At 44.0% G+C, this 63,755-nt stretch overlaps 4 protein-coding genes across 19 annotated transcripts in view; 3 read left to right on the top strand and 1 right to left on the bottom strand.

The window, feature by feature from the left end:
* The window catches only part of LOC118937728 (uncharacterized), a 29,142-nt gene extending 28,363 nt beyond the window's left edge, over nucleotides 1–779 (top strand). For both annotated transcript variants that reach the window (XM_090188973.1, XM_036938316.2), the window contains exon 3: nucleotides 1–779. This exon is cut by the window's left edge and continues 357 nt beyond it. In XM_090188973.1, the coding sequence (XP_090045099.1) occupies nucleotides 1–237 (237 nt within the window). In that variant the 3' untranslated portion in view covers nucleotides 238–779.
* A 3,746-nt stretch (nucleotides 780–4,525) lies between these two features.
* LOC110507534 (T-cell activation inhibitor, mitochondrial) lies at nucleotides 4,526–10,494 on the top strand. 7 transcript variants are annotated; one of them, XR_016484121.1, is made up of 11 exons: nucleotides 4,526–4,674; nucleotides 5,150–5,254; nucleotides 5,620–5,752; nucleotides 6,142–6,292; nucleotides 6,531–6,795; nucleotides 7,082–7,204; nucleotides 7,596–7,693; nucleotides 7,859–7,950; nucleotides 8,051–8,283; nucleotides 9,491–9,738; nucleotides 9,875–10,494. XR_016484121.1 is itself a non-coding variant. In XM_036938293.2 (11 exons), the coding sequence occupies exons 2-11, from the start codon at nucleotides 5,220–5,222 to the stop codon at nucleotides 10,098–10,100; spliced, it is 1,488 nt and encodes a 495-aa protein (XP_036794188.2). In that variant the 5' UTR covers nucleotides 4,526–4,674; nucleotides 5,150–5,219; the 3' UTR covers nucleotides 10,101–10,494. The 7 variants fall into 7 exon arrangements, 4 of the variants coding, with proteins under 4 accessions (XP_036794188.2, XP_090045088.1, XP_036794191.2 ...); XR_016484128.1 differs by having other exon boundaries at nucleotides 9,491–9,790; XM_036938293.2 differs by having other exon boundaries at nucleotides 9,607–9,738.
* Nucleotides 10,495–13,941: 3,447 nt separating this feature from the next.
* Nucleotides 13,942–32,413, top strand: LOC118944829 (E3 ubiquitin-protein ligase TRIM71). 2 transcript variants are annotated; one of them, XM_036966268.2, is made up of 4 exons: nucleotides 13,942–16,354; nucleotides 25,682–25,849; nucleotides 29,076–29,210; nucleotides 29,362–32,413. In XM_036966268.2, the coding sequence occupies exons 1-4, from the start codon at nucleotides 15,626–15,628 to the stop codon at nucleotides 30,811–30,813; spliced, it is 2,484 nt and encodes an 827-aa protein (XP_036822163.2). In that variant the 5' UTR covers nucleotides 13,942–15,625; the 3' UTR covers nucleotides 30,814–32,413. The 2 variants fall into 2 exon arrangements, with proteins under 2 accessions (XP_036822163.2, XP_090045028.1); XM_090188902.1 differs by having other exon boundaries at nucleotides 14,647–14,949.
* A 4,430-nt stretch (nucleotides 32,414–36,843) lies between these two features.
* On the bottom strand, nucleotides 36,844–50,713 carry LOC110507515 (CCR4-NOT transcription complex subunit 10). Of its 8 annotated transcripts, none has more exons than XM_090188907.1 (20): nucleotides 50,414–50,713; nucleotides 49,677–49,720; nucleotides 49,271–49,432; nucleotides 48,934–49,084; nucleotides 48,592–48,731; nucleotides 48,235–48,336; nucleotides 47,800–47,886; nucleotides 47,610–47,693; nucleotides 47,177–47,294; nucleotides 43,954–44,112; nucleotides 43,531–43,733; nucleotides 43,301–43,422; nucleotides 42,934–43,113; nucleotides 42,659–42,739; nucleotides 41,517–41,630; nucleotides 38,714–38,844; nucleotides 38,505–38,555; nucleotides 38,252–38,379; nucleotides 38,039–38,114; nucleotides 36,844–37,640 (listed from the first exon to the last, which is right to left on the bottom strand). In XM_090188907.1, exons 1-20 carry the CDS (start codon nucleotides 50,430–50,432, stop codon nucleotides 37,474–37,476), a joined length of 2,319 nt encoding a protein of 772 aa, XP_090045033.1. In that variant the 5' UTR covers nucleotides 50,433–50,713; the 3' UTR covers nucleotides 36,844–37,473. The 8 variants fall into 8 exon arrangements, with proteins under 8 accessions (XP_090045033.1, XP_090045037.1, XP_090045039.1 ...); XM_090188911.1 differs by having other exon boundaries at nucleotides 48,592–48,728; XM_090188913.1 differs by having other exon boundaries at nucleotides 38,505–38,540; nucleotides 50,414–50,704.
* Between the last annotated feature and the right edge of the window lie 13,042 nt (nucleotides 50,714–63,755).

Below are 63,755 nucleotides of genomic sequence, written 5' to 3'. Positions count from 1 at the left end.
CAGCAAGGCACAGCAACAGCACTGTCCGCAGCACCGAAGCCCCGGAGCCCAGCCCTCTCCCTCACCGGCAGCAAGGCACAGCAACAGCACTGTCCGCAGCACCGAAGCCCCGGAGCCCAGCCCTCTCCCTCACAGGCAGCAAGGCACAGCAGCAGATCACAGCAGGACAGATCAAAATGCATGCCGAGACTAGTGGAGGATGTGTCTTTCAAAAACAGACTAGTCGAAGTTCATTAAAATGGGGCATAAGAGGAGCATTTGAGCATGGGCCCAAAGCACAACCACCATTGTTTAATTCTCAATTGTGATTAAAGTAGAGTTGTATTGTATTGACTTGCCCTATGACAGCTTCTGTGTGTCTGCACACTAGGACTAGGATTGAACATCAGTGAACTATCAGAGCGTAGTACAACTAGAGAGAGGACAGTGCTGATGGGAATAGCATGAAATGAATAACCAATCAAAATGAAATGTGTTCCGGTTCATGTAAAAGCATGACAAATGAAAGGCTGGGTGTATTCCTTTGTCTGGGATTAAATACAACATGGATTTTGATGTTAGTCTCAGTCTTAGTATCAGTACGCTTTGTTGGCATCCCTCGGTGCTGCTTTTATTTCACTTTATATTATATACTTTTATTAAACTCATCAAAGGACTCTTTATTTGTTATTCGTTACTTAACGAATTGTATGTTTTCATTGTGTGGTGGTAGTTTGTGAGTGAAAGTGTTTTTGCATCATTATTCCAATAATAAAGTAGGATACATGTGAACAACTACAGTTATGTATCTTGTCATTTATATGATTATCTTTGCAAATGATTTGAGTATTTTATTGTGTCAAATTATTTGCATTCAGACTGTACGGTACATTGGAAATTAATCGTATAATTCATACACCAATTTCATCATGAAATAAATCTAGAGTTGAAGTTCCCGTGCAGTAGAATTTCCAAATTCCTCCCCCAAAGATCTGCAAGCATGTCCACTACCGGTCAAAAGTTTTAGAACACCTACTCATTCCAGGGTTTTTCTTAATTTTACTATTTTCTACATTATAGAATAATAGTGAAGACATCAAAACTATGAAATAACACAAATGGTATCATGTAGTAACCAAAGAAGTGTTAAACAAATCAAAATATATTTTATATTTGAGATTCTTCAAATTGCCACTCTTTGCGTTGATGATGGCTTTGCACACTCTTGGCATTCTCTCAACCAGCAACACCTGGAATGCTTTTCCAACAGTCTTGAAGGAGTTCCCACATATGCTGAGCACTTGGCTGCTTTTCCTTCCTTCTGCGGACCGACTCATCCCAAACCATCTCAATTTGGTTGAGGTTGAGGGATTGTGGAAGTCAGGTCAGCCCTTACACAGCCTGTAGGTGTGTTGGGTCATTGTCCTGTTGCAAAACACATTATAATCCCACTAAACCCAAACCAGATGAGATGGCGTATCGCTGCAGAATGCTTTGGTAGCCATGCTGGCTAAGTGTGCCTTGAATTCTAAATAAATCACAGACAGTATCACCAGCAAAGTACCCCCACACCATAACACCTCCTCCTCCATGCTTTACGGTGGGAAATACACATCCGTTCACACACACCGCATCTCACAAAGACACGGTGGTTGGAACCAAAAATCTCAAATTTGGACTCCAGACCAAAGGACAAATTTCCTCCGGTCTAATGTCCATTGCTTGTGTTTCTTGGCCCAAGCAAGTCTCTTCTTGCTATTGGTGTCCATTAGCAGTGGTTTCTTTGCAGCAATTCGACCATGAAGGCCTGATTCGGCAGGGTAGCCTAGTGGTTAGAGAGTTGGACTAGGAACCGGAAGGTTGCAAGTTCAAACCCCCGAGCTGACAAGGGGCTGTCGTTCTGCCCCTGAACAGGCACCCACTGTTCCTAGGCCGTTATTGAAAATAAGAATTTGTTCTTAACTGACTTGCCTGGTTAAATAAAGGTAAAATTAAAAATGAAAAATTTGCACAGTCTCCTCTGAACAGTTGATGTTGAGACGTGTCTGTTACTTTAACTCTGTGAAGCATTTATTTGGGCTGCAATTTCTGAGGCTAGTAACTCTAATAAACTTATCTTCTGCAGCAGAGGTAACTCTGGGTCTTCCTTTCCTGTGGCGGTCCTCATGAGAGACAGTTTCATCATAGCTCTTGATGGTTTTTGCGACTGCACTTGAAGAAACTTTTAAAGTTCTTGAAATGTTCCATATTGACTGGCCTTCATGATTTAAAGTAACGATGGACTGTTGTTTCTCTTTGCTTATTTGAGCTGTTCTTGCCATAATATGGACTTGGTATTTTACCAAATAGAACTATCTTCTGTATACCCCCCCACTACCTTGTCACAACACAACTGATTGGCTTAAACGAATTAGGAAGGAAAGAAATTCCACAAATTATATTTTAAAAAGGCACACCTGCATTCCAGGTGACGACCTCATGAATCTGGTTGAGAAAATGCCAAGCGTGTGGGAGCTGTCAGCAAGGCAAAGGGTGTCTATTAGAAGAATCTCAAATCTCAAATATTTTTTGATATGTTTAACACTTTTTTGTTTACTATGATTCCATATGTGTTATTTCATAGTGTTGATGTCTTCACAATTATTCTACATTGTAGAAAATAGCAAAGATTAAGAAAACCCTTGAATGAGTAGGTGTTCTAGAACTTTTGATCGGTAGTGTATGTGTTTGGTACATGTGGAAACACCCTGTACATAGTGTGTTGTGGTGAATTACACATTACTAATGTAGGAGGTATGCATCCTATGGCCTGATTTGAGAAATGTATCTCTATGAAGGATACACTGTATTGTCAAATGTGTAATGAGGTAGAAAACACGCTACTCTTAGAATATATTTTATGCAATTTAATACTGTATAAAAATGTATGTTGAAATGTAAAATAGATTCTATTTTGAACATTACATTTTATATTGTTGCATTTGGGTATATCAAAATATATTTTTGCTAATGTCTTAATACACTATAATACTTAGCAAACCAAATAGATTTATTTTACAAGCACTTGACCACAAATGTAATCCATTGATATTCACAGCACAGGAGGTTGGTGGCACCTTAATTGGGGAGAAAGGGCTTGTGGTAAGGACCAGTGGTGTAAAGTACTTAAGTAAAAATACTTTAAAGTACTACTTAAGTAGTTTTTTGGGGGTATCTGTACTTTACTTTACTATTTGTATATTTGACAACTTTTACCTTTACTTCACTACATTCCTAAAGAAAATAAGGTACTTTTTACTCCATAATTTTTCTTAGCACCCAAAAGTACTCATTACATTTTGACAGGAAAATGGTCCTATTCACACACTTATCAAGTGAACATCCCTGGTCATCCCTACTGCCTCTGATCTGGCAGGCTCACTAAACACAAATGCTTCATTTGTAAATGATGTCTGAGTGTTGGAGTGTGCCCCTGGCTATCTGTCAATAGAAAATAAAAATAAACATCTGGTTTGCTTAATATAATTAAGTTGGAATGAGTTATACTTTTACTTTTGATACTTAAGTACATTTTAGCAATTCCATTTACTTAAGTATATTTAAAACCAAATATTTTTAGTCTTTTCTCAAGTAGTATTTTACTGGGTGAATTTTACTTGAGTCATTTTCTATTTTCTATTAAGGTATGTTTACGTTTGCTTAAGTATGACAATTGAGTACTTTTTCTACCATTGGTAAGGACTGGAGTGGAATCACTGGAATGGTATCAAACTCATGGTTTCCAGGTGTTTGATGCCATTCCATTTGCTTCGTTCTGGCCATTATTATGAGCTGTCCTCCCCCCAGCAGCCTCCTGTAAATCCCAGGTATGATGAAGCACTAAAAGGGTTTGCTGCAGATGGACAACCTGGACTGGAGGGAAAATGTGACGTTTGAGAAACAAGCCAAAGAAAGGCAGTAAGGAAGATGTCTTAAAATCATTTTGTGGGTGAAGAAAATGAACATCTATGATCCATCAGAATCTGACGTTGGTTAAAGATCCAATACAGCCGTTTTTATATCATTATCAAATAATGTCTGGGTATTAACCTTGATGTAATAGATTTCCATTAAAATGGTCAAAAAGAAACCAATGTTTCTCAAGCAATATTTTGCTAGGACTTAGTGGTCTGAGTGGGAAGGGGAAAACCCGAAAACTAGCTGTTATTGGCAGAGGTTTGGAACTGTCTTTGTTATTGGTCTATTAACTAATTTACCACCTGTAGATGTCACCATGGAAAGCTAAAACTTCACCCATGCAAAACCTGCTGATTAAAAGGTCTGGTGGAGATTGTATTTTCAACCAGCAACAATCAGGAAATAACACTGATCACATTTTATCACTCTTTTACGGTGTTAGTTTCATCTGCTGTTGTTGTACAATATCATACAAAATACAGAAAAAACTGAATTTGGACTGCGTTTTGGAAGAGGTGCAATGATCCGCGAGATAATAATTGTAGCTTTCTAACCTGCAGAAGTCACCAGCAGAGGTCATTAAACGTCCATATCAGAGCTATCGATGCTTTAGTATAGTAGTGCGATTGCTTTTGTCTGTCTGATTGCTGTGCATGGACCACTGGCTGACGTTGGACTCAAAATCTATGTAAAAAAATCCCTGCCATACTACCAATTCAGCAATGCAGTCTTTAGAAGGTAATCTGTATTCGTTAATTTTGATAAATTCTGAGCCAAACACTTATCGACATGTGGCTGGTACAGTCTGAATGTGGTTGCTTATTTTCAGCTGACAGCTAGCTTGCAAGGAAGCTAGCTAGGTGGGTAAACTAGCTGAACCTGTTTGTTGTTGTGATTATCTGTTAGTTATAACAAGTCATACAATGTATTACTCAGTTTTGTGCTGGAATAAACTGAAAGAACTTGCAAGCCAGACGATTTGATAGCGTTGTTGTTTGGAGTGTTCTCCAATGTGTCCCCTTGGCCTTGCCTTAGGCTAGTCCTGTGAATGCCAAAGATACTGTAAATAAGACCTATTTTGAGTTTGCACCCACAAACCAAGGCTTAGCTGGCTAGCTACTGCTGTAGTATAAATGCTACAACAATCTTTATTAAGATTTGTCAGTTTGGACCAGTCAGTCAGCTCATAATCTGTAACCTATTTTGTCAACAGGAGAGAATCAACACCTGTGGATGTCACAAGTCATTGATTTGATGGTGTCCAGCTAGAGCTAGCTACAGCTATGTCTGTGGCCTCGCTCCTGCGAAGTGCCATGAGGTAAATAACCCACTATAGTACTTACATTATCATACTTACATCATCACCTGCACACAGAATTGATTTTGTGAAAAGGACCACTGTTGTTAGTGATGTAATGCATAGTTTCCCAAACTTGGTCTTGGGGCACACCTGGGTGCATGTTTTTTTCCCAGGCACTAAATAGCTGATTCAAAAAACCAACTCCTCATCAAGATTTTACCATTTTAATCAGCTGTGTAGTGCTAGGGCAGAAACCAAAACGTGCACTGGGGGGGCTGAGTTTGGGAGACCCTGATGTAATGCACAGCAGGCTCCCTTTGGACTTCATAGTGATCATAGTGACAACCCTTTATCCTCCCTCTCTGGTCCATGTTGTTTTTCAGAGTGGTGAACAGACATGTCGCAGCACATTTGGTCCATCAGAGAGCTCTTTCAGGGGCAGATGCTATCAATGCACTGAGACCTTTCTACTTTGCAGTGCACCCAGACTTCTTTGGCCAGCATCCCAGGGAAAGGGTGAATGATTATGTCCTGTCGTAGTTCAAAAGAGCAATAATGTCCATGTATCATAGAATTATGTCGTAGGGAAATTCCACGGCGACTTAACAATTTCCATTCAACGTTTTCCAAAAACACATTTACCTGAAGAACGGTGTAGATGCAGCATAAACCGTCCTTCTGTTACCAAACTTTGCATCTGCACTATTATTCAAGTAAATGTGTTTTTGTCAAATGTTCAGTGGTATTTGTTCAAAGTCGTCCTTGTGCATAGAGTTGTATGGTTTGTTTAACTTTGCATTCATTGTTTTTTGTTTGACATTTTTAAAGTGAAAAATATGAGCCTCAGAATCATTCTGTTATCGTGGAATTGCCAATCATAACGGTCTTTGTGTAATTCTCTTCAGGAAGTGAATGAAAATTCCCTCAAGAGACTCAATGGTTATTTGGAAAACCTTCAGAAACCGGGGACCCGCTCAGTCCAACCAACAAAGCTCACCTTTTATGTCAGGGAAATAAAGGAGAAGGAAGACATTCAGAAGGACGTCCTTCCTCCTGGTAATGTCCTTTTATCCTGCTTAAAATGTAGACTATACAGTATTGGTGTTTCTTGATCATTTGTTTTTTTCATACCGTTTCCTCTGAGAGAGTGAGTATTATGCATGGATGCATTCCAAATGACACCCTATGCACCCTGATTAAACAGTGCACTATATAGAGAACATGCTGCCATTTGCAATATAGATGTTTTTTTGTGACTGACTATGTTTGTAATACATTTGACCACATTTCCCAGGGTTCCGTTCGGTCAGCTTCACTCTGCAGACCAAGGATGTCCTGACCACCGTAATGGATGTGTTGAAGTCCTGCAGTCTGTCCACAGAGCACATGAAGGGACTGAAGGCCAGCTCAGAGTCACCCAAGAGCCAGCAGCCAGTGGCTGGGCATGGGAACCCTTTCTACAGGCCCATCAAATGGGACAAAAGCTACTACAGCTTCACTGGCTTCAGAGATCCAGAGCAGGAGCTGAAGCAGGCCAAGAAAGTAGAGCCCACACTAAGGTACTGTATAGTGACTACCTAGCCAAAGCAAACGGTAACTTCTTATGTATGTAGAATGACATAGACATTAGCATTGCTTTAGCTTGATCACTTTTTAACTGTCAACTCAAATTCACAGATGCATTCCGAAGACGGGTTTAAATAGAAACAAATGATCTTGCTGTCTTTGTCACTGCCTGTGTACTTGCGTTCCTCTGGTTGGCTCATTCCACTCATGCCTTGAGAGAAGTGACATGCTCTACAAGCGAGCCATTGGTCTGTCTGAAGAGTTGTCTCTCTGCTGCAGCTTGTGGCTGAGAAACCACGAGAAGGAGGCTACGAAGAAGCAGAACGCCAGTGTCCCTCGACGGGAGGAGCTGAAGAGACTCAAGAAGGAATTGTGTCAGAAATTTGCCTTGGAAGATATTAGGTAATCATCAACACTCTGAACAACAGCTGTTCCATTCTAATAGAAGAAGAAACCATTGGTGAGTTTCATTAAGTGCACCAACTCCCATGCAGATAGAAAATGGTGCAGAGATGCATAGTAAAAATCAAAATGTCACATGCGCCGAATACATGACTCTGATGCACAGTGCTGGTCCTATGAAGTAAAGTGCATAGACCCTTCAGCTTCATAGGGTGCATGTTTGAGTGAGTTACTGTTTGACTGGGTTCTACTGGCCTGCGGTACAACAGAAGTAAAGTAACGTATTATCAATGTTCTGGAGACTTTGAGCCTCCTGTTGTTACATCTTGATGGGGATCTCTGCTCTCACTTGAACACCTGATCTGAGGACAATACCTCCTCCCTCCTGCAGGTGGCAGCGCAGCTGGGGAGTGACTCACAGATGCTGTCAGCTCCAGAGTCTGAGCCGTCTCTCCCAGCAGAACCCTGAGGCTGTGCTCAACCTGCGAGGTATACACACCTGGAAGAGAGTCAATAAGGGTCTTTGTCTTAAGAGTGGGCTTCAATTGTTCTATTCTGTTGACATTTTGAAAGATGTCCTGACTGACAGAGAATGATGAGTGAATTAAAATGATGTATGGTAAATTACTTTATGCATTCCTTATTTTCTTTTAGGACACACTATAATATTCACTGACCAATCAGGGATGAATGCCTCGGGTCATGTGATGCTGGGAACAATGGATGTTCATCACCAATGGACAAAAGTATGGCACATGTTACATTTCAGCTGGAAAAGTGACCAGTCTTTTTTATTCTCCTGTTGCTCATGTTCTGTGTTTGTTTGTGTGTGTACATGTGTCCTAGCTGTTTGTGAGTCTCCCAAGCTACCGTAGCCTGCTCCAGCAGACAGAGTGGCTGAAGGAGAGGATCAGCCATGTGTTGGGAGGTATTCAGGTAATTAACATAGAGAGACTGGGACCTGTACAGCCTATAGAGGAACACTGCAGCATCCTCAACACCTTCCATAAGAGACTACTGGCCCGACGCCTAGCCCTGCATCCCAGGAGCCTGCAAGGTCTGGCCATGACCCTGGAGAAGTAAGAGACTCTTCCCTATCCACCCACACCACAGACCATGTACCCGACTGTCTACCAGTGGGCCAAAATACTCTGTTTATGCAGCACATTCCTGTTCAAGGGTGTGATTTTGATGCTACTGTAATACCAGTCTGTAGAATTACACTGAACAAAAATATATAAACGCAACATGCAAACATTTCAATGGTTTTACTGAATTCATATCAGGAAATCAGTCAATTGAAATAAATGTATTAGGCCCTAATATATGGATTTCACATGACTGGGCAGGGGCACAGTCATGGGTGGGCCTGGGAGGGCATAGGCCCACTCACTAGGGAGCCAGGCCCAGCCAATCAGAATTAGTTTTTCCCCACAAAAGGGCTTTATTACAGACAAAAATACTCCACAGTTTCATCAGCTGTCCAGGTGGATGGTGCATGTGAAGATGCCGGATGTGGAGGTCCTGGGCTGGTGTGGTTACACGTGGTCTGCGGTTGTGAGGCCAGTTGGACATACTGCTAAATTCTCTAAAACGACATTAGCGGTTTATGGTAGAGAAATGAACATTAAATTATCTTGCGACACCTCTGGTGGACATTCCTGCAGTCAGCATGCCAATTGCACTCTCCCTCAACTTGAGACATCTGTGGCATTGTGTTGTGACAAAACTGCACATTTGATTGTCCCCAGCACAAGGTGCACTTGTGTAATGATCATGCTGTTTAATCAGTTTCTTGATATGCCACACCTGTCAGGTGGATGGATTGTCTTGGCAAAAGAGAAATGCTCACTAACAGGGATGTAAACAAACAAATGTGTGCCCAACATTTTAGAGAAATACGTTTTTTGTTCATGGAACATTTTCTGGAATCTTATGTCATCTCCTGAAACATGGGGCCAACACTTTGCATGTTGCGTTTACATTTTTGTTCAGTATACATTTAGCTGTGGGACGACTTTTCCTGATGGCCGGGGGGCCGGAACATAGTTATAAATAATTTGGATCCCAAATAGATATAGTATTTGACAAAAGCAGAATAATTTCAAACCTTGATTACATTGGGATAGGATCACATAAGCCTTGCTATTTATGTGTGGGGATACTTGGGAAGAGATTTCTTAAAATAAAATCACTTTGAGATTTTTTTTTGTGTGACTTTAGTATTTTATGTCCAACAACAATTCCAAAACTTTTTTCTTCTTATTATTGATTTATTTTGCTCAGAGAACTTGGAAGGGCCAAATGAAATCACCAGCGGGCTGCCTAGAGGGGAACCTGGTGTAGAGGCATGTGAGAGATTCCCTGACCACTGATGATGTACCTGTGGTGTTTTGTCCCAGTGACCGCTCCAGCCCCAGCCTGCATGAGATGGGTCACTTCGTCATCCCAGCCACCTGTGAGCCCAGCAGACTACAGACTTTCCTCCAGAGCATGGCCTGGGAGGCCCGACAACGAATCAAACACAGGAACCAGTGAGTGTCTGTCAACCTTGTCTTCCTGCCCTCCTACTTCCTACATGTCTGTGTACGTTGTTGTATTGATTATCCCTCGGTCTGTGTGTGGCTAGGCGTGCTCTGTGTGTGACCCTGACCTGTGTCCGTCCCCCAGGTTGCAGAAGGAGGAGGAGGAGGTACTGCTCCACTGCCTGGAGGCTTTGGCCCTGAGGAATCTGTCCAAGGAGCCCAGTGTCAGACACAACCAGATGATCCCCTGCTGCAGGCGGTTGCTGGAGGAACGCTTCCCCCTCATGGAGGGCCTCCGGGTGGAGGTCTCCCACTTCTACTCTGTCATGCAGGACGGGGACTTGTGCATCCCCTGGGACTGGCAGGGCTGAGGGGACAGGGGACATGCTGCAGCACGCCTGGTTGAACCAGACTCAATGCTATGCTCACCATGTCTACCACCAAGCTACACTGCAGCTGCCACACAGAGAAACAAACCGACCGACTCTCACAAGGTCAATCACGTTATCCTTCTACTGGAGAGGACAGATAAACAGACACTCTTTTCACACTATTGTGCTGAACCAGGGCCCGGTTTCCCAAAAGCATCTTAAGGCTGAGTTCATAGTTAGAACCTTCGTAGGAGCATTGTTAAATCTCTGAACTGTTTTCTAAAGCCATCCTTACTAAAGTTGCACTTGAAAACGCTTGTTATTTACCACCTGCCTCAGATCACTCCTAGAACAGCTAGTGTTATTTTTCCCCTTCCACTAAACATAGACTCAAGATGCTTATCTGTCTCTCTGTGACCACCGATAACTTCACAAAGATGTTGACTGCAAATATAGAGTTGCCAATGCCTTTGCAATCGTTAGAAACAACCAAAAGACAAAATGATGCTTAAAATGAAAACCGATATGACTGCATTCAGATATAAATAGCCTACAGTGGCCTATATTTCCATTAGTTTTATTTATCTATTTGGCTACCATCTGTAATTTCTGCCTTTATATATTTCATGATGTGTCAAATCTTGATTTAGTGCATGTATTTATAGGGTAAGCATTACAATAAGTGGCCTCAGTATTTGCAGCCGCACTAGCTGATCTGTCGTCAGTATTGTGGAATAATTTTAAGGTAAGATATTAATGAAGAAAGCTGATCCGATTTCTTTCAATCTTGTCAGTATCGACACACTTAGCGAACGTTCTGTCTGCGTGGCGTTACATCTTCTGCCATTGTAGGAAAGATGCATCGTTAAAACACTCGTAAGCCTAAATTCCATCGCTATCGAGAAGCCAGGCCCAGTACTGTGCTGGCTTGCATACGTTCTTTTCATAATGTCCTTTCCAGCATGTTCCAGTAACTATGGTGGATAGGATGGGTAACCAGACCAGCTCAGCTTGGTTTAGTAGTGTGAATAGGTTTGCTCAGAGCAGGCTGGTGCAACAGAGTTAGTTTGTATTAACCAACCAGAAGGCCTAGTATCTTGAAGTCAGTCAGTGTTCAGGAAGGTGTGCGTGTGAATAAACCAACACAGAGGAATAGTATCAGTATTTTCATTAGGGGTGTATGAGGGAAAACAAGATGTCTGTTAATGTAGTTCAGTGGCACTTTAGATTGATTGTGTTATTTTAATGAACATTTAGTGGAGTATTATTTCCGAGACGATCTACGAAGACAACTATTACACTTATTCAAATCTATTACACTTGACTTTAAACTGTACAGAAACACACTTTGCTATCACAAAAGAAGAGCTAAGAAAATAAATGGCTCGGTATTACGAGCTGTCTCATACGATGACCGGAACGGGAGACGTCATATACTGTTGCAGTGTTTAAACTCTACACTAGATGGTGTGCTCTCTCACTAAACTCAGTATGGGGTTCATTGGTTTTTGTAATGAAATATACATTTCCGAGTGAGATTTGATGTTCTGGTGTTTCTCAGAGTAGGAGTGCGGATTTAGGATCAGTTTGGCCTTTTAGATCACAATAAAAAAAAACATTATTTGGACAGGGGAGACCTGATTCTAGATCAGATGTTTGATACATAGAGCCTCTGGTTAGTGGTCTACTGTAGGTTGATCTTGACTGAAATGGGCACCAGCTATTAGAAGAAGAGCTAAAGTACTGGAAGTGGATCCCACCACATTGATGCAGCTCTCGTGTGATGGGACAGTCAAATGGAATGAAGACTTCATACTGCAAGATCAAGTAATACTAACTGCATCAGTTACCTGACTAGCTAGAATACTGTCGAGACAGCCGGGAACAATAATGATTAATATATGTTTGTTTTTACCTCTTAACTTTAACACAACCAATACCACAGAATAAAGACCTGCTAAAAGGTGGATAATTGATTTAATATAATATAATTTAGAGATGCTAAATGACGAATGTAAAATGTCCATGACTATTGCTGGATTAACACTATTTTCAACATTCTTGTTTGTTTGCCATTGTCCTTCACAAAGTGTGTTGTAACTTGTTGCAGAGCTGACTGACTCCATCCCTAATCAGCTCTGTGCTGAACGGTTGTCAAAAGCCAATTTGATCCAAACACACCCATTCATAAACTCTACATGAACATGTGGATGTCTCTCTCACTCTCCCAGAGTGATAAAAGTGTGTTGAATTAGACGATATGAAGTCCCTCCCTCCTCTGTATACTGAGCCAGAACTGTATAGATAGATAATGTGTTTATTTAAATCAGTGGTCAGAACAGCCTCTTCAAAGAAACAACCGATCCTAGATCCACCATCACCTGTCTGCCTGTCGGTCTGACTGTCCAGCTCCTAGATTCAGGGCCCGTAAAAAGTAGTGCACTAGGGAATAGGGTGCCATTTGGGATGGACCCTGGGGCAAGGTGGGATGGATATTAGCAGAGTAATTCTTAGCTTTTTAGAAGACATTAATAGACAGGGGAGGTTGTGTCCTGCCTAGCATGGGGTTGGCCTTCTAGCAGTGCTTGTGTTAGTCATCCTGCCTCTTCATTGTGCAGGATATGGGTTTGGTTGGTTTATGGCAAGCTGATCCTGATCGGCCACTTCCTCCTAGTTAGAGAGGAACCCCCTCTGAGTTTGAGTGTTGCCATTAAAGCCATAGAGGTCATGATGCTAAATCAGACTGTTTTGAAACAGGAAAGCCTTTAATGATTTATACCTGAACTCCCACTGTTGTTATCATACCTCCCCTGATCTAACGTAGTCTGGGTACCAGTCTTTAGAACTAACATTCCACTCCTTCCCACTCGTCTTTGGCAAATGACAAGAGTGGCAAGGAATCTAATGTTATTACTGAACAGAGACAACAACCAGGCTAGCTCTAACACACTGTTATTACCATACTGCTCCTGCTCTGATGCATTTTCACAGACCTGGGAGGGGGGCTTTCAATATCAATTACCCCAAGAGGTGGTGACCTGACCAGCGTTTGGCCCTCTTGTGACTGTGGTAAAGGTTTTAATCAAGTGCAATAAAGTTGGCCATTATTCTGTAAAATAACAAGGGCCATCAATATCTTGAATGTCAAATGAAAAGTAATGGGAAGACAAACATGCTACCTTTCCTGTTTAGGTTGCTGGGACAATAACTTGAATGTCCCTGGCTACTTCAAAGTAGATCATATTTCTGGTTGTGAACTGAATGTTTCTGATCACTCTACTCTCTTTCCCAGCGTCATCTCGCTTCCTTTAGTAACCAGAAAATACATCCTGGCATTATGATCATAACATTCAGTTCAGAGCCAGAAATATGATCTACTTTGAAGTAGCCAGGGACATTCAAGTTATTTTCCCAGCAACCTAAATAACAGGAAAGGTAGCATGTTTATCCACCCGTGACTTTTGATTTGACATTCAGATATTGATTGGGGCTTGGTAGAGTATTACTGGTGTTCATGTGATTCCCATGTTTTATGTCTCCGAGTCTTTCACAGATTTTATTTCCCAAGTTTAATATGACTCAGGGAAGGGAGACATGCACGTTAGAAGTCGACGCCGTGCCTACCCCGGCCATCAACACAAGTGCTGTGGAACTGTCCTCTTAGTGTAATGGTTAAGATTGGTTGGTTGGTTCCTCCCGTTGGAGACTCGGGTTCAGATCTCGTCTGGTTAGACGGACAACCAAGTTGTCTTTGGCCATTTCCAACACTGACGCTTCTTGACTCTTTCTTTCCATAGTGCCCCAGGTCTAGTAGCCTCTTGGGTTTTTCCTCTGAGCAGGATTGGGCGGGGCCAGCTCCTTATCCAGGACTGGATAATGTGGTCAGAGCTCTGTCACCCAGGCTGGCATCCCACTGCTTATTTTGGACTGCCAACATGTAAAGGATAAACCTCACTGGGGTTCTCCTGTCCTGGTTACTGTCTGTGTGTGTGAGATATTCCTGGAGACTGAACCCAAAGCACAACATCAATGGCATGGCCTTCACAGAGGCATGCGTGAGTAAGCATTGCTTGTCCGTCTGAGACAGGGTGAATGGATACGATCATGATCAGTCATTTATTTGTTCACATTCAAAGTGGGCATTAGAGTTGTTTAAATAAAACGTTAGCATTAGGCTACTTACTGCAGTTTAAATACAAATTATTGCGTTTTTAGTTGTTTTAAATACACAAGCCAGAGAGAAAGTTTGATTTAGTTTGCCTGGTACCATGGAACCAATGGAATCGTCTCAAAAGTGTCAAATGAAATTAAAGCCAGTCTATAATTTTTTCCAGGAAATTAAAATATTGAAATAGATCCCTTGTTTTTGCACAGCTGCTGTTTGAGGTCTACGCCACGACATATTGCATACTATATTGTAACATTTCCAATTAAAATGTTACTGTTAAAATGGCATGAATAGGGAGACGCTAGTATGTAACTGCCCAGCCAAGTCCCCTTCCGTGTGATGAAACGGAAGTATGCTCACGGCTGTAGGATTAGAGACATTCAGGGCATTTTCGAGAAACTCACGTCCTGCAGTTAACATGGCACATCATACACATATATAGTAAAACCGTCGTTGTACCTCTTGATATGTGGTTCAGTTCAACATGCGTAAAACGCGTGCACAAGCGCAAATGAACACAATTCCATGGAACGCTTCATTGCACGGAACGAATGGATTCATTCTGCGCTGGCGGATGGTCAAGGAAAGCCAGGGGAAAACGCTGGACATTTGATCTCAAGAAAGTGCAGCCTTTTATGAAGCACAACGAATGCATCACAGAGAGCATTTCGTTCAGAGAAGGTATCATAGAGTAACAAATCCTTTTTGGGAGACTGTTCAGCAACTGTTTGGCTATTTGATCTTATGCGCGCAAGTATCGAGCTAACTTATTACATCAAATGGATTCATTATTTAATTGCCTTCAACAGTCTCTGTTTGATGCGCATGGTTGGTTACATTTGAAAGAGTTGTGATGGTGGATTAGAATAATTGGGCGGACACTTACTGTTAACACGTTTGTGCGTAAATGAACAGAGGAATTGATAACGAAAACCGGCAGTGGCCCTTCTCTGTGCTTGGGGAGAATTCGGGTGGGGGACACGCAGCCGATTTCATGTTTGCCACAATATTGGTTTATTCCCCGCAGCATTGACGTAAACAAGAACATACAACTCTGTAATATTAAGTTATAATTACTCTCACATTTCAATACGCAAAACACGTAAAATGTGAATGATGTATGCAAATAAGGAAGACCCGAAGTTGTTTCTATTCCAAAGAGCTTTCATTGACGTTGACTGCCATTCCAATTTCCTTCAAACGCACGTCCTTCACCGGCAGACCTATTTAATCAGTTACACATTTTATTTGGTGTCAGTGAGTGGATACCAATTTTGCACAATAGGAGCAACATTTAATAGAACCATTTAATCTAGTCTATCGTCATTGCATCTATTTACAAAGGCAACCGTAGGCTATGTCTAAATGCCGGTTTAAATACCCCTATTCCAAAGCAGTCGTGCAAATGGCTTCATTCCCTGACTCCGACTTGACGACATGCCCCCTATGCAAACAACTGTGCTGCTCCTCTGCTCCACTCTCCTCCAACTCTTCTACCTCCTCGTCCTCGTCTCATACCTCAACTAGCTCATCTACCTCATCCTCCAGAAGGCTCCACGTCCTCCCATGCCTCCATGCCTTCTGCAGGCAGTGTCTGGAGGGCCAGCGGAACCCCGAAGACCCCTTGAAACTCCGGTGCCCGACTTGTGACCTAAAGGTTCTAATGCCCGTATCAGGAGTAGATGCCTTGCCCTCCTCAAACTTTTTATTTAACAACATGTTGGATGCCGTGGTAAATTTGTCTGAGGAGCAAATCAACAACACTGTTAGCAGCAGGGGCAACAACTTGTCTCACAGACACAGCAGAGAGCCCCTGTGCTGCTCTTGCAACGAGGGCAATCCCGCTACCTCTCACTGCCGAGACTGCCAGGAGTACCTTTGTAACAACTGTGTATGGGCACACCAGAGGGTCCGGCTTACCAAAGACCATTTCATTGATAGACTAGTGGAGAGTCTGTTTCACCAACACCTGGGGAACCGAACCAACAACTCTAACAACACAGCTACTGCCACTCTGAGCCGGTCCTCCTTCCAGTCGAGCTACTCTCTGCTGCCTGTCTTTCAGGACAGAGAGCATGACAATGCGGTAAGTTTCTCCATCTAACAGCAGTAATGTTGTTTAATATCATCATGAGATAGCCCCCATCCTCCCATATCCTCGGTCTGACCCACCACCTCTTCAAAGCCTAATGTGGGTTTGGGTGTTATTGGACACCTCTTCAAAGCCTAACGTGGGTTTGGGTGTTATTGGACAAACTCAAATGGGATCTACCATTTGGGCTTGACATTCCATAGCAATATCAGTCTCATAACACCAATTTCTCAGTCTCATAATACCAAAGTCATGGATAAATAATATATGATATAAATGTACATTTGGAGAGTAGTTGGAGCAGTGTCTCTGCTGGGGTGTACTTGGACTAAGCAGCAGTGCAGTCCCTCACTCCTGTCCATTGTCTAACGTCAGTAGGCGTCATTCTGACGTCACTACTAGGTGTCATTCTGACGTCACTACTGGGTGTCATTCTGACGTCACTACTGGGCGTCATTCTGACGTCACTACTGGGCGTCATTCTGACGTCACTACTGGGCGTCATTCTGACGTCACTACTAGGTGCCATTCTGACATCACTAGGCGTCATTCTGACGTCACTACTAGGTGCCATTCTGACGTCACTACTGGGCGTCATTCTGACGTCACTACTAGGTGTCATTCTGACGTCACTACTAGGTGTCATTCTGACGTCACTACAAGGTGTCATTCTGACGTCACTACAAGGTGTCATTCTGACGTCACTACTAGGTGTCATTCTGACGTCACTACTAGGTGCCATTCTGACGTCACTACTAGGTGCCATTCTGACGTCACTACTAGGTGCCATTCTGACGTCACTACTAGGTGTCATTCTGAGGTCACTACTAGGTGCCATTCTGACACAGTTTCCAGGAGCCAGTGCAGACGTGAGACAATACACTCCTGTCCTGACTCCGGTGCAGATAGTGTGGTGTAGGAGTGCCTGGTCCCAATAGAGAAACATACAGGAAGACTTTACTGAGTGGAAGGCCAGTCGGAATGTCGTGACGTTAGCCTTCAGCAGAGCAGTCCTCTGGGAGACATGTTGAGGATGGGACTACACACACATTCTCTCTGTATTCCCACACCCCCACACACACACTTTCTGTTTGTTCTACCCATTCACCCTCTTGTCTACTAATTCTCTCTACAGTCTCTGGTGAGAACGTTGAATGTTACAGAGAACACTGTAACACCAGCTCAGTGAGATGGTTGAACATTCCTGCCTTGTAGTGGGGCAAAGCCAAAGAAATCCAGCATCTGAATAGCCATGACAACAAGTAGGTTAGGTTAAAGTTAGCCACCTCAGACATAGTGTGCACTACTTTTGACCAGGGTCCTAGTGTGGACATAGTTTTGGTTAGATTTGTATTTATTTTTCCTGCCAGCCGTTTGACTAGAAACTCAACTCACTACGATACCTTATGTAACTTATTGTCTAAAAAACAGTTTCCCTTTGCTAGTTGTGAATGGCCTTTGGTCAGAACTAGTAGGAGGTCCATATCCATTCAATGTTTAAGCTGAGAGAATGTTGTGCTCTGTCTCTGTCTCTCTCTGTCTCTGTCTCTCTCTGTCTCTGTCTCTCTCTGTCTCTCTCTCTCTCTGTCTCTCTCTGTCTGTCTGTCTCTCTCTGTCTCTCTCTGTCTGTCTCTCTCTCTGTCTCTCTCTCTCTCTGTCTCTCTCTCTCTCTGTCTCTCTCTCTCTCTGTCTCTCTCTCTCTGTCTCTCTCTCTCTGTCTCTCTCTCTCTGTCTCTCTCTCTCTGTCTCTCTCTCTGTGTGTCTGTCTCTGTCTCTCTGTCTCTCTCTGTCTCTCTCTCTCTCCTTCTCTCTCTCTCTCTCTCCTGTCTCTCTCTCTCCTGTCTCTGTCTCTCTCTCTCTCTGTCTCTCTCTGTCTCTCTCTCTCTCTCTGTGTTGACTTTGATTCCAACAGAAGGTCACAGGGTGGAAGGGACGGAAGCCCGTCACTGCATTGTTGCTGTTGTCTGTTTTCTCCCTCAGGCTTGGGGTCAGGGGTTACGAGGGCGTGGCCACACTGGTTGCCATGTGGTGACGGTGTAGAACGTTCAGTAAAGACTCACCTAACCCAAACCTTTTTGTAGATTACATTAGGATAGGAAGACTTGATTATTCTATAATGAGGAAATTTGAAAGTTGCTGGTATGTTTAGGCCTTAAGTCATTTGGATAGCCAACCTAGTTTGCTGTGCAGCTTAATGACATTTTAGAGGAATGCATCTAACTCATCCTCTAATCAACAGGACAATAAGAGGTTAGTGGTTAGAAGAGAAGTCTTTTGCGTGATGACACTCCCATCCTGTCACTAACCAGTTTAGTCTGTCTGTAACTCTCATCTAATGTCAGGACGACCTGATGAGACACTGCTACAGGCTATAGGTTCATGTGTTTTCAGATATTGTCTCAGTCACTAACCAGTTTAGTCTCTGTCTGTAACTCATCTAATGTCACGACGATCTGATGAGACACTGCTACAGGCTATAGGTTCATGTGTTTTCAGATATTGTCTCAGTCACTAACCAGTTTAGTCTCTGTCTGTAACTCATCTAATGTCACGACGATCTGATGAGACACTGCTACAGGCTATAGGTTCATGTGTTTTCAGATATTGTCTCAGTCACTGAAATAAAAGCCACTGTTGCTGTTATTGACAACACTGACAGCTATGAACATTCAGTCAATGATTCCACAGTACATTAGACAGTTAACTGGGGGGGAGGCCCGTCTCTCATTGACTACACTGACAGCTATGAACATTCAGTCAATGATTCCACAGTACATTAGACAGTTAACTGGGGGGGAGGCCCGTCTCTCATTGACTACATTGACAGCTATGAACATTCAGTCAATGATTCCACAGTACATTAGACAGTTAACTGGGGGGGAGGCCCGTCTCTCATTGACTACATTGACAGCTATGAACATTCAGTCAATGATTCCACAGTACATTAGACAGTTAACTGAGGGGGGGGGGGCCTGTCTCTCATTGACTACACTGACAGCTATGAACATTCAGTCAATGATTCCACAGTACATTAGACAGTTAACTGGGGGGGAGGCCCGTCTCTAATTGACTACATTGACAGCTATGAACATTCAGTCAATGATTCCACAGTACATTAGACAGTTAACTGAGGGGGGAGGCCCGTCTCTCATTGACTACACTGACAGCTATGAACATTCAGTCAATGATTCCACAGTACATTAGACAGTTAACTGGGGGGGTGGGGGGGGTCCGTCTCTCATTGACTACACAGGGGGCTGCTGAGGGGAGAACGGCTCATAATAATGGCTAGAATGGAAGAGTGTCGAACACAAGGAAACCATGGGTCTGATGTGGTTTATACCATTCCATGTATTCCTTTCTAGCCATTACTATGAGCCTGTCCTCCCCAATTAAGGTGCCAGCTGCCGCCTGTGATTGGCTACCATCGCTCCTACCAGTGCAGTGAACTCGTGAGGAATCTTGTCTGGTTTGTAATTCTGTCTAGCTGGGGATCTCCTCTGTGAACCAACCTCAGTCACTATTTTATTATTCTGTTTCAGTTCTTCTTCCTCTTCCTCCCTGTGCCTCTCCTTTTCAGTTTTAACCCATTTCATGTGAGAGAGGGAGCCCCTCCCGGTGCTTTGATATTGAAAACTATTGAAAACTGCCCTGGCCCAGCCCCAGTTTATCCCCGGCCCAGTTTAGGACCTAACCAGAGAGAGAGGGGTTCCTTTCCTCCTATGGTAGGACCAGACCTTCATCAGGAATGTGGAACGGTCTTCATTAGGGCTGAGGAGGGAGGCCTGACTGGCAGTATTACTAATAGACCTCTTATGTAACAGAATTAGAAGCCAGACAGAAGAACTGGGGATCTGTTGTTTTATTCCCATGGAAAGTTCTCTCTCTAATGTAGCTCTATTCCTGCTAGTTCAGCTGGTTCTGAAGGTGGATGAACATTGCAGATGTTGTCCATATTGATTAGTTCTAGACCAAATCTTTAATACACGTTAAAGTTCTACTGTAGGCTACACATTAACAACCATTGCATTGGCAGGACTCAGGTCTTTTCATGAAAGGAATTGTACATCTTTTCTCCCCGTGACTGTAAATCTCTGTGTTGAAGAGACTTTGAAAATAGTTTTAACTTGACAGAGTGGACGTTTGGTTTCCCTGCTGGTCCTACAAGGCGGCAGACATCAGATATTGCATTAACGATGGGGCCCAGCCTTCTCATTGGGAATATCATAACAATGTCTAGCCAAAATAACTCTGTTTATGCGTCCCTAATGGCACCCTATGCCCTAGATAGTGCACTACTTTTGACATGCCCCCTAAGGTAAAGTAGTGCACTATGAAGGGAATAGGGTGCCATTTGGAACGTTGACTCTGTGTTGCCATAAAGCAGGCAGCACGGCTGGCGAGTCAGTGGAACATATGTCTGAACCTTTAATGCTGTTGTATGAAGAAGACAGATGGAGCAGTCAGTCCAGTCCAGGGACATAAAGAAAGCAGTTGGAACGGTCTGCAGATTGTGTTTCTGATGAACAGTGGGAAGTAGAAGGGTGATTCACTCAGTGTGGGTCACGTTTCTTCTTCTGCTGAGTGTACATTTTAGTACAGATGGAATATCACCATTGTAGGAAACAGAATGGGTGTACACACAGTCACAGCTGTGTGGAAGTGTTGGACACATCGATCAGTGTAGAGCTAGAGCTTGTCAAAGAGAGATGTGTCCATGACACTTCCCTTTAGTTGTGTAGTTCCTTCACTCTACCATTAACCAGGGGGCTCATATGGGGGTGTGTGTGTGTGTGGGGGGGGGGGTGTAAGTTAGTCTCTCCCCCCCCCCACACACGCACAGCTCACATGGAAGCGCTTTCATAATTTTATATACAAGAAATGTCTGGCATGGCATCAAAGCAGCTCTTTCTCTGGGATGGGATGGAAGCCCTATTCCTAGACAGCGAGGGGCTCCGAAACGTCTCATGTGTTCTGGCTCATGGTCAGTCCATAAGGAGGCACAGTTCTTTATTAGGGTTCTGAAATTCTGGGAACTTCCCCAAAAACTTTTCCAGAAATCCTGGTTGGAAGATCACTGGAATCGGGAGGGAATAAGCAGGAAATATAGGAACGCTCCAAACAGGAATGTAGAAAAACATGTGAGTTTCGGTAAAGTTACAGGAATTTAGCAACCCTAGTGTATCAGAACTGGAGGTCATCTACACACAGAACAACTTGGTGTATTGCTTGTAGTGTTCTATTGTAGAGGCTGAGCCATAGAGATCAAGTCCTGCATGTTACTGGAAGAACACCCAAACCAACAAACAAATCAAATCCAGTTTTATTTGTCACATGCACATGGTCAGCAGATGTTAATGCGAGTGTAGCGAAATGTTTGTGCTTCTAGTTCTGACCATGCAGTAATATCTAACAAGTAATCTAACAATTTCACAACTACCTTATACACACACAAGTGTAAAGGAATGAGTAAGAATATGTACATCAAAATATATGGATGAGCGATGGCCGAACGGCATAGACAAGATGCAGTAGATGGTATAGAGTACAGTATATACAAATGAGATGAGTAATGTAGGGTATGTAAACATTATTTAAAGTGGCATTGTTTAAAGTGACTAGTGATACATTTATTACATCCAATTTTTAATTATTAAAGTGGCTAGAGATGAGTCAGTATGTTGGCAGCAGCCACTCAATGTTAGTGATGGCCTTGAGATAGAAGCTCTTTTTCAGTCTCTCAGTCCCTGCTTTGATGCACCTGTACTGACCTCGCCTTCTGGATGATAGCGGGGTGAACAGGCAGTGGCTCGGGTGGTTGTTGTCCTTGATGATCTTTTTGGCCTTCCTGTGACATCGGGTGGTGTAGGTGTCCTGGAGGGCAGGTAGTTTGCCCCCGGTGATGCGTTGTGCAGACCTCACTACCCTTTGGAGAGACTTATGGTTGTGGGCGGAGCAGTTGCCGTACCAGGCGGTGATACAGCCCGACAGGATGCTCTCAATTGTGCATCTGTAGAAGTTTGAGTGTTTTTGGTGACGAGCTGAATTTCTTCAGCCTCCTGAGGTTGAAGAGGCGCTGCTGCTCCTTCTTCACAACGCTGTCTGTGTGGATGGACCATTTTAGTTTGTCCGTGATGTGTACACCGAGGAACTTAAAACTTAACACCTTTTCCACTACTGTCCCGTCGATGTGGATAGGGGGCTGCTCCCTCTGCTGTTTCCTGAAGTCCACAGTCATCTCCTTTGTTTTGTTGACTTTGAGTGTGAGGTTATTTTCCTGACACCACACTCCGAGGGCCCTCACCTCCTCCCTGTAGGCCGTCTCGTCGTTGTTGGTAATCAAGCCTACCACTGTAGTGTCCTCTGCAAACTTGATGATTGAGTTGGAGGCATGCATGGCCACGCAGTCATGGGTGAACAGGGAGGACAGGAGAGGGCTGAGAACACACCCTTGTGGTGCCCCAGTGTTGAGGATCAGCGGGGTGGAGATGTTTCCTACCCTCACCACCTGGGTGCAGCCCGTCAGGAAGTCCAGGACCCAGTTGCACAGGGTGGGGTCGAAACCCAAGGTCTTGAGCTTAATGACGAGTTTGGAGGGTACTATGGTGTTAAATGCTGAGCTGCAGTCCTTAAATGGGTATACCTCTTGTCCAGATGGGTTAGGGCAGTGTGATTGCGCACTGCTGGACAGAGCGGTACGCACTCAGTCATGGTGCTCTCTGTCTCTCTCTCTCTCTCTCAGCTGATATTGTCACCCTATTTGTCTTGATATGGTGGTCTTGCACACTGTTTTCAGCCTGGCTGTGTGTGTGTGTATAGCGCTGTGCGCGTGTGACTTCTGGGAAACCGGATTAGCACGGACAGGGCACCCTCGGGTTGTGTTGATCTGCATGCTCCATGTTCCCTGTGTGTTTTACATCACCCCTGTGTGGGAATTCTGGGATGTTGCATTATTCTGTCCCTCGTTACACTTCCAGTAGATCTACAGGCTAGCGAGGAAGCAACAACTTAGTTGAATTTACTGTCTGAGATTCTGATGAATCATAATTCCAGATGTTTTCTGATTTGGATGTGTTATGAAGTCCACCATCCCAGGGAATGGTTCCATTGTCCCCTTTTTTCACTTCAGACACATGAAATAACATGGACGTGATAACAGCTCTCCTGTTCCACAGAAGTCCAAGTGCATCCTGACTTTGGCCACTTCTGTTGGCAGTTTGGTGTTTAAAGGCCTCTCTATCTATTCCTCCCCCTCCCTCTGTGATGCTGATAGATACAGGATCACAACCTCTGGTACGATAACACAACACTAGGACTGTAACGGTCACGGGAATTTTGGATGACTGTAATTGGCCAGCCAAATGACTGCGGTCACCGTAATAACCGTTTTGAATAACAAACTTATTATTTTGGCTGCCATCTTTCTCCTCTGCTGCTCTGATCTGGGGGCTAAAGACATCAGCATACTTCAGTTGGGCTGGCTGCTAGCCCAAACCTAATGAGTGTACTCGCAAACTCCTTTAAAAGACCTTCGCTTGAAAAACGTGAAAAAAGCGTCAATATTACCGTTTGTTGATTTGAGACCCCGTAGCCAGTATAAACTTCATCAATATAGTCCCAATTAATTGAAGATAACCCAAGATACCCGTCATTAATTTAGACATTTTTATGTTTGCTGCAGCATGACAAAATGTGTGGCCAAACAGCTGAAAAAAAACCTTACCAAAGTCCTAAACGTGGTGTTGAGGGCTGTGTTAGATGTGTTAGTCAGCACTGATGGTTGGCCTTTGTTGTGGGGAACAGAAAGCACCTCCGAACTCCTTCATTTGGTCATTTCATTGAGAGGAATCCGCCTCAGTGATTACTGTCGGATAGATCCGTTGACATTTTCAAATGGCTCACTGGGAAGAGGGAAGGGGCCAATGGGTGAGCTATGTACCCCGACCCATGCTGAGTGATCCATCATTTAATTTAAGGGCTTTGTGGTGCTGAGTGGACTAAACACACACACACTCTCGTACTGAATCTTCAGAACTAACTCTAGAGCATCCAGTCTAAATGAACTCTCATTGTGAAAACTCTCTGACAACTTCACCTCTGCGTTAAACCTTAGTATCGTCAGAGTATGTCCCCACACCAGCACCAAATGATATTATGACTGTTGCTATAGAGACATGTACTAGCTAAGTACTACACAGTGCTTGAATGGATTTCTGGATACGTGCCACACATACATACATTTTAGTGGTAATACATAGGAACACATCTAAGATAAACATCTTTAGGGGCTCTGTATTGTAAATATTGATGTTCTTGGCAACAGACCAATGTAATTGTTTATTGGCCTCCTTTCTCTATACAATGTAGTGATTGGCCTGCATCACTCACCCTGCTTTCTCCATCCTATCCTGTACGCTCTGCCCTTTCACTCCTGCAGTGATGGGAAAAGTAGCCAGTCACCTTTACTCAAGTATGACATCTTAATAGAAAATGACTTAGTATTTTACTGGGTGACTTTCACCTATGTGAGAAAGCCAAAGTATTTTGTTTCAATATACTTAAGTATCAAAAGTAAAAGTGTAAATAATTTCAAATTCCTTATATTAAGAAATCAAGAGAACATCCATGGTTAAGTGCGTGAATTGGACCATTTCCCTTTCCTGCTAAGCATTCTAAATGTAACGAGTACTTTTGGATGTCAGGGAAACTGTATAGAGTAAAATGTACATTATTTTCTTTAGGAATGTAGTGAAGAAAAAGTTGTCAAAAATAAAGTATAGATACAAAATAAAAATACCTATTGTAGTATTTTAAAGTATTTTTACTTAAGTACTTCACACCACTGTACTCCTGCTTCCTCTATTCCATTCTTTCTTACCCTTGTTTCTTCTTTCACTCTACTCTGCTTTAGACAGGACTGTGTCCAAAACACTGAGTATGTGATGCCGTACAGTACATCGTTGTGCAGATCGAGGCAGAGCCATAGCTTAATGTCATTGTTACTATTATTAAATCGTCAGGACCCGAGTCAACATGTTAGATACTGTACAGAATGTAACAATAGAACTGGCTGCGGTTGGTTGTTGCTGTATGTGAGAGGATAGATGTTCTGTTGCGGACTGTCTGCTTCTGTGCCTGTCCCTCTGCAGGTTCTGTTGCTGACTGTCTGCTTCTGTGCCTGTCCCTCTGCAGGTTCTGTTGCTGACTGTCTGCTTCTGTGCCTGTCCCTCTGCAGGTTCTGTTGCTGACTGTCTGCTTCTGTGCCTGTCCCTCTGCAGGTTCTGTTGCTGACTGTCTGCTTCTGTGCCTGTCCCTCTGCAGGTTCTGCATTTCTTCTGTGATACGTGCTCCGTGCCTGTCTGTAGGGAGGCCAGTGTGGATTGTCACTCGGGCCACAGCCTCCTCTACCTCCAGGATTCCCTGCAGGACTCCAGGACCCTCACCATCCAGCTGCTGGCAGACGCCCAGCGGGGCAGGCACGCTGTACAGGTGGGTTCTGGGATGCAGGGCAGGCACGCTGTACAGGTGGGTACTGGGATGCAGAGGGGACTCTACGTAGATCTATAGGGGGATATACAGAGGGGGCTCTACGTAGATCTATAGGGGGTTATACAGCGTGGACTCTACGTTGGTGTGTGTGTGACGACCACTAGTCAGCTCTGACAGTTTGTAATCAGAGACTTGACGCCATCAGGAGCAGAATGGATCATTAGTGTCCTCTATCACTCCAGCCTCACATGGCCCGGAGAATGGAAGTGGGAGAGAGGGAGGGAGAGCGGGCGAGAGAGAGAGGCCATAGTGCCCATTTATAGCCCCTCTAATACTATGGATGCGTCCCAAATGGAACCATGTTCCCTACATAGCGTTCTACTTTTGACCAGAGCCCTATGAAGGGAATAGGGTGTCTGCCCCATGAAGGGAATAGGGTGTCTGCCCCATGAAGGGAATAGGGTGTCTGCCCCATGAAGGGAATAGGGTGTCTGCCCCATGAAGGGAATAGGGTGTCTGCCCCATGAAGGGAATAGGGTGTCTGCCCCATGAAGGGAATAGGGTGTCTGCCCCATGAAGGGAATAGGGTGTCTGCCCCATGAAGGGAATAGGGTGTCTGCCCCATGAAGGGAATAGGGTGTCTGCCCCATGAAGGGAATAGGGTGTCTGCCCCATGAAGGGAATAGGGTGTCTGCCCCATGAAGGGAATAGGGTGTCACCTGGGATGCGGACAACCACTCAGAACATTAGGCCACTCCTTCTTAGTCGGCTGGCTGGGAGGTGGGTTGTCCTCCAGCTGTGAATAGAGAGTGAAGGGTGTTGGGAACGGGATGGCTTTGGGAGGACGGACACAATGGAGAGGAATTCTAGGAAGACGCTTCCTTCCCCCACCCTGTCCCCATACACTCCCATTTCCCCCAAACCAACTCACTCATATGCCAATGAAATATGTATGCCCCTCCCCTTTCTCAAAACACAATAGAAAAACACACCTCCCCTACCCCCTTCAGTTCTGTGACGCTCAGTTGGTGTTTTGAGGCTCACTTAACTTGAAGACCTAATTCACCAAATGCTGCTAACTCAATCTAGGTTGAGTGTTTTTAGCTCCTGTGAAGAGGCTGTACTATGACAAGGACCAGCCTGATAATCCATGATCTCCTATGAAGAGATCTCATGGGCTGTGTCCCAAATGGCACCCTGTTCCCTATGGGCCCTGGTCAAAAATAGTGCACTACATAGACAATGGGTACAATTTGGGACACACATACTGTTCATGGGCTTGAATGGCACAAAGCCCGAGCTGTAGAACTGTCCTGAAAGGTAGAAGACCTTTGACCTAAAGGGTTACATTAAAACACCATAATCTCATTTGCCGCCTTTTTCTGCCCGTTCTGCCACCCCCTTAACCTCTGAACCAGGATTTGTTACCCCTATAGATGACGTCATTGGTGCTTTCTCTCTGATTGACACCACCACCCTACCCCTCATTCCATTGGTTGAGCTCAGTCCTGCCGGGACGCATCAGGTTATGGACGGTTGTCAGCTCCCACCTAGTGAGAAGTTAATTTAACCTTTTTGCCCTAGTCAGTCACACTTTATATCAAGGCCATTTAGCAGACATTTTTATCCCAAGAGACTTAGTCATGCTTGTATTCGCTGTCCCTACAGTTAAAGGCCTGTCTGCTGATTAAGCATTTTGGTAGCAGATCTTAACACAGTCTTAACTTAACGCTCTGAGCTTTAGTTCCAACCCCTACATCCACCAGAGGTGCCTCTATAGGGGGACTTCATGATGAGGACCCACTACTGTCTGGAAAACAGCTGCTGTGTTGGGTCAACAGCCTCTCTCCAGCAGTGGTACTGGAGCCAGTCTGAGGTATTTAATTCACTCAACCAGCTGGCCTCATACTGAAAAGACTTTGAGAGGTCACTCATCAATTCCTCCACTGATATGGAGGGGAGGAGAGGAGAGCCGTTTACACCATAGTCTCATGATAACCAGTAGCTTGCTGGTCCCTGGTGCAAAAAGGTTGAGAAACACTGACCTCCTGCATCTGATAAGGAACAATGTTTCACTATTTAAAGGTCTTAACCTCTTGCCGCTCCGATCCCTTTAGAGGGATCATTTTCGTCTACATCCGGTGAATTGCAGAGCGCCAAATTCAAATTAAATTACAAAAAAATATTTCATTTTCATAAAATCACAAGTGCAAAACACCAAAACATAGCTTAACTTGTTGTTAATCCAGCCGGCCTGTCAGATTTCAAAGTCTTTACGGTGAAAGCAAACCATGCGATTATGTGAGGACAGCTCTCAGCAGACAAAACATTACAAACAGCTAGCAGCAAAGTAGATTGGTCACGAAAGTCAGAAAAGCAATAAAATTAATCACTTACCTTTGATCTTCGTATGTTTGCACTCACGAGACTCCCAGTTACACAATAAATGTTAGTTTTGTTTGATAAAGATTCTCTTTATATCCAAAAACCTCCATTTGGTTGGCGTGTTATGTTCAGTAATCCACAGGCTCGTGCGGTCATGACGGGCAGACGAAAATTCCAAATAATATCCGTAAAGTTCATAGAAACATGTCAAATGTTTTTTTATAATCAATCCTCAGGTTGTTTTTACAATAAATAATAGCTAATATTTCAACCGGACAGTAGCCTTTTCAATAGAAGAGAGAAAGAAAAGGTTGCGCTCCTGGCGCGCATGCACAAATCTGAGGACATCTGGCTATCCACTGACGCAATGTGATCATTCTCTCTCATTTTTCAGAATAAAAGCCTGAAACTATGTCTAAAGACTGTTCACACCTTGTGGAAGCCATAGGGAAATAATATGGTTGATATCCCTTTAAATGGAGGATAGGCTTGCAATGGAAAAGAGTAGTTTCAGAAAAACACTTCCTGGATGGATTTTCCTCAGATTTTCGCCTGCTATATCAGTTCTGTTATACTCACAGACAATATTTTGACCGTTTTGGAAAATGTAGAGTTTTCTATCCTAATCTGCCAATTATATGCATATTCTAGCTTCTGGGCCTGAGAAATAGGCAGTTTACTTTGGGCACGTTTTTCATCCAAACATCAAAATACTGCCCCCTAGCCTAAAGAGGTTTTAAACTGTCAGGACTTAACCTGTGAATAATGTGTCAATGTACCATTCAAAGGTCATGCTGCATTTTGTCCCCACTAAAGCAGTTTCTTAATGATTTACCTGCAGCTGAGCATTGAGAAAGCACAGGCCGTTGCTGAGCAGGTGGAACTGAAGGCCATGGTGGTCCAGTCAGAGGTCAAAGCCATCACACAGCGTTATAAGAAGGCCCTGGAGGAACGAGAGTGTGAACTACTGTGGAAAGTAAGTTGGTTTTCTGCTAAGTAGTATCATACTGTAGGACCTACAGTACATTTACACATTCCAGCAATGTTACAAAACCTGACAGGTGTAACTATCTTTTCTTTCTCCCTTCTGTCCCTTTCCCCTCTCCCTCCTTTTGCCCTCTCTAAAGGTTGAGAATATCCGTCAGGTGAAAGCCAAGTCCCTCTATCTCCAGTTAGAGAAGCTGCACCAGAACCTGACCAAGCTGGACAGCACCATCTCTACAGTAACCCAGGTCCTAGAGAAGGGCAGTAGTCTGGACCTGCTGCTGGCCAGAGAGAGCATGCTCCTCCAGATCACAGAGCTGAAGGCCCTCAGGGAGCTGTTACTGCCGCAGGATGATGATCGCATCCTGTTCACCACCCCCGACCAGACTTTGCTCCTCGCCATCCAGTCCCTAGGTCTGGTCAGCTCCGGGGCCTTCGCCCCCCTCACCAAGGCCCAGGGAGAGGGGCTTTGTCGGGGCTTGCAGGGTAAGCAGGCTTCCTTCACTGTGGTGGGGTATGATCATGATGGAGAGCTCAGGCTGTCTGGTGGGGACGGTGTGTCAGCTGTGGTGGTGGCGTCCGATGGTAACCTGCTAAACGCTGAGGTGACTGACCATCAGAACGGGTTGTACACGGTCAGCTACCTGCCCAAGGTAGAAGGAGAACATCTGGTGTCAGTCCTTATCTGCAACCAGCACATCGAAGGCAGCCCCTTTAAAGTGCTGGTCAAGTCTGGCCGTAGCTATGGAGGTATCCCCTTGCCGGTGGCCTCGTTCGGCAGGGAGGGGGACGGAGATGGGCAGCTGTGTCGCCCCTGGGGGGTGTGTGTGGACAAAGAGGGCTACATAATCGTAGCTGACCGAAGCAACAACAGGGTGCAGATCTTCAAGCCGTGCGGTTCCTTCCACCACAAGTTTGGTACGCTGGGCTCCAGACCAGGCCAGTTGGACCGACCAGCTGGGGTGGCCTGCGACAGCCAGAGGAGAATCATCGTCGCCGACAAGGATAATCACCGCATCCAGATCTTCACCTTTGAAGGCCGGTTCCTCCTCAAGTTCGGGGAGAAGGGAACCAAGACCGGTCAGTTCAGCTACCCCTGGGACGTGGCGGTCAGCTCGGAGGGAAAGATCCTCGTCTCAGACACCCGGAACCACCGCATCCAGCTCTTCAGGCAGGACGGCACCTTCCTCAACAAGTACGGCTTTGAGGGGGCTCTATGGAAACACTTGGACTCCCCCAGAGGCGTGGCCTTCACTCAGGAGGACCACCTGGTGGTGACAGACTTCAACAACCACCGTCTGCTGATCATCCGGTCGGACTGCCAGTCAGCCCGCTTCCTGGGATCAGAGGGAACTGGTAACGGTCAGTTCCTGCGGCCGCAGGGCGTAGCAGTGGACCAGGAGGACCGCATCGTGGTGGCTGACTCCCGGAACCACCGGATCCAGGTGTTTCAAACCAACGGTAATTTCTTATGCAAGTTGGGGACTCAGGGTAGCAGCTTTGGACAGATGGATCGCCCATCGGGTATAGCTGTTACTCCTGACGGAAGGATTGTTGCCGTGGACTTTGGAAACAACCGAATCATTATGTTCTAGGCTAGGCAGTTTGTCTGCTGGTTTGCAAAGAAAGAAACATTGAAGAGGAGATTTTGAAACACACCCAGCAGATGTAAATGTCTTTGTCAGCAAATGGAGACGGTAATATTGAAACTTGACCTTTTCTCTCAGCTTTACCTCTATTTTGAAAGAGCAAATCAAAGCAGTACATGAACCAATGCCAACAAGGGGTTATTGTCATAAGCTGACATTTTGAACCCTATAGTAGGCCTTCAGTGACAGTATCTGGCTCGATAGTTGTCTTTGCTCCTGATGTGTGTGTCAAAATCTCTGATTTTCTCAGGGAATTTCTTGCATTCTTGAAATGTTTCCACTGCATCATACCTACCTCATGTAGCTGTGTATGAATGTACTCCTTTATTATTTGATGCAGAGATTTTGCCAGTGGAGTTTTGATAAAGTAACTACCTCAATGCAAGAGAAGAGTATAGTTAACAAGAAGCAACATTTGGTTGATATTTGCACAGAAAGCGCTCACACATTTTCTCTAATTGTTACTGTTGACATAAAGCGTGTGAAATCCCAGAATGTAGCTGAGAACAATGTATTTCCTGTGTTACATACATGTGGAAACGTGGAGTCAGACATTTTTTATAAACTCAGCAACTGTTATTTTTCCATTTTGTTTTTAAATATGCCTCCATACCTCTGTAAAACCTTTTTTACCTCATGTCACAACCACATAGTACCTCAGAACTCCAGTGTCCTCAGGTCAATAGTATGCTGAGTCCCAAATGGCACCCTATTCCCTAAATAGTGCACTACTTTTGACCAGGGCCCATAGGGCACTGGTGCACTAAATAGCGAATAGGTTGTAATCTGAGACTCGTCCTGTAAAATGGATTCTCTCCACAAAATGGCTGCTGCCAGTTTGCTATAGGCAGGTTGAATATTTGATATCAGTGACCATTGTCAGTTCAGTCAGTCGTGTGATTTCAGCTTTAAGGGAAAAAACATTTAACAAGGAATTGACCATCTTGAATTGGGTGAATCATCAGAATTGTTATTTTCAGGGCATCTATGAAGAATTGTGACTTGAAACTACTGGCAATCATCATTGTTGTTAGATTAATTAATACATGCCAGGATTAATATATCCTAAGGCAACTAGTGCATTCGGCCACAACATAGTGAAGATTAGACACATTGGTGTGGGTTAACTTGGATTTAATCTCAACCGTGTCTGAACCCGAGTCTAAATCTATTTACTGATATCCATTTAGAAATCATTGAAATCTGTGTAGACTAACTTTCCTAAGAGTAGAGGGGTCTAAGAGTAGAGGGGTCTAAGAGTAGAGGGGTCTAAGAGTAGTGAAGTTTCATCCTGATATTTTTTGAAGAACAACCTTTCTGCACATGTTTGGTGGTTTAGATTGGCACCCTAATGACGCTACCATGTTCCTTTCTTTGTGACTGTTGTTTGAAAAGTCTATCGTTGCTTCTGGGCCTTGACTATGTTCCCTCAAAGAAAGTCATCCGTTTAGCTTTTTTTCCTTCAAAATAGAATGCGTCAATCATGGGAAACCGCAAGAATATTGTTTTATCCTGGTGGCAAATAAAATAATTTTAAAAAGTAAAACTGACCAGTAAATTTAAAAATGACAGCATTGATGTTGATCTCCATTGCCTCCATAGTATTTTCAATAGATATTCTCTGTAGTAACCCCTAGCTGCTTGTCAGTTGCCTGATGACCCACTCATGTAGCCTACAGATGGCTGAGTAACCAAAGCAAAAGGCTCCACATAAATAGAATTCCATCAGCTGCTGCTCCCACACCCACATTCACCCTGCTCTGAACTGTGATGGCAGTGAGTCTGTTGGTCACATTAGACGTTGTAATATCAGTCAGCACAGCAGTTCCTCTCTATTGTATGTACAATGTCTCTGTCTGAGAGAACATAACCAAACCAGGTCATTCATGGTTCCACAGTGGCTATTAACTACAGAACATCAAGATCCAGTAAAAATGCAAATGTTTAAAATTGAATTCATTTTTTTTCACCTGTAGCCTGCCCTGTGTTATAAACTAGCTGTTCATAGCTATTAATATTGTGCTTATAGCTTGAACTGTTAAAGTCCCACTCTCCTCCCTCTATGTCTCTGACTGTGTCTAATGGGCCAGTATTTCCTGTCTGTTGAGCCACATTGTCACAAGTGCTGGTTTACGAGGAGAGCTCGGTTCTTTTCCAAATGGCACACTAATCTCTATATAGTGCACTACTTTTGACCAGAGCTTTATGAGCCCTGGTCAATAGTAGTGCACTAAATAGGGACTAGGTTGCCATTTGGCACACTGCCCTCCTCTGTGAGTTGGTGAGGCACCATAGCTGTAGATCTCCAGCTGCTCTAACCCCCAGAAGAGCTGGAAGGCATGCAGCTCGCCAGACACACCTCATATCTCTTTTACCTTAATAATCACAGCTGGGTGTACAGGGGGACCAGTGAGACGTTGGGCTCCAGACACGGCTTACTCGGTTACACCCTCTTAATGATTGAACCAAAATGGCCACTTTTTAGATGTTGAGTTTCCAGGTGTTTTAGTGAATTATTCACATTGACACTGCTCAAGTGTTGTAGCTTGTGCCTTTTCTTATACAGGAGATAAATGACACTGTTTCTGGGGCATTTGTGACCAGCAGGAAAGGCATTGTGACAAAAACAAACGGTATAAATGGACTATTTGAGGTAATAAATATAACTCTTATAAAAATGGCACACCATCACTGTCATTTAGTTTTTCAGTATTTAATTTTGTCCTTGCTGGTGTGACCCCTGGAATATAAAAACCAATGATGGTTAAATATATATATGGCAGATTTTTACCTTGTCAGCTCAGGGATTCGACCCAGCAACCTTTTGGTTACTGGCCCAACACTCTAACCAGTAGGCAACCTGCCACCCCATATATACCTCATTATACAGAAAGATATAGGCATACCTCAGTATTACTGAGCTACGCCCATTACCTCATTGCTGAACTGTTAATACCTCGTTGGCATGGTTGCATTTTTCAAACCTCTGAATTGCAGTTAGATGTGTGGTCTTATAGTGTGCTGTTGTTACACTAAAGAATGGAAAGGGAAGGCTTAGAGAAGTTATGAACAGTTGGATCAAGTAGATTAAACCGAGGACAATGCTGCTTCAAATCCACATTGATCTGACGTATTTTCAGTACATTGTTGGTTCCTATATTGTTCCTATAGTTTGAACTCAAGTTTGCAGTGAATGTTTCTTAAAAGACCTCAAGGTCTTGACACCTAGAAGACAAGACTTGTATATTTTAATGCATGATTCAAAAAGTAATTGTGGAAAAGATTTGTCACTGCTTTTTAATTATTTTAGGGTTGTAGTATGTTAGGTTGAGGAGGATGGCTTCCTTTGACTATAAGATTGTATCTATTTTATGAATAGCCTTACTGGGCCCAATCAAGTTACCTCATCATGATGTCAAACAACAACAGAGTTCAAACAGAAATACATTTGCCTTAAATATTTCAGTATTTTATTAGGACCCCCATTAGCTACTGCTGAAACAGTACATAACACTATACTAGTAGAGGACATTCAACATGTACTCTGTCTATACTTCCACAGTTGGAAGTATCACAAATAATCAAGAAAACTACCAAGGGCTTAAAGGTAACCTTTGAACTTTGTTATTTACCTGTTTCTGTATCGCTGTTTTAGTTTTTTGTCAGGTTGCAAAATTCTGGTAACTTTACAGGTTTTCAAGAATTCCAGGTTGGAGGATTCCCGGAATCAGGAGTGGATAAAGAGGGAGGGAATCTTCTAAACGGGATTTCTGGGAATTGGGGGAAAGTTTATTTGCAACCCTAGCCGGAAGTATACTTTGGGCTCCATTTGATCCATATGGTGGAAAAACAGCACTATAGAGAAATTAAAGGCAATGTTCCCACATTTCGTGGAGACTGGCAGCGTTAACCGTGAATGCAATGTCGACTCAAATCAGAAATGACCTTTTTACATTTGAATTGCGCTATAGCGCTGAACTTCTTCGGTGCAGATTAAATCGAGCCTCAGTCTATCCAAGCTATTAGAAATGCTCTGTGTTCCATCCTCCACAGTAAGGTATCTGGTTGAGCAGTATGGGAGGATTCCAGCATTAGTACTTTTCCTCTCATGGAGATAAACAAACGAAGCCTATCAGTTCATAAGAACATGGTCTTAGACAAATTGACTACATGATCATATTAAAGTCAAACTCCGGTAGGTATAATGCTAGTGTTCCACGTTTTGAAAAACTCTCAATAAACAGCTTTGACCTTAAAAAATGTTTTTAAAATTACATAAGTTCCAACTTTAAAATGCTTAATCAGATAATTTTTGGTGGAAAAAATACTGACTCAAACAGATTTGTTTTACTTTCCAATGTATAATTTTTGTTGGGATGTCTCTCAGTATGTGGGGAAAATATTCTGTATTGTGACAATTCTATGCTGTTGTAAAATATACATTATACTGTCAGATGTCTCTGATCCTTGGTCCCAGTCAGGCCATTTGAGCATGGTGCATGGTGAACGGGCTATATTAATCATTTGATACTTTAGGCCATTTACTCTGGAATTGTGTTCAACCCAAAATAATTCACTGTATGAAAAACGTTGAGGTCGTTTGACCCTTTTGTGGGGTTTATATAACCTGGAGTCGAGCCTAAATATTGTGCCGTTTCATTGCAGGTGGAATGGAAGACTGCTCCATATAGACTCCACTTATGAGTGTTTGAAAGGGATAGCAGTGAGAATAGGGGACTCTAAAAGAGTTCTTCCAATACTCCCTCCTTCCCTATACCCTCTTGCCTGGTTGGAAGTGTTTGTGAGCCCTAAATACCACCCTGTTCCCTAGAGCACAGGTGTTAAACTCATTTCACGGAGGGCTGTTTGTTTTCACTTCTTCCTTGTACTTGATTGAGGAATTTAGGTCACCTGGTTGTCTGTTTTAGCAGACGCTCTTATCCAGAGAGACTTGCAGTACTGGTCCCTCGCGGAAATCGATCCCACAACCCAGGTGTTGCTAGTGCCATGCTCTACCAACTAGACGCATAGAACCTGGGTTGTCTAGTTCTTAATTGAAAGGAAAAACCAAAAACCTGCAGACACTAGACTAGGCCATCCATGGAATGAGTGACACCCCTGCCCTATAGAGGGCACTACTTTTGACTAGAGTCCTATCAAAAGTTGTGCATTATATAGGGACTAGGGTGCCATTTGGGACTCATGAAGCATTCTGAAGGATGTTAGGTGACTGCTGTTAACCTGCCGTCTGCTTCTCGTCTATATGGACTTAACATTTCCTATGAAGTTTGGGGCTTCAATAAAATGGGATTCTTGTATCCAACATCCATTTCCTGATCCGTCTCTTTGAGTCCACTGTTATTCAGGCACTGTAGAATAACAGAAAAGTGGTGTGTCCACTTACCAATAGATGACCAGTGACCAGGCAAAGCCATGTTTATTAGTGAGGAGTATTCTCATGGCTCAGTCTGGCAGCAGGGAAGGGGAGGCTTTAGAATGTAACACCCCAGTCTCCTTTATCTCATCAGCTGATTTACAATGGGTGGCCCAGGTCTCATGTCATGGCCCATGTGGGGGGAGGGGGCCTTCCTCTCTTGTTCAAGTATGGGGGAGGCCGATGACAGAGGGCACCATCAGACCAACTCCTTGAAATGTGCGTTTGTCTAAAACTTTACTGTTACATGTGTACATGACCTGTATTTCTACATTGTTTAAACAGGAAAATATCAATAGTTGGAGTGTGTTTAATGGCACGCTATTCCAAACCCGATGGGCCCTGGTCAATCAGGAGTTGTACTATGTACCAAAACCAGGTTTTAGTGTGTGTGTGGTCCTTGTGCCCTCCTCAGCAACCTCTTAACCCCTCCCCCACAAAGCATATTTCTCCTCTGACATGACAGCAGCACAACTCCACCTTCTCCCTCAAGGGTCTGAAAACTATTACCGACCCAGCAGCCATATACAATGCAAGTCAGCTTACTTCTGTAAATAAAATTTATTTTTTTATACAGGTATTTAATTTGCCCCAAGCAAAAGTCGGTCAGTATATATCATAACGGATGTTGCTGTCACAAATGGAAAGTTAAAACTCTCAGAGAACAGAGAAATCATGTCAGATCTGCCCCAAAGACACTGCAGGTGATAGCCACTGAATAAAGGCTCCATCCCAAATGGTACCCAGTTCCTTATATAGGGCACTACTTTTATTAGGGCCCCATAGGGCTCTGGTCAAAAGGAGTGCACTTACATAGGGGATAAGGTGTAATTTGGGCCGTGAACACACCCTTCGTCCACCCGACAGGAGACCTCTGCATTTCATACCAGGACCTGACCTGGAGGGGCTCCGTCTGGGTGCTGAGGAGTTCAATTTCCCCTAGGTACAGATCTAGGATCAGCTTCCTCTCCACCAATGTTAACCATTAGTGGGAGGAAATACAAAGCTGAGTCAAGATCAGCATCTAGGGACAACTTCACCCTACACCGGCACTGAGTTGGGGTCAGCTTGCCTTAAATAAATAATACACTGAGGTGAAGTGATGAGAGGTGGACAGGTGCGTGTTGCTGTGCAATGGGGCAAGGAGGGTTAGGGGAACAAGGGTTGAGGGCTCATTTGCGCTGGACTGTTGTGAAGGGTGAGGGCATCTGGATGGGTGGTTGGACAGGCTGGAAGGAGGAGGGAACAGGCTTCTTTCGTGTGTCTGGAGAGGGCGCCTGGAGCACTGAGGGGAGGAGCTGGTTACGTTTGATGATCTGCAGGGCGAGCTGTGTGTTCCCTGAGAGAGGAGAGGGGGTGGGGGAGAGAAACATAAAGAGAGGCAGAGGGAAACGGTGAGATCATACACAGCTCTTAGTAAGGTCATAAGGTCCTGACCCCTGACCTTTCTACACTGGATAGAGGTTGACTGACAGCAGTAATCTGTCATCACTGCCTTTGTGCCAGAGTGTGGCCTTCGGCATTCTACCTGGAGAATTCTAGAACTGGAATGTCAAGAGTTTGACATCAGTCTCAACACTTCCTTGGAACCCCTCCCCCTTGCCTCATACTATGCTAGAAAACAATAGTCAATAAGAATCTATAAAAGACAACTATCATAAGGGCCAGATTGGGAAACCTGAGGGCCCCACATCACAACTTTGCAGGTGGGAATGAGAACCCAGAGAGATGACTCACCGTTCTGCAGCTCCAGGTAGACAGCCAGTAAGATGGCTTCAGGAGGAATCTCCTTGGTGTTCACCATGGAGGCGGCCTGGGAGAGAGGAACAGGTTCACAGACATCTAAACACAGTCATGTTTGGGATAATAACACATCTGAATGGTTTCAAGAGATAAGTATGTACTGTAGCTGTGTGTGTGTGGGCGTGTGCCTGCGAGTATGAACCGTACCTGATGCAGGCACTTGCGGGCCTTCTCGTACTCACTCCTCAGACAATAGGCACTGCCCAGGTTGAACAGCATTATGGCCCGGGCTGAGCTCACTGTGCTGGGGTAACACAGAGGAGTCTGCTTCCCTGCTGTACCAACACACCCTGTCAACACATGATCACTGGATGTCACCTCACACACAGATGTGGAGTCTCTACTGAGACTGCAGGGAGTGTGTTAGGTGATAAGTGTGTGTGTGTATATATACACTCACATGACTCGACAGGCTCCAGATCCCCTTTATCTGGCCCTGTGAACACAAACACTATCAAACAGTGATCCAGTCATCATGTGACTCAGACATCAAACCATCATGTGGTAAAATGGATAGGTCATTTCAGTTAGGGCAGAATACTGGTTGGGGTGCTGTGTTTTCCAGCAGAGCCATCGATTGGAGCTAGAGAGGTGGGTGTGAGGACTAACCTTGGTCCTGCTCGCTGGACAACACCCCCATGGAGACATCAGTGACGTTCTCTGGGTTGAGGTGACCGATGGCCTCTGAGATCCGGTCCAGGGATATGAGGGCCTCTGCAGCATACAGGTGTCCCAGGAACCTGGAACAGAGAGACAGAGGATGCACTGTCAGACAATAAGATGCACCATTAGACTCACTAGTATTGGGGCTTGTTCATGGGGATGTGAACATAGCTAATCGTATATACTGTCAAAAAAGGTGATATACAGTAAAACTTCAGTTAACAGCCCGGGTGTTAAATCACTCAACACACTTCTTAGAGACAGGCTTCTATTTGAGCCGGATTCTTTGTCCTTTTAATGAGCACAGCTTTTCCATTGTTAATTGTTTCAATCCAGAATGATTTTAATCAATTTCCTACACGGTCAGGTTTATTTTGTCTTAGTATGCCTCTATAAAAATGTACTAGTCTCCTTTATGACTGTGCATTTTCAGCAGTTCTTACTTTTGCCACTAGAGGGTGGTCGGACAATTTTCAGTACTCCTAAAGTTTTGTGTTTTTGTGTTGGCCGGTTAGCTAGCAGTTTCTTCTTTCTTACTGCCGATAAAAACGGATGATTGCCATAATTTATTTTTTTATGTCACAAATCAAACATTAAACCTCGTAAACGATTAATGGTAATCACGTAAACAGTTAATTTGCTGAAATGTCTCCTGTTGCCTGGCTATTAAATGGGACTTTTGGCTATTTGATACTGAGTTTTACAGTATGTACAGGTGCGACCTAATATATTGGCACCCCTGCACTTTCCTTAAATAATTCCCTTATTCTCAAATCAATTTGACATAACGTTTTTATTGGATTTTCAACATTGCAGAACCCATTTTAGTTTTGTAAACTTGAGCCAAGATAAATTTAGAAAATAAAGACCAACGACATGGACAAAATGATTGGCACCCCGGACTGTAACTTTAGGCCTTTAGCCAAGATAACGGCAGACAAACACTTCAATGAACTTGCTGCACCTTTCTACTGACAATTTGTCCCCCTTTCAGCAGCAATCTGCTCTATTTCTTTCATGTTTGAGGGGTGCCCTCCACCTACTGGTGTTTTCAGATCTCACCATAGGTTATGGATGTACATGGTGTGGTGACCAAAAGTTTATTTACTTATTTTTTTACTTATTTTAGAAGAAATACATTAACCCTCCACATTCTGTGTTGAGGAGTACAGCAGGATACTCCCCCTAGTCTGTCATTAACCCTCCACATTCTGTGGTGAGGAGGACAGCAGGATACTCCCCCTAGTCTGTCATTAACCCTCCACATTCTGTGGTGAGGAGGACAGCAGGATACCCCCCTAGTCTGTCATTAACCCTCCACATTCTGTGGTGAGGAGGACAGCAGGATACTCCCCCTAGTCTGTCATTAACCCTCCACATTCTGTGGTGAGGAGGACAGCAGGATACCCCCCTAGTCTGTCATTAACCCTCCACATTCTGTGGTGAGGAGGACAGCAGGATACTCCCCCTAGTCTGTCATTAACCCTCCACATTCTGTGGTGAGTAGGACAGCAGGATACTCCTTCTAGTCTGTCATTAACCCTCCACATTCTGTGGTGAGTAGGACAGCAGGATACTCCTTCTAGTCTGTCATTAACCCTCCACATTCTGTGGTGAGGAGGACAACAGGATACTCCCCCTAGTCTGTCATTAACCCTCCACATTCTGTGGTGAGTAGGACAGCAGGATACTCCCCCTAGTCTGTCATTAACCCTCCACATTCTGTGGTGAGGAGGACAGCAGGAAACTCCCCCTAGTCTGTCATTAACCCTCCACATTCTGTGGTGAGGAGGACAGCAGGATACTCCCCCTAGTCTGTCATTAACCCTCCACATTCTGTGGTGAGGAGGACAGCAGGATACTCCCCCTAGTCTGTCATTAACCCTCCACATTCTGTGGTGAGGAGGACAGCAGGATACTCCCCCTAGTCTGTCATTAACCCTCCACATTCTGTGGTGAGGAGGACAGCAGGATACTCCCCCTAGTCTGTCATTAACCCTCCACATTCTGTGGTGAGGAGGACAGCAGGATACTCCCCCTAGTCTGTCATTAACCCTCCACATTCTGTGGTGAGGAGGACAGCAGGATACTCCCCCTAGTCTGTCATTAACCCTCCACATTCTGTGGTGAGGAGGACAGCAGGCTACCCCCCTAGTCTGTCATTAACCCTCCACATTCTGTGGTGAGGAGGACAGCAGGCTACCCCCCTAGTCTGTCATTAACCCTCCACATTCTGTGGTGAGGAGGACAGCAGGATACTCCCCCTAGTCTGTCATTAACCCTCCACATTCTGTGGTGAGGAGGACAGCAGGATACTCCCCCTAGTCTGTCATTAACCCTCCACATTCTGTGGTGAGGAGGACAGCAGTGCAATCCAAGGAAGGAGGAGGGACTGACGGGAAGTCTGTGGTCATGAAGTCATTAAGTAGTCTGAAGAGTCAAGAGGTCTGCTAGGGCCACATTACCATTACCAGACGGTGAGTCATGTTAAGTGCCGTAAGCTTTGGGGGAGGGGGGGTAAGTCATATGGAGGTTAATGAAGTGATAACATGAGGTGCATGGGTAGCGGGAAGGAGGGGGGAGAGGAAGAAACAGAAAGAGGTGTTGAGGGGAAAGGGGGAGTGAGGATGAAAGGCTAAGGGAAAAGGGGATAGAGGAATGAAGTCCATCTGGTGTAAGAGTTTATCTGAGTGGGGACAGAGATAGAGAGACAGATGGATAGAGAGAGACGGATGGATAGAGGTCTTACTTGAGTGATCCAGACAGCTTGGTCTGGTGAAGGAGCTTCTCTGCATGGTTCAGGGCCATCAGGTTGTCTCCTAACACCAGGGCCACGTAGGCACTGCAGGCCAGGAGGGAACACCTAGAGAGACAACACCATATAGGAGGACCCAGTCAGCACAGGCAGGACAACAACAGATCACACCATCCTGCACTGGGAAACATAGTGGGTTGCATAACATTCAGATGTGGGGGAAATTAATTCTATATTGAAATGAATACTAATTAAACAATAAATTCAGTTCTTTCAATTATTTTTCTTGGTTAAAGAGAAGTGCAGGCGGGGAGATTCTGGACTGTAGTGGTCGTGTCCCTCCCAGGCCTCTCACTGGTTGGCAACAGAACACTCAGGGATTCCAGGAAATAAACCCAAGTAGTTGACGGGGCTGCTCGTAAACTTTCCCTGTGGGGTCAGCCCTTCATTCAGCACATCCTCCCCAACCCTAACCCCTCCCCAACTCTACCCCCTCCTAATGAAAAGTAGAAGGAAGGAGGGCAAGCTTTGTCCAATTAGTCCAGAGAACAGAGACCCAGGAGGACCAGGGCAACAGAGACCCAGGAGGACCAGGGCAACAGAGACCCAGGAGGACCAGGGCAACAGAGAGGGGAGAGAGGATTATTAGCTGACTGGGGGAGACAGGAAGGGGAGAAAGGATTATTAGCTGACTGGGGGAGACAGGAAGGGGAGAAAGGATTATTAGCTGACTGGGGGAGACAGAAAGGGGAGAAAGGATTATTAGCTGACTGGGGGAGACAGGAAGGGGAGAAAGGATTATTAGCTGACTGGGGGAGACAGGAAGGGGAGAAAGGATTATTAGCTGACTGGGGGAGACAGGAAGGGGAGAAAGGTTTATTAACTGACTGGGGGAGACAGGAAGGGGAGAAAGGATTATTAACTGACTGGGGGAGACAGGAAGGGGAGAAAGGATTATTAACTGACTGGGGGAGACAGGAAGGGGAGAAAGGATTATTAACTGACTGGGGGAGACAGGAAGGGGAGAAAGGATTATTAACTGACTGGGGGAGACAGGAAGGGGAGAATGGATTATTAACTGACTGGGGGAGACAGGAAGGGAAACAGAAAGGTCTGGGTAGAGAGGTCTCTCTTACCTGAGGTTTTCAACCTCCTGTTTCCTCAGAGGTGAAGATGGTGCTGCAGAAAGGAACTTGTCTCCTTCTTGACCTTTCCCACTGTCAAACCAACGATAAGGACGTCGGGGAAATGGAAAGAAAGATACTTCCTGTAAAGTTCTTCTTCTATAAGAGGACATGGAGAGCTGAATCCTTGTTAATAGTCTAATCTTAACCACAGTGCTCTACAAAAATAGATTTGACAAGGCATGTTTTAGCACCAAGCCAATCTCAGGGTGAGATGAGACACTGACCTGCAGGCGTCGCTGTTCTCTGAGCCGCTCTCTGTGCTGCCTGACTGGCTGGTTGTCTTGGAGCCGTTCTCTGCCTTGTTCTCCTGCTGCTGGTGATCAGGGAGGAGGACCAGGCCGTTCCTCAGACAGATCGCTGCAAACTCCATACTGGCCACCGGAATGGCTGCAGACTGCCCATCACTACACACACCCACATTTAGGAGAGGAAAGAGTAAACCAAGAGGTTAATGGATATATAGTAATGATCAACATCTTGAGTTGTCTCAGAGTACCCTCTAATTTCAGCAATCACTACCACGTGAACAAATGTTTTAGCGCCATCTCCTGGACAGCACTGGTTAGGTCCATAGGGAGAGGGAAAACTGACCTGTAGATTGTGTTCTGGGTGGACTGTGATGCCAGGATGATCTTGCGATGGTAGCCCTGCCCAACGATGGCCTGAACGATACCCTTTTTACTCGGAAGACCCTTGTTGTCTTGTTCTAAGCTCTGGAAAAATAAGAAAATGCAACATTTGAATGTTGTTAAGTTTTATTTCACTGTAAGAAAACAAGTGTGCGTGTGTTTGTAAGTGTGTTTTTAAAAATCACAACTCACACCCTTGTTGGCAGCAATGCAGCACTCAGCCAACCGTAACCAGAGGCCAGGGTTAGAGTGGTACACCTGCACAGCATCCATCAGACAGTCGAAGGCCGCCAGGGGCCGGCCGATGTGCAGCAGCTGGATCCCACAGTTATACAGCAGCTCATAACGCTTGTTGGCTAGCAGCGCACACATGGGGATGCCCGAGAACTGCTTAGCTGGAAGGACAGAGAGACAACAGAGCTAGTCGGCGTACAATGACAGGAGAAACATGTAGGACCAGCTTCCCGGACACAGATTAAACTAGTCCTGCACTAAGATACCATTTTGATGTCAGAATCTGCATTTAACATACTTAAGTCCAAGACTAGGCTTAATCTGTGTCTGAGAAACTGTCTTGTGGCTTTGAATGGCGTTAAACCCAGTTTGTTGACTCACATTGCCCGTTCCCCGTCGCCCCACCGTCCCCCAGCTGTGCACACGTGTGGTCGTTCTCCTGCAGGGCCTTTTTGAAGTAGAATATACCTAGGTTGTGTTTCCCCATGGCAAAGTGTATGCAACCCAGGTTGTTCCAGAACATACAGCGCACACATTCCCCTGATGGTAGAAACAAACAAGACAGAACATTTAGCGGAAGTTCACTTTCATATAGGGAAGTGGCTCCCAAACTTTTTATAGTCCCGTACCCCTTCAAACGTTCAATCTCCAGCTGCGTACCCCCCTCTAGCACCAGGGTCAGCACACTCAAATGGTGTTTTTTTTCCATCATTGTAAGCCTGCCACACACACACACACACTATACGATACATTTATTAAACAGAGAATGAGTGTGAGTTGTCATCACAACGCGGCTCATGGGAAGTGACAAAGAGCTCTTATAGGACCAAAACCAAATCAAATCAATAATTTAGCTTTCTTACATATAAACTTCATTTGTTAATCGAGAATTGTGAAAAACTCACCACAAGTTAATGAGAAGGGTGTGCTTGAAAGGATGCACATAACTCTGCAATGTTGGGTTGTATTGGAGAGAGTCTCCGTCTTAAATCATTTTCCACACACAGTCTGTGTCTGTATTTAGTTTTCATGAGGGCTGAGAATCCACTCTCACATAGGTACGTGGTTGCAAAAGGCATCAGTGTCTTAACAGCATGATTTTCCATGGCAAGAAACTCTGAGTGCAGCCCTATCCAGAAATCTGGCAGTGGCTTCTGATTAAATTCAATTTTCACAGAACCGCTTGTTGCAATTTTGATGAGGCTCTCTAGTTCAGATATCAGTAAGTGGACTAGAGGCGCAGCATGAAAGGGATAACAAATTCAATTGTTTGTGTCGTCCATCTTAGGAAAGTACCTGTGTAATTGCGCACCCAACTCACTAAGGTGCTTCGCTATATCACATTTGACATTGTCTGTAAGCTTGAGTTAATTTGCTCACAACAAAATCTAACAATGATGGAAAGACCTGTGTGTTGTCCTTGTTAAAGCAGACAGAGAAGAGCTCCAACTTCTTTAATCATAGCCTCAATTTTGTCCCGCACATTGAATATAGTTGTGGAGAGTCCCTGTAATCCTAGATTCAGATCATTCAGCCTAGAAAAAACATCACCCAGATAGGCCAGTCATGTGAGAAACTCGTCATCATACAAGCGGTCAGACAAGTGAAAATTATGGTCAGTAAAGAGAACTTTAAGCTCGTCTCTCAATTTTAAAAAAACATGCCAATACTTTGCCCCTTGATAACCAGCTGTATGTTGTAAAAGCGTTACATGGTCCCTGCCCATATAATTTCATAATGCAGAAAATACACGAGAGTTCAGGGGCCTTTCTTTAACAAAGTTAACCATTTTCACTGTAGTGTCCAAAACGTCTTTCAAGCTGTCAGGCATTCCTATGGCAGCAAGAGCCTCTCGGTGCATGCTGCAGTGTACCCAAGAGCCTCTCGGTGCATGCTGCAGTGTACCCAAGAGCCTCTCGGTGCATGCTGCAGTGTACCCAAGAGCCTCTCGGTGCATGCTGCAGTGTACCCAAGAGCCTCTCGGTGGATGCTGCAGTGTACCCAAGAGCCTCTCGGTGCATGCTGCAGTGTACCCAAGAGCCTCTCGGTGCATGCTGCAGTGTACCCAAGAGCCTCTCGGTGCATGCTGCAGTGTACCCAAGAGCCTCTCGGTGCATGCTGCAGTGTACCCAAGAGCCTCTCGGTGGATGCTGCAGTGTACCCAAGAGCCTCTCGGTGCATGCTGCAGTGTACCCAAGAGCCTCTCGGTGCATGCTGCAGTGTACCCAAGAGCCTCTCGGTGGATGCTGCAGTGTACCCAAGAGCCTCTCGGTGCATGCTGCAGTGTACCCAAGAGCCTCTCGGTGCATGCTGCAGTGTACCCAAGAGCCTCTCGGTGCATGCTGCAGTGTACCCAAGAGCCTCTCGTGGATGCTGCAGTGTACCCAAGTGGCGTCGGGAGCAACTGCTTGCACGCGCGTTACCACTCCGCTATGTCTCCCTGTCATGGCTTTTGCGCCATCAGTACAGATACCAACACATCTTGACCACCAAAGTCCATTTGATGTCACAAAGCTGTCCAGTACTTTAAGAATATCCTATCCTGTTGTCCTGGTTTCCAGTAGTTTGTAGAAGGGGATGTCTTCCTTAATTGACCCCCATAAACGTAACAGACATGTCTGTTGACTCATCCAGCTGTTACAGACATATACCAGGAGCTGTGCCAGGCCCGCCATGTCTGTTGACTCATCCAGCTGTAACAGACATATACCAGGAGCTGTGCCAGGCCCACCATGTCTGTTGACTTATCCAGCTGTAACGCATAGAATTCACTGGCTTGTATGCGAAGCAGTAATTGTTTTTAAACATCTCCTGCCATGTCACTGATGCGCTGTGAAACAGTGTTGTTTGATGATGACATTGTCTGTATAGTTTTGGGGGCCTTTTCCCCCAGCATTGTCCCAGATATATCCGAGGCCGTAGGAAGAATTAAGTTCACCACAATAGTATGGGGCTTGCCTGTCCTAGGCACTCAGTAGCTCACCATATAAGACACTTCTAGCCCTTCTTATTAATGGTATCTGTTGCTTTTATACATGTCTTACTACTCAAAAGTAGTCTTTATTCTCGCTCAAAAAACTCCTGTGGTTTATTTTTCAAATTGTCATGTTTCGTTTCTAAATGTCTGGCAGGAGTGAAGGTTTCCCGCGAGAAAGTAACGGTTAATGTGATTGGATGTTCATTATTTAACTAGGCTACCTGTATTTGACATTGTGTTGTTATTTCACTGAACACTAGATGGTTTCATTGTATTTCTGTCATTGAAACTAGGCTACTCAAGAGCAGAAAAAGACCCTCACCCAAATGTATAGACCCATTGGAAAAAATAAAAGCAGTTTACATTTTTTATTTTTTTAAATGTGAATCACATTTACTTGGCGTACCCCCGACGGCATTGCGTGTACCCCAGTTTGGGAACACCTGATATAGGTAATACTCAATTGTGCTCTGTCGCTAACAGGACAGTCCTAAACCCTTTTCACACCATCTAGACAACCTGATCCATATAGTCCTGAATCAGATTTATACTTTTACATTGTCTTTTCCAGCACGGTCCAACAACTATGTTGGATGTATAACCAGGTAAACAGGGGTCTAAACGTACCTGTTTTGATGGCCCCAGGGTGCTCTGCGATGTTGGAGCTGTTTAAGAGCTTCACTGCTTTGCGGTAGTTTCCTCTCAGGTACTCAAAGTTACTCTTGAGGAAGAGTGAGGAAGCAGACTAGTGGGAGAGGAAGGAAACACAGGTTGGCATGGAAACATTGACATTCTAGTCATTTAGCAGATGCTCTCATCCAAAACGACTTACAATCAGTGCATTCGACCGAAGCAGGGAAAGGTAGGAAGGGGATGTTTGGGAGAGAACAGGTTTAGTAAGCCAGTTTAAAAACCTGGTTCCAGATCATTTCGTGCCATCTTTCCAACTCCTATGGTCATTGTCACGCCATTGACCATAGGAGTTGGTAAGACAGCACAAACAGACCTGGAACCAGGCTAGTTTAGTAATGTGTTTAGCAACACAAACATCATGACTCACATTCCCTGCTGTGTTCATCACAGACTTGATCTCCCTTTTGCAGGCCTTTGATGACTTCATCTGAATGTACGCTCGCACTTTGTACTGTGGACGGGAAAAAGGACAAGTGTGAAACAAAAGCAGCAATTCAAAAGCTGCTTTTCCGTCTTCATTTCCTCCACCTCAGGAAAAGGACTGGTGTTAAACGCACCTGGTGCATTTTGGATTTTGCCGCTTCGATCATGCCAATGAACTCTGCCTTCTGGTTCCGACCATCTTTGTTGGCGCTGTTGACACTCTGCAATATCAAGATAGACACCAACGTTTGAAAATAACCACATTGCATTAAGAAAATATAGAATTCAAATGTTTTCTCATAGTAAGTGAAGTTTAAAACCATTAGTAAAATAGCCTGCACTCAGATGTAACTAGCGTAACTGCATAACCTCAGTAAGATATTTTTTTGGGGCAGACAAAAATTATGTGGACACCCAAAGTAGGAGTGTGTTGTGTTTGGTTCTAAAGACACCTTTACACTGACCCAACATTGACCAACGCTCCAACCGCCAAATCACACCTATTCAATTCTGTGTTTGTTTATCAATGTTGTGTCAGTGTGTAAGCGCCTGAAGTATATTTTAGTAACCTGTCCTCCAGTAAGCTCCCTGAGATTATCCTGAATGAAGTCTGCTGCCTCCACTACCGGGTCCCTGTGAATGTAGAACTTGCACTGTGCCTGAAATATTACCTGGACATGACAGACAACCTCAATGTGAGTACACACGCAAGCAGCACATCTTTTCCGTCAACACAAGAACCTTACACTTGCCACTAATAATAACATATCTGATTAGGAAGAACAGTCCTTTCTCCATGAGGTGGAAAATAACATTCAACATACATGAGCACAGTAACAAACATCAGAACATCATGGGTCAAAGTCAGAAACATGACACCTGAGAATGATGCATGCTAGCACACCCCTCTTTAGAGGGACACGTACCTCCCCTTTGCCGTTCTTGTTATTTCCCTGTACAGACAGTTTCTCCAGCACAGCAAGGAGATGGAGGGCCTTCTCTGGCTGGTACGTTAGCAGGTACAGATCCACCAGCAAGAAGCAGACCGCCAGAGCAAACTTCTCTTCTAGGACAAATAACACCATCAAGCTAAACTGTTGGGCTGCAAAGGCCAATTCATCAGGAACATTGCCAGTTGCTGTGACTAAGTGTGTGCGTGTGAGTGTGTGTACTGTGTAGTCATGCAATACATATCAATGTTTGTGTTCTCTGACAAGAGCTTATAGTCTGACAAATACGACTGTCCATATAAAAACACCAAAACCTACCAAACGGCTCCAGAAACTGGTACAGCCTCTCTCCAATAGCAATAGCTTCGGAGTACTGTCTCATGTGGTAGTGAATGATTGCTTGATTGTAGTAGAGAAGACTGTTTTCTACATCATCCAAACCATCAATATCCTCCATTGAAGTGTGAACCTTGATAGACAAAAAAGATGCATGAATGTTAAGTATTAGCCAACTTAATGAACTATTGTGTGCATCTGTGAATATATTCATCAAGAATCAAGACATTTAAAACAGGAATCAACGATACTAGAATATGTGTAACATTTATTTGGCGTGTCATTGAGAGACTGGATAAAAGGTTTCAACGATAGTCACCTGGTTTTTCATTGCAATAAGAGTCTGCTTCAGGGTGCATGTGGTGGTTTGGCCGCTCTTGTAGAATTCAGCTATTGCTTTATTCAAAGCAATCTTGTAGTCCTCCTTGTTCAACTCTTGCAGCTTTCCAAGGTGTTTCAAAGATTCCTCATAGTTTCCAGCCTGTGAGTAAACAAATTAAAATCAACAAATGTAACAAAAAAACTTGTGAATAGTTGCATCAACAAATGTAAACATCAACAAATGTAAACATCAACAAATGTAAACATCAACAATGTAAACAAATATATGTAAATGTAAACAAACATAAATCAGATAGGTTTGATAGATGGAGTTGTAGCCAAGTTGGCCAACTCCCTAGGATTGCACAATTTGCAGCAAACTGTTGATGGTAAATAAATGTTACCGTAAACGCCTCCAACGCATTTGCAGCTATTGCTTTTTCTTGGTCTGAAATCCCAGAGGAAGAAGTGTTATCATGCTTGACTTGAATAAAAAATATATATATATATATATATATATATATATATATATATATATATATATATATATATATATATATATATATATATATATATATATATATATATACACAGCCCATTTAGCTAGCTAATAATGCCAACTGTTTGCTGCCAAGCCATAACATAATGTTAAACCAAGTTAGTTAACGTAAGCTAGCTAGGTCCAAATTCTGGTGGGCGTGTGTTGACAGTTAGCATTCATGACACGCTAGTCAAGATTGTTGACATGACAAGTTTGGGAACTAGCAAGCTAGTGAATAGGTAGTCGAGTGTGCAAATGTTGGCACACGTGACACAATTAACAACTAACTAGCTAGCTAACTAAATAGTTGTTTATTGGCATGTTTAGTTAGTCAATATAAATTCATAGCTAGTTAGCTACAAACGCAGCCAGCGCAAGGACACTGGAAGGATAGCTAGCTAGCAACACTGGCGTTTGCTAATATCAGCTAGCAAACAACCGATGGTTGGTTAAATGTAAAGCCCATGTAAATGCTGGTGGATGATTAAAACTAGTGTTTGTACTAGCTAGCTATCCGTACAGTTAGCAAGATAGAAATAACCGCGTTAGCATGCCACTTTAGTTAACACATATTAGCTAGCAAGCTAGTCACTCTCCCACCTGTGTTGTTATCTGCCATTTCGGGGATCTCGTGCTTTAATTGATGGAAATGCCCCAGCCAGAAGGTTTACTAAGAGAAATATTGGGACAAAACGATTCGTTCACTATGTTAGCTAGCCAAGATGATAAATGTAAGTACTCAGCTCGTTCGTAACTAGAACAATATATCCGAAATCTGACCGCTCTCAAATGCTTTTTTTCAGTGTTCCGCCATTGAAATGACGGTGAAGTAAACAAATCTGAAAGAAGGGCAGCTGGTGACACAGATGCCTGTCAACACAGAAAAATAGTACCATCTACCGGTATGGAGGGAAAATGCAAGAAAAGTGCATTACTCAAAGCCTGGTCCCCATCCCATACATTAAATAATGTGGTCACTCTCACTGTAAAATAAAATAATCCTGCGTATTAATTTGCATTACCGGGTTATCAGAAGACATACATGATCTGCACAGCTTAATAAAAACCAAAGCTAATAAAATATTTTATATCAGTTTTCAATAACTCGCACCCCTAACTTATCTCCACACGGTGGCAGTAAATTATCATTATTGATACATGATGATGCTCCGCAGACTGGTAAGTAAGAAAGTCAGAGAAACAAAAATAAAATATAAAGTAGGCCTGATTGTTGCATTGCTTCGCTTCAAAATCATGCATATTTGACACCGGTGAAATGTTGTTTACAAAATGATGTTATCTCACTATAAAAGGGCTGCACTATACTGTCGTGAAGCTGCAGTGAGGACAATATAACTAACAAAGTAAACCAATTGTGTACTGCAGGCTAATAATGAAAATCAATTAAGCATCGTTACAGAATCTCTCTCCATCTCTCTCTGTCTCATCAAAAAGGAAGTGAATAAAAAAACACTAATGGCTTTTTAATTGTATTTCACTCAGGCAATTCCACACAGTCTGTGGTTCTTTGAATAAAGGACCCAGAGTAAGATCGGTTATTTGGCAAAGTCAAAAAGAAATAGAAGATGCTGAAAGATGTTTGAAACCCTGTGGCAGTTCCTGCTCTCAATAGTGAAGACTCGAAGGAGAGACTTGGCAAGAACAGCTGAAATATGCAAAGGGAAACAACAGTCCATCACTACATTAACACATGAAGGTCAGTCAAGCCAGAAAATGTCAAGAACGTAGAAAGTTTCTTCAAGTGCAGTCGCAAAAACCATCAAGCGCTATGATGAAACTGGCTCTCATGAGGATCGCCACAGGAAACGAAGACCCAGAGTTAGCTCTGCTGCACAGGATAAGTTCATTAGAGTTACCAGCCTCAGAAATTGCAGCCCAAATAAATGCTTCACTGAGTTCAAGTAACAGACACATCTCAACATCAACTGTTCAGAGGAGACTGTGTGAATCAGGCCTTCATGGTTGAACTGCTGCAAAGAAACCACTACTAAAGGTCACAAATAATAATAAGAGACTTGCTTGGGCCAAGAAACACGAGCAATGGACATTAGACCGGTGGAAATCTGTCCTTTGGTCTGATGAGTCCAACATTTGTGAGACGCAGAGTAGGTGAACGGATGATCTCTGTATGTGTGATTCCCACTGTGAAGCATGGAGGAAGAGGTGTGATGGTGTGGGGGTACTTTACTGGTGACACCGTCAGTGATATATTTAGAATTTAAGGCACGCTTAACCAGCATGGCTACCACAGCATTCTGCAGCGATACGCCATCCCATATGATTTCCGCTTAATGGGACAATCATTTGTTTTTCAACAATATAATGACCCAACACACATCAAATCAAATCAAATGTTATTAGTCTCATGCGCCGAATACAACAGTGAAATGCTTACTTACGAGCCCCTAACCAACAATGCAGTTTAAAACAAATACGGATAAGAATAATAAGGAAAAGTAACAAGAAATTAAAGAGCAGCACTAAAATAACAATAGCGAGACTATATATGTACTGGTACAGAGTCAATGTGTAGGGGCACCGGTTAGTTGAGGTAGTATGTACATGTAGGTAGAGTTGTTAAAGTGACTATGCATACATGATAACAACAGAGAGTAGAAGCGGTGTGGAAGAGGGGGAGGGGGGGCAATGCAAATACTCTGGGTAGCCATTTGATTAGATGTTCAGGAGTGTTATGGCTTGGGGCTCTCTCATACCGTCCCTGGAGGGGGTGCGTCACCTGAGTGGGTTGATTCACTGATGTGGTCATCCTGTCTGGGTTGGCGCCCCCCCCCCTTGGGTTGTGCCGTGGCGGAGATCTTTGTGGGCTATACTCAGCCTTGTCTCAGGATGGTAAGTTGGTGGTTGAAGATATCCCTCTAGTGGTGTGGGGGCTGTGCTTTGGCAAAGTGGGTGGGGTTATATCCTTCCTGTTTGGCCCTGTCCGGGGGTGTCCTCGGATGGGGCCACAGTGTCTCCTGACCCCTCCTGTCTCAGCCTCCAGTATTTATGCTGCAGTAGTTTATGTGTCGGGGGGCTAGGGTCAGTTTGTTATATCTGGAGTACTTCTCCTGTCCTATTCGGTGTCCTGTGTGAATTTAAGTGTGCTCTCTCTAATTCTCTCTTTCTCTCTTTCTCTCTCTCGGAGGACCTGAGCCCTAGGACCATGCCTCAGGACTACCTGACATGATGACTCCTTGCTGTCCCCAGTCCACCTGGCCGTGCTGCTGCTCCAGTTTCAACTGTTCTGCCTTATTATTATTGGACCATGCTGGTCATTTATGAACATTTGAACATCTTGGCCATGTTCTGTTATAATCTCCACCCGGCACAGCCAGAAGAGGACTGGCCACCCCACATAGCCTGGTTCCTCTCTAGGTTTCTTCCTAGGTTTTGGCCTTTCTAGGGAGTTTTTCCTAGCCACCGTGCTTCTACACCTGCATTGCTTGCTGTTTGGGGTTTTAGGCTGGGTTTCTGTACAGCACTTTGAGATATCAGCTGATGTACGAAGGGCTATATAAATACATTTGATTTGATTTGGGTAGAAGCTGTTTAGAAACCTCTTGGACCTAGACTTAGCGCTCCAGTACTGCTTGCCGTGCGGTAGCAGAGAGAACAGTCTATGACTAGGGTGGCTGGAGTCTTTGACAATTTTCCGGCCTTCCTCTGACACTGCCTGGTATAGAGGTCCTGGATGGCAGGACGTTCACACTACCCTCTGTAGTGTCGTGCGGCGGGAGGCCGAGCAGTTACCATACCAGGCAGTGATGCAACCAGTCAGGGTGCTCTCTATGGTGCAGCTGTAGAACCTTTTGAGGATCTGAGGACCCATGACAAATCTTTTCAGTCTCCTGAGGGGGAATAGGTTTTGTCGCTTCACTCTTCACAACTGTCTTGGTGTGCTTGGACCATGTTAGTTTGTTGGTGATGTGGACACCAAGGAACTTGAAGCTCTCAACCTGCTCCACTGCAGCCCCGTCGATGAGAATGGGGGCATGCTTGGTCCTCTCCTCCAGGCTGTGTAAGGGCTATTTGACCAAGAAGGAGAGTGATGGAGTGCTGCATCAGATGACCTGTCCTGGTTTGGGATGAGTTGGATCGCAGAGTGAAGAAAAGCAGCCAACAAGTGCTCAGCATATGTGGGAACTCCTTCAAGACTGTTGGAAAAGCATTCCAGGTGAAGCTGGTTGAGAGAATACCGAAAGTGTGCAAACCTGTCATCAAGGCAAAGGGTGGCTACTTTGAAGAATCTAAAATCGAACATATTTTTTTATTTGTTTAACACTTTTTTGGTTACTACATGATTCCATGTGTGTTATGTCATAGTTTTGATGTCTTCACTATTATTCTACAATGTAGAAAATAGTACAAATAAAGAAAAACCCTTGAATGAGTGTGTCCAAACCTTTGACTGGTTCTGTATTTCAAAGTTTAAGATGTGTACCAAATAATAACTATCTTGATTCAAGCATAAACATTTTAGGACATTTTTTTTCCATCAACAAATTAGTTTGAAAGTGAGTGATAACAATATGGAACATTTGTAATATTACTCTGTAGAACCACTGTTTAGAATCATTGAGATCCTAATTATACAGTCTCAGCACACTGATGGCTGTGTTTGTATGTATATTACCAGTGGGAAATTCCTGTATTCCTTGTTCCTGGAGTATTCTAACCCATGAGGGTCTCATCCTGTTCTCACTATACAATAGCTCCCCGTTACTCATGAGAGAGGGCCAGCAGACGGTGTATGGGGATTGGTTAGATTCATATGCAGCTCAGCTCTGCAATGTAGTATATGGTTAAACTCACAGATACCCAAAGATTTTTGAGTTGTTTTTTTATTGTTTATCAAACATTTTTTTAAACCTTTATTTAACTAGGAAAGTTAGTTATTAAGAACATATTCTTATTTACAATGACGGCCTAGGAACAGTGAGCTAACTGCCTTGTTCAGGGGCAGAACAACAGATTTTTACCTTGTCATCTCAGGGATTTGAACTTGTAACCTTTCAGTTACTGGCCCAGTGCTCTAACCACGAGGCTGGGGGAAGGTGAACAGGTAAAGGTTCTAATTCACAATATGTTTTCCCTCTCAATCCTGAAGAATACTTTTCAATGAAATGTCAAAGTTAACTCAGACTCTCTGTCAGGTATAGAGGTCACACAGTATTGGATATAATTGTGAAAAGGTCAATGGAAGATGTAACATAACAATATGATCAAGCTGTGCTACGGACTGGGGCCATTTTTTACTAATATCTGACACATATTTGACACATACTGTCTACTTTTGGTGGTGACTATATGTTTTCACTCACAATCCCTCACAAAACAATTTTCATTAAAATGTCAGACAATATTGTATAAATTCTTAAAAAGGAGAGCAAAGAAAGGTATGAGGACAGTCAAAGGAGAATATAACAGGGCAGTATCTCCTAAAACTGCCACACTTCTCCTGAACTTCTGACTTGAAGGAAATGATGGCGCTGAGACAGAGAGATAAACTACTCAGGTTCAGGTGGAATTGTGATTGACTGTGGAGAATGGGAAAGGATGACTGTTTTATGTATTTGGGCACAGGGGAAATTTAGACATTCTGGTTAAGTGAGTCATCATTACACCAATACCATTTTTAACAAGAAAACGAGGACATTATTATTTAATGCATTTACGTCAGTTCTTGAGATAAAGTGGCTCTGTTGGTCTGGTAATCGATTCCACTGTGATTTGGAGCAGAGGATCCTAGGTAACTGCTTGGGGTGCACAATCAAAATCAAATCCAATTTTATTGGTCACATACACATGGTTAGCAAATGTTATTGCGACTGTAGCGAAATGCTTGTGCTTCTAGTCCCGAAAGTGCAGCAATATCTAACATGTAATCTAACAATTCCACAACAACTACCTAATACACACACATCTAAGTAAGGAATGAAATAAGAATATATACATATAAATATATGGATGAGCACTGACAGAGCAGCATAGGGAAAGTGCAATAGATGGTATAAAATACGGTATATGAGATGATATGAGATGAGTAATGCCAGATATGTAAACATTATTAAAGTGGCATTATTAAAGTGACTTAGTGATCCATTTATTAAGTTGGCCAATTATTTGAAGTCTGTATGTAGGCAGCAGCCTCTCTGTGTTAGTGACGGCAATCAGACAGTGCCTTAATGATAGCTCCCCAGAGACTATCATCACAACTCTGAGACAAGTCATTGTGGATGCTACAGCACCATTGATATGTGGCAAGTTAGTGACAACTAGCCTGGTTAAACCAGACTCAACACTGTCCTCAACATTATTTCACTTGAAACAACAGTAAAATATAGTGAAATCAGCTTGGATACCAAGCTAAGGAAAGCCCCCTCTAATTATGGCAAAGCTGGAGGGTTGAACTGTACTATGGAAGTGGTCTCCTAAGGACAGTAACTTACTTAGTCATTTAGCAGACACTCTTATCCAGAGCTACTTACAGGAGCAATTAGGGTTAAGTGCCTTGCTCACGGACACATCGGCAGATTTTTCACCTAGTCGGCTCTGGGATTTGACCAACCAGCGACCTTTCGGTTACTGGCCCAAAGCTCTTAATCGCTATACCCCATACCCCATACAATTCAATTCAGGATATCCCCAGTGTTAGAATCAATAAAGACCCAGGACAGCTCTGGGGGTTCAATCATGGATGCTCAGGTGTACAGTACAAACTTGTGTCAGGTAACATTGTCCTACTGTCACGCCCTGACCTTAGAGAGCCTTTTTATGTCTCTATTTGGTTTGGTCAGGGTGTGATTTGGATGGGCATTCTATGTTCTGTTTTCTTTGTTTTTGTATTTCTATGTTTTGGCCGGGTATGGTTCTCAATCAGGGACAGCTGTCTATAGGTAGCCTTTTTCCCTTTTGTCTTTGTGGGAAGTTGTCTTTGTTAGGGGCACTATAGCCCTTGCAAGCGTCACGGTTGTTTTTGTTATTTCTTGTTTTGTTGTCGACATTTTACTAAATAAAATAACATTTACGCTCACCACGCTGCACCTTGGTCTTCCTTGAACAACGGCTGTGACAGAACTTCCCACCACCAAAAGACCAAGCAGTGTGGCCAGTAGGAGCATGGATCCTGGGCCCGGGAGAAGAGAGTGGAGGACATCTTGGACATGGGAGCAGGTTATGGCAGGGGACAAGACCCTGCCATGGAAAAAGGCAGAAGTAGCAAGGGAGGAACGACAACGATACCAGGAGTCACGGCAATGACGCAGGCACGAGAGGCAGCCCCCCAATTTTTTTGGGGGGGGGAGCACACAGGGAGATTGGCCGAGTCAGGTTGGAGACCTGAGCCAACTCCTCGTGCTTACCGCCAAGAACCAAGCCTCCAGTATGTCTCCCCAGCCTGGTGAGTCCTGTGCCTGCTCCCAGAACCAGGCCTCCTGTATGTCTCCCCAGCCTGGTGAGCCCTGTGGCAGCTCCACGCACCAGGCTGCCCATACGTCTCCTCACTCCAGTGATGATCCATGGCACAAAGCCTACAGTGATGATCCATGGCACAAAGCCTACAGTGATGATCCATGGCACGAAGCCTCCTGTGATGATCCATGGCACGAAGCCTCCTGTGATGATCCATGGCACAAAGCCTCCTGTGATGATCCATGGCACGAAGTCTCCTGTGATGATCCATGGCACAAAGCCTACAGTGATGATCCATGGCACAAAGCCTACAGTGATGATCCATGGCACGAAGCCTCCTGTGATGATCCATGGCACGAAGCCTCCTGTGATGATCCATGGCACGAAGCCTCCTGTGATGATCCATGGCACGAAGCCTCCTGTGATGATCCATGGCACGAAGCCTCCTGTGATGATCCATGGCACGAAGCCTCCTGTGATGATCCATGGCACGAAGCCTCCTGTGATGATCCATGGCACGAAGCCTCCTGTGATGATCCATGGCATAAAGCCTCCAGCGAGGGTCCCCAGTCCGGAGCCTCCAGCGAGGGTCCCCAGTCCGGAGCCTCCAGCGAGGGTCCCCAGTCCGGAGCCTCCAGCGAGGGTCCCCAGTCCGGAGACCGCAGCGAGTGTCCGGAGCCCGCAGCGAAGGTCCCCAGGCCGGGGCCAGCAATGAGGGTTCCCAGTCAGGGGCCCGCTACGAGGGTCCCCAGTCCGGGGTAGGCGACGAGGGTCCCCGCACCAGAGGCGCCACCAAAGTGGGGTGAGCTAGAGGTGGAGCGGGGTCTACGTCCCGCACCAGGGGCGCCACCACGGATAGATGCCCACCCGGACCCTCCTCTATAGGTTCAGGTTTTGCGGCCGGAGTCCGCACCTTGGGGGGGGGGTAGTACTGTCACGCCCTGACCTTAAAGAGCCTTTTTTATGTCTCTTTGGTTTGGTCAGGGTGTGATTTGGGTGGGCATTCTATGTTCAGTTTTCTATGTTTTTGTATTTCTATGTTTTGGCTGGGTATGGTTCTCAATCAGGGACAGCTGTCTATCGTTGTCTCTGATTGGGAATCATACTTAGGCAGCCTTTTCCCTTTTGTCTTTGTGGGAAGTTATCTTTGTTAGGGGCACTATAGCCCTTGTAAGCGTCAAGGTCGTTTTTGTTATTTCTTGTTCTGTTGACGACATTTTATAAAAGAAAATGTACGCTCACCACACTGCACCTTGGTCTTCCTTGAACAACGGCCGTGACACCTACCCTTGTCACGGTACATCCTGCTTCAGACTTGAACAATGTGTGACTATCAGGATATTAGATTAACGAGAGCAAATAACACATTGACATATTTCAATAAAGATACTCTGACCAAGCTTGGCCTGCAAGAAGTGAACGCTTCTTGTTGTAATTTACAATCTAAGCAATTATATGGAATGACTGTAATTTGCAATAGACAAGGAAGTCATTACGGAAAGGAGGTGAAGCTTTTATTGGGCCCAGAGGCCCTTTGGACTGCACAGACACACATCCTACCCCGGAGAGAACCTGTGCACAGCTCTGGCCATTAGGATAAAGTGTTCCATTAAAACGCATGTCGGCTTAGAACAAGGGAAAGTGATGTATCTGCTTTGTCCAATCATATCGGTCTGTGCTTCTCCAAGGGCATGGTGTGCAGACACAGACAGTTGCTGTTTGATAGAGGCTGTTTTTAGCCCTGTTGACTGTATTGTCATTAGTGTCCACATGTACTTTCCAGGGCTGTCCAACTTTAACAACACACACTGTAGTGACCTGCTGAGCCAATAAGAGAAAGAAGCACAAACCTACAGAGGAATATTCTCAGGGATTCATTGAGCGATAGGCACGGATGGCTCCTTCCACAAGCTCTTCATGTTCTGAATTAGGTTGTGGAGATTTGAGGACAGGTCATAGGTAATACTGTAGAGATAAGCTGTTGCAAACACACGTGGTCCTAGTTCTTCATAGTAAGTATTCACCATAGCCAACGTTGTAAGGGAATACAATTCCTTTGAGTGAAAAATATATTTTTTTGTACATTATTTGATAAAGTTGCTTGTTTACCGGCAATAGTTGGGCCCTGCCACCTTCAACAAGGGTAGAGGTGAGTACAGAGCTACACTGAGGATTTGTAATAATATAATAACCACCAGTCTGAGTTTAAATTGGAAAAGAACCTGCTAATACATCAAGTGAAGTCACCACTCACCTTTGTTCACGGCAAAGGAAAAAGGACATTATGGGGAAAAACATTGAGGGAGGTTGCTTTACTGCAGGGATCATCAACTAGATTCAGCCGCAGGCTGTTTCTTTTATTGAGTGGATGGTCAGGGGGCCGGAACATAATTACTAATCATTTGTAGACTGTAAGTTGCCCAAACAGATATAATATTTGACTAAAACAATCATTTCAAACCTTGTTTACATTTGTATATAATCACGTCTCTCTACTATGTGTGGGAATACTTGGAAACAGATTTCAAAATGAAAATTACTTGGAGCTGATTTCCTGGTGTTTTCACAGTCTTTTATGTCCAACCATGGAACATATATATATATATATTTCCTGGTGTTTTCACAGTCTTTTATGTCCAACCATGGAACATATATATATATATATTTCCTGGTGTTTTCACAGTCTTTTATGTCCAACCATGGAACATATATATATATATATATATATATTTCCTGGTGTTTTCACAGTCTTTTATGTCCAACCATGGAACATATATATATATATATTTCCTGGTGTTTTTACAGTCTTTTATGTCCAACCATGGAACATATATATATATTTCCTGGTGTTTTCACAGTCTTTTATGTCCAACCATGGAACATATATATATATATATTTCCTGGTGTTTTCACAGTCTTTTATGTCCAACCATGGAACATATATATATATATATTTCCTGGTGTTTTTACAGTCTTTTATGTCCAACCATGGAACATATATATATATTTCCTGGTGTTTTCACAGTCTTTTATGTCCAACCATGGAACATATATATATATTTCCTGGTGTTTTCACAGTCTTTTATGTCCAACCATGGAACATATATATATATATATTTCCTGGTGTTTTTACAGTCTTTTATCTCCAACAATCAAAAAATGGTTTTGTTTTTTAACCGGTACCTATTTCCGTCCAAGTCAAGCACTGCTCTACTGCATGTTACAGGTAAGAGACAGGAAGGGGAAAGTATCCCACACATCAACAAAAGACTCAAGACAGTTGACTAAAAAGTAGACTTACGATGTACCTGATGCTGTTGAAGGTGTTTCTCCACTTCTCCAACTGTATTACTCAAGTAAAGAGAGGGGGAAAATTGAAGGTGCCATTGTATGGGGGAGCGAAGCCCTTGAGGCATTGAAGATGCTCCACTGTTCTGAGAGATTGAGTTTATCCTCGGAGGACTGAATAGAAATGCCTTAAATTGCTTTGAACTCCACAGTCACCCCATTTCACTGACATCTTCCTACTGTGCCTCGAGGCAGGAGGGAGAGAGAGAGAAAAAGAGAGAGAAAAAAATGAAAAAAGGAAGAGAGAGAGAGAGGTGGGAGAGGATGAATGCCTGATGGGTGTGTTTTGACCAGAGGCAGTGCCAGGGGACTGACCATCTGTAGGGGCCTGTAGGGTCCTCCCTAGCAGCTGATGTTTTATTGAACTTTGGGAGCCCAGAGCCACTAATAAGCAACCTGTGCCACGGGGCCCCTGGAGTATTGACAGACGTATACGCTCGGAATAACCATCAAAGAGGAACCTTGAATGTTCTGGTTCCTTTGATATCCCCCCTCCCCATCGCTCTGCATTCTGTTACCCTGACTGAGAGTGTATGAGGGAGTTACACTGCACAGCAGGCAGCAGAAGTGGAGAAGTGGAGGAGTCCATTTCTGTTTGCATTGCAGAGTGGTGCCATGCAATGAGCAATATGCCCAAAGGGAATGTTGACTGCACCAGACACTATACAGATGCACTTAATTAATCTTAATTTGACCCTGCTTCTCACAGCAGGAAAATAATCCTGCAGTAACAGGAAATGTGAATTATTATGTGGATTATAATTAATGGTAATTTTTGTAGGAATCGGAGGTTAGATATTTTTATTCCACTGTTGTTCTCTATGACGCTCTGTGCCAGCGCAATCCTTTTGAGTTTGGTCTGCTCTACCCAGAGGTGTTGGAATGAATGCCATGCCACACAGCCACACTCACATTCATAGTTAGTAGCCTTACACAAGCCTTGGCTGGCGTGAACTGGAATGGCTCATAGGAGCAGGAGCATACTGTATCTCTGGTTTCTGTAGCGTGAGTACAGCTTGATGTAGTACACCCCCTGGACAGGATGCTAGTCTATTGCTGGGACTATAAAATGGGACTGTGAATAAATTGACATATTACAGGTAAGTGCTAAAAATAAAGGAAGCACCAACATATAGTGTCTTAATTGTGCACTGGGCACCACGAGCCGCTAGAACAGCTCCAATGCACCTTGGTATAGACTCTACAAGTGTCTGGAACTCTAGTGGAGGGACACAACACCATTCTTCCACAAGATGGTGGTGGAAAACGCTGTCTCAGGCGCTGCTCCAGAATCTCCCATAAGTGTTCAATTGGGTTGAGATCTGGTGACACACACACACCACACCACACACCTCCTATTGTGCTTTGAGAACCCTCTTTTAAAGTCACCGAGATCTCTTCTTCTAGCCATGGTAGCAACTGGGCATTTTTATACTTGACCCTAAGCATGATGGGATGTTAATTGCTTAATTAACTCAGGAACCACGCCTGTGTGGAAGCACCTGTAACGGTTTTCTTGAGGTGAAGGAGAGGCAGACCAAAATGCAGCGTGGTGTTCTTGATACATGTTTAATGACGATGAAAAAAAACGAACAATACAAAAACCGGACCGTGAAAACCTATACAGCCTATCTGGTGCAAACAAACACAGAGACAGGAACAATCACCCACGAAACACTCAAAGAATATGGCTGCCTAAATATGGTTCCCAATCAGAGACAACGATAAACACCTGCCTCTGATTGAGAACCACTCCAGACAGCCATAGACTATGCTAGATACCCCCACTAAGCCACAAACCCTATACCTACCAAAAAAACACAAAATACTAAGACCAGGGCGTGACAGCACCTGATTTCAATATACTTTGTATCCCTCATTTCCCTCAGTTACCTGTACTACACACACACATTTTGTTTTACGTACATGCTCGTTGGTGAGCGTTTGTTCATGCTGTTGCAGTGTGGCTCTGTAGTCATGTTACACTGGCTTTGCTTGATGTTATCATACCTGTATGAATCATTCTGTATATTCAAACAGTAAAAAGTGTGTTGTGGAAAAATAAATTGCATGTTGAGAATGTGTGTGCTTGCTTGTCTTGATGTATGTAACCAATGATTATACTCAGGGAAATGACATACGGTCAGGGAAATGACATATGGTCAGGGAAATGACATATGGTCAGGGAAATGACATACGGTCAGGGAAATGACATACGGTCAGGGAAATGACATACGGTCAGGGAAATGACATATGGTCAGGGAAATTACATACGGTCAGGGAAATGACATACGGTCAGGGAAATGACATACGGTCAGGGAAATGACATACGGTCAGGGAAATGACATATGGTCAGGGAAATTACATACGGTCAGGGAAATGACATATGGTCAGGGAAATGACATACGGTCAGGGAAATGACATATGGTCAGGGAAATGACATACGGTCAGGGAAATGACATACGGTCAGTGAAATGACATACGGTCAGGGAAATGACATACGGTCAGTGAAATGACATACGGTCAGGGAAATGACATACGGTCAGGGAAATTACATATGGTCAGGGAAATGACATACGGTCAGGGAAATGACATACGGTCAGGGAAATGACCAGGCATAGAGGAATGCATCAGTAACGTTAATTCTCTAAGTATTTGGCTAATAATGGGAGATTCAATCTTTTCTGTAGTTTCTAAGTCTGTGGTCTCTGAGCTTGATAAAACCAGAACATTTACACCAGAGCATTTCCTCACTAATGATTCCTTATACCCCAGAAGACACGAAGAGAAGAGACAGTAGTGTGACCCTTTATAAAGGGTAAACAGTAGTGTGACCCTTTACAAATCTACCTCCCACCTCTGTGTCACAACACTGACATTACATATCATCTACCTCCCACATCTGTGTCACACAACACTGACATTACATATCATCTACCTCCCACCTCTGTGTCACAACACTGACATTACATATCATCTACCTCCCACCTCTGTGTCACAACACTGACATTACATATCATCTACCTCCCACCTCTGTGTCACAACACTGACATTACATATCATCTACCTCCCACCTCTGTGTCACACAGCACTGACATTACATATCATCTACCTCCCACCTCTGTGTCACAACACTGACATTACATATCATCTACCTCCCACC

This window comes from Oncorhynchus mykiss, chromosome 2 (assembly GCF_057628025.1).
Source record: "Oncorhynchus mykiss isolate SJ-2025 chromosome 2, ASM5762802v1, whole genome shotgun sequence".
Classification (NCBI taxonomy): Eukaryota; Metazoa; Chordata; class Actinopteri; order Salmoniformes; family Salmonidae; genus Oncorhynchus; species Oncorhynchus mykiss.
This window is presented reverse-complemented; position numbering and strand designations above follow the sequence as displayed.

Bases quoted from the DNA above. Each gene is read 5' to 3' on its own strand.
- LOC110507534 (XM_036938293.2), top strand. From the start codon at position 5,220: ATGTCTGTGGCCTCGCTCCTGCGAAGTGCCATGAG. The intron at 6,796-7,081 runs GTACTGTATAGT...TCTCTGCTGCAG, and splicing joins AAAGTAGAGCCCACACTAAG to CTTGTGGCTGAGAAACCACG. The intron at 7,205-7,595 runs GTAATCATCAAC...TCCCTCCTGCAG, and splicing joins TTTGCCTTGGAAGATATTAG to GTGGCAGCGCAGCTGGGGAG.
- LOC118944829 (XM_036966268.2), top strand. From the start codon at position 15,626: ATGTCTAAATGCCGGTTTAAATACCCCTATTCCAAAGCAGTCGTGCAA. The intron at 25,850-29,075 runs GTGGGTTCTGGG...ATTTACCTGCAG, and splicing joins GGGGCAGGCACGCTGTACAG to CTGAGCATTGAGAAAGCACA. The intron at 29,211-29,361 runs GTAAGTTGGTTT...CCCTCTCTAAAG, and splicing joins AGTGTGAACTACTGTGGAAA to GTTGAGAATATCCGTCAGGT.
- LOC110507515 (XM_090188907.1), bottom strand. The intron at 49,433-49,676 runs GTAACATTTATT...GTTTACTCACAG, and splicing joins ATGCGTTGGAGGCGTTTACG to GCTGGAAACTATGAGGAATC. The intron at 47,295-47,609 runs GTGAGTCATGAT...CTCTCCCACTAG, and splicing joins TGATGAACACAGCAGGGAAT to TCTGCTTCCTCACTCTTCCT.